Here is a 72,089-nt window from a genome sequence, read left to right as displayed (position 1 = left end):
GAGAACCTCCATGTTCATCCCATGCCTTTTTGAATTCTGTCACTGTTTTAGTCTCTACCACTTCCCTCTGGAGGGCATTTCAGCATGTGATGTAGTTGGGGCACTGGTGAGCTGGATACAAGGAAACCCTGCTAAAGGAACTGTAGTAATAACTGAGTTCAATTCCCACTTCAGGCACAGGCAGCTCCTTGTGACTCTGGGCAAGTCACTTAACCCTCCATTGCCCCATGTAAGCCGCATTGAGCCTGCCATGAGTTGGAAAGCGCAGGGTACAAATGTAACAAAAATAAAATAGATACTATTGGAGATTCTACATGGAATGTTGCTATTCCACTAGATTCTACATGGAATGTTGCTACTATTGGAGATTCTACATGGAATGTTGCTATTCCACTAGCAACATTCCATGTAGAAGGCTGCGCGGCCACATTGGTGATCTGCAAGGGTCGACCTCTACATGGAATGTTGCTAGTGGAATAGCAACATTCCATGTAGAATCTCAAATAGTAGCAACAGTGGAGGAGTGGCCTAGTGGTTAGGGTGGTGGACTCTGATCCTGGGGAACTGGGTTCGATTCCCACTGCAGCTCCTTGTGACTCTGGGCAAGTCACTTAACCCTCCATTGCCCCATGTAAGCCGCATTGAGCCTGCCATGAGTGGGAAAGCGCAGGGTACAAATGTAAAACAACCGGTCACTTCATTCTGTCCTCCATTTCCAGGAGTGTATTTCAACTGCTGTCTTTACACAACTATGATCTCCTTTTCCAAATCCTAAATCACTTGAGCTGGTTTTCCTTAAGCCTGAGAATTTCTAGGGAAGGACTCACCTGGACATTGACAGGCAGATGATCAAAAGCAAACACCGGCGCTAGAGGCTGTTAGCGCCATACTAGCGCCAGCGTTTGCTACCGCCCCATGATCCGAGCCCTCGAGCGCGTTGTTTCACGCGCTCGAGGGCTCTTAGCGCAAGTAGCATGCAAATACATGCTAATCAGCGCTTAACGCATTCATCCCCAATGATCAGTGACCAGCGAGCCAAACCCTACGCCAGCTCCGAGCTGGCATTAGGGTTTGCAGATCATTGGGGAGGAATGGTGAGCCCTGTCCAGCAGGCCCCCATTCCCCACTACAGCAAACCTGCCAGCGAGGGCAGTTGAGGACGTCCAAAATTTGGATGTTTCTGCAATGGACAGTTAAGGACGTCCAAAATTGGATGTTTCTATGAGAAAGACATCTTTCTCATAGAAACATCCAATTTTGGACGTCCTTAACTGCCCATTGCTGAAACGGCCAAACTTTGGACGTCCTCAACTTCCCCGTCGCTATACCTCCGACACCCCCTTGAAATTTGGCCGTCCCTGCAACAGGGCAGTTGAGGACATCCATCTTCTGATTTAAAGATGGGCGTCCGAACCTGCCATGAGTGGGAAAGCGCGGGGTACAAATGTAACAAAAATAAAATAAATTTTCATTGGTCTCCAGCCCAGACCTGTCAAACAAGTGCGGGAGGATTGTGCTGAGCGCATGCTCAGGCACAATTCTCCCGCACTTCTACCCCATGAGCAGAGATAATTGCGCTGCTTAAATTTGCATGCATTATCTCTGATCATAGGTCTAATAGCGCCCCACGCTGTTTGGAACAGCGCGGGGCTTTTGATCATCTGCCTGTGAATGTCTCCGACTGCTCATTTAGGTATTGAGACTTTTCTCACGGACATAGTTACATTTACCTAGTCTGCAGATATATTTCATTGCAAAGACAAGTTCATCACAGCAGATGGTGATTTTATGAGAGAGGTTTCAGCATGTAGGGATGGACAGTTCTGATTTCCAAAATGCATTCCCTAAAGGCAGGACTACGAGTCCCAACATGCAGTGGGGTAAAACCCAGGAGTGGATCAACCAAATCTGGAGCCGGTTGGCAAAGCTAGTTATACTGGGGTGCACTACACAGGTATTACACAGGGGGTTCTCTAATTGATTCCGACAAGGCTTCGGTTTATTATAACCTCGGAGTGTTACGCAGGGAGCCGTGTAATTGAATTTGCTGTTTCCGCTCTTGCAGTACAATCCTTTTCCACAATACTGAAGCAGCTGCTGCTGGTTTTGGTTGACCTTCCCTTTTCAACGAGTTAGAGTAGCCAGACAATTTCTTAATTACCTTTCCCATCGCTGCAAATGAAACCATTTAATTAAAGCCTGGAATTTAGCCAAATTCGGGCTCATTCCCTGAAGCAGATTATTTCGTTCAGCAAGAAAAGACAGGTGATGCCCATCACACAAATGGACGTCCATCACATATGAGAGGCCGAGCTAGAAACGTTCTGCTTCCAACATTAATTCCAATTCAAGCTCACTCTTAAAGAGGGCAACGTATTCAATGCCTCTGAGAGCAGAGGCGGGAGTTATGCAAATTCTAAAATTAATCGTAATTGTAAAGAAATCACATTACACGGGAAGGTTAAGCTAAGGTCAGCAGAATCTTTAACACAGAGGAAATAAATGGCGTGAGACTCGATAAAAAAATTCAACAATAGGCAAATTCCACCAATCGAATCAGACTCTGCTTGTAATAAAAAGCACAAATTAAATCATATGAAATCAAATGTGTACTGAAGGCAAAAGAACTTCAGGAGTAGCCTAGTTTTCAAAGCTATCCCTAATGACTCCTTTTACTGAGCTGAGGTAGTGATTCTTGTGTGGTAAATGTGACAAAGCCAATAGGGAAAGGGAACTTGATATACTGCCTTTCTGTGTTTCTTTTACAACTACATTCAAAGTGGTTTAACATGATATAGACAGGTACTTATTTGTACCTGAGGCAATGGAGGGTTAAGTGACTTGCCCAGAGTCACAAGGAGCTGCAGTGGGAATTGAACTCAGTTCCCCAGGATCAAAGTCCACTGCACTGACCACTAGGCTACTCCTCCACTAGCAACATTCCATGTAGAAACCTGCCCTTGCAGATCAGCAATGCAGCCGCGCAGGCTTCTGTTTCTGTGAGTCTGACAGCCTGCAGAAACAGAAGCCTGCGCGGCCGCGTTGCCGGTCTGCAAGGGCAGACTTCTACATGGAATGTTGCTAGTGGAATAGCAACATTCCATGTAGAATCTGAAATAATAGCAACAGAACCTCAAATAGTAGCAACATTTCATGTAGAATCTCAAATAGTAGCAACAGAATCTCAAATAGTAGCAACATTCCATGTAGAATCTCAAATAGCAACATTCCATCTAGAATCTCGGCAAGGGAAATGGGACTTAATATGCCACCTTTCTCTGTTTTTTGCATCTACATTCACAGTATATACAGGTACTTCTTTGTACCTGGGGCAATGGAAGGTTAAGTGACTAGCTCAGAGTCACAAGAAGCTGCAGTGGGAACTGAACCCAGTTCCCCAGGATCCAAGGCTACTCCTCCACTCCCTCCTCTTTGAGATTCCAGAATCTTGCTGTTCTTTGGGGTTCTACATGATGGAATGTTGCTTCTCTTTGAGATTCTGCATGGAATCTTGTTAATGGGACTTAACATAGTAACATAGTAGATGACGGCAGAAAAAACCTGCACGGTCCATCTAGTCTGCCCACAATAAACTCATATGTGTATACCTTACCTTGATTTTACCTGTCTTTTTCAGGGCACAGACCGTATAAGTCTGTCCAGCAGTATTTCCCGCCTCCCAACCACCAGTCCCGCCTCCCATCACCGGCTCTGGCACAGACCCCGTATAGGTCTGCCCTCCCCTAGCCTCGCCTCTCAACCACCAACTCCTCTTCCCCCCGCCACCCAAATTCAGCTAAGCTTCTGTGGATCCATTCCTTCTGCACAGGATTCCTTTATGCCTATCCCACGCATGTTTGAATATACTGCCTTATATAACATGTAGAATCTGACTGCAGTGGGAATTGGAACCCAGTTCCCCAGGATCAAAGTCTGCTGCACTAACCAATTGAATGGTCTTCATCTCATTTGCCGCACTGGGAATCAGTACCTTGGATTAGTAAAAAGAGCCCTAAATTCAGCTTTGACTGAAAAGGAGACCATTCACAGACTAATGAGACGGGAAAGCCAGGCTTCCTTCACTTCAAATCTTCTAGTCTACAGAGACTCATTATGGATCATTCTTGTTGGCTGTTTTCAGTGGACCAGTCCTAAGACATGATCTAGAAAACAGATTATGCTTTTGGGCAAAAGTGTCAGGGTTTCACACAAGCATTTCAGGTGTCCTGATCAGGGGTGTAGCCAGATGGACAATTTTGGGTGGGCCTGAGCCCAAGGTGGGTGGACATAGAATTCACCCCCCATCCCCCTCTGGTTTGCTCCTCTCTCCACCCCTCCCTGCCCACAAACCCCAAATATGAAATACTTGAGCTGGTGGGCATAGGAGCCAACTTTTCAAAATTATTGGGGGTGCTAAGCCCAATGGAAATGACCCCTCCCTGGACACATACAACGAATTTTCTCAATATTGGGGGTGCTCAAGCACCCACAGAGTCGGCTCCAATGCTGGTGGGGATCCCCAAATCCTGCCAGCTGAAGATTTCCTCCTCCTTCTCGAGGAGCCAGCACTCATCCAAATGGCAGCTGGCAGCACTTGCCTCAAACTGATGCTTTTGTATGTGCAAAAACTGAGCATGTGCAGAGGGGCCGGTCTCAGCGTCAGCTTAAGGCAAGTGCTGTTAGCTGACATTTGGAAGAGCGAGGCAGTGGCGCAGCCACAAGTCAATTTTTGGGTGGGCCAAGAGGTTGGATGGGTGGGCACTAGACAGTGGTTTGCTGGTAAATGTTTAACAACAGGCTCTCTCCCTGGTCCACCTCTGCGCCCCCCCCCCCCCCCCCCCGGTCCACCTCCCCTCAAAATTGCAGAGCTGGCTATAGCCGGGGAGAGAGCCTGGGGGTGGAGGCAATGCATTACTCTCTCCAGGAAAAAAAATTAAATGATCCCAGGTGCCAATCGAATTCATGTTTAATGTGGGATAAAATGCCATAAATAAGTAAATAAATATAAACTTTTAATGTTGAGCACCTGATTCTCAAAGTGGACATATTCCAAACACTATAATGAAAATAAAATGATCTTTTCTACCTTTGTAGCCTGGTGCCTTTTTCTGATCATGCTGGCCCAGTATCCGATTCTGCTGCTATCTGTCCTCTTAACTCCGTTTCCAGGGCTTCCTTTCCATTTATTTCTTTCCTTTCCTCCTTTCTTCTTCATTTCTGGTCCTCCGCAGACTTGACTGTCCAGTGGATCCAGCTTCTGCCTATTTTCTCCATCCATGTGCAGTTTTTCTCCTCTCTTCCTTTCCCCTCATATCATCTCCTTCCTCTCTCTTCCCTCCCCTCCATCCATGTCAGCATTTCTTCTCTCTCCTTCCCCTCCATCCATGTCCAGAATTTCTTCTTTCTCCCATCCATCCATGTGCATCTCCTTCCTGTCTTCCCTTCCTTCATGTCCATCCCAGACCAACAATTCTCTCCCTGCCCTCTCCTCCATCCACCCATGTCCAGCAACCATCCTCTCTCCCCTGCCCGCCCCTCCATGTCCAGCAATTTCTCCTCTCTCCCTGGGCCCTGTCCTCCCATCCATGTCCATCGAGGCTCTTCTCTCCCCTTTGACCATCTCCCTCTCATTCCCTTTCCAGCACTCCTAGTCCCCCCTCTGTCTCTCCCTTACCCAGTCTCCTAAATTCCTCCCCCCATCTTTCACCCACTTCATTAGTCCCCCATTCCCCATACTCTGTACTCACCACCCCTCCCAATCCCATCCTTCCCTCTGCTCACCAACAATAAAGAACGACAATGTGGACGCAGGCAGCAGCTCACAGGTTTGCTTCCTGTGATTTGAGTGAACGGCGACGGCTGCACGGGGGAGTAGAAAAAGATTTTCTAAACGGCTTCCAGTTCCTTCCCTCCTTCTCTAGTCGCAGCAGCGGAGAACTGGCGCGGGCGGCCAGTAAAAGCATAGAGCAGCCAGGCTCTTCGACTCCGTCCATCCTTCGCTTCCCTGCTCTCTCAGCACGTCCCGCCCACCCGAAAGGAAATGACATCAGAGGAAGGCGGGACGCGCTGAGAGAGCAGGGAAGCGAAGGACGGACAGAGTCGAAGAGCCTGGCTGCTCTATGCTTTTAATGGCGCCGCCGCGAGTCTGGAGCGATCAGATGAGCCAGAGCGGGTACCGTTTCTGCTGCAGTGTGTGTGCGCTTGGGTGGGCGGGCTGCCGGGCGGGCGGGCCTGAGCTGAAACTGGGTGGGCCTGGGCCCACCCAGGCCCACCCGTAGCTACGCCCCTGGAGCGAGGGCTGCCCAAGGAGAAAAAATCTTCAGCTGGCAAGGTTTGGGTATCCCCACCAACCACAGCAAGAATGTCACAATTTTGGGTGGGCCTGAGTCCAACGTGGGTGGGCCCTGGCCCACCCAGTCCCACCTGTGGCTACACCACTGGTCCTGATTACAGTCTATGCACTGTCTGTTTTTAGGGTCTGGGATTTTTGGATTTAGCTCAAGCCTTTCTCAGAAGTTCAAGGTGAGTTACATATAAGTACCGGAAACATCTTCCTGTCCCTGGAGAGCTCAAAATCTACGTTTCTTACCAAGTCAACAATATGACAAGTCACATGCTTTGCGCTATGTCTACCTCTGGAAAAGAGTTCTTAAAATGTTATAACAGCCATATTGTTCAACAGAGTTAACGATGTGACAGCTTACTCATGAGTCTTATTATTGGGTCCCTTCAGGGAGGTAGGGGAGGGAAGAACGGACGTATAGGTTTATATGAATGTTGTGAAAGTGAAAGTTGCAGATTATGGAGATCTACTACTACTACTACTTATCATTTCTATAGTGCTACTAGACGTACGCAGCGCTGTACACTTCAACATGAAGAAACAGTCCCGCTCGACAGAGCTTACAATCTAATTAGGACAAACAGGACAAACAAGAGATAAGGGAATATTAAAGTGAGGATGATAAAATAAGGGTTCTGAACAAGTGAATAAGGGTTAGGAGTTAAAAGCAGCATCAAAAAGGTGGGCTTTTAGCCTAGATTTGAAGATGGCCAGAGATGGAGCTTGACGTTCCGGCTCAGGAAGTCTATTCCAGGCATATGGTGCAGCAAGATAAAAGGAACGGAGTCTGGAGTTAGCGGTGGAGGAGAAGGGTGCAGATAAGAGAGATTTACCCAGTGAACGGAGTTCCCAGGGAGGAATGTAGGGAGAGATGAGAGTGGAGAGGTACTGAGGAGCTGCAGAGTAAATGCACTTATAGGTCAATAACAGGAGTTTGAACTGTATGCAGAAACGGATAGGAAGCCAGTGAAGTGTCTTGAGGAGAGGGCTAATATGAGCATAACGACACTGGCGGAATATTAGTCGTGCAGCAGAATTTTGAACAAATTGAAGAGGAGAGAGATGGCTAAGTGGGAGACCTGTGAGAAGCAAGTTGCAATAGTCTAAGCGAGAGGTGATAAGGGTGTGGATGAGGATTCTGGTTGCATACTCAGAAAGGAAAGGGCTTTGAATAGACAGAATACTAGGTATTTTCTCCCATACTTGTAACCAGAAAAAAAATAAGTGTTCTGACAATCAAAAATCATGTTTAAAGTTACCCACACATGATTTACATGACCAACAAGTATTGTTAGGAGACAACTTAGCAAGTGACATCTTTTGTGGCGTCCGTAATACTCAGTGATGGAAAAAATACAAAGATTGCATGTAATTTGCTGAGGAGAAAGGTTTACCATGTTTGGCTCAGAGCCATTTCCATTGGTTTTCTGAACAATGATGTTGAGTTTCATCTTCGTGAGACTGGTTCTCAACGTCATGTTCCTAGAAAGGAAAATTGTATGTACCTGAGATGCTGAATGACCAGTTTGGAAAACTGTACTAACGCAGGAAAGTATGGAAGGAGGTTTTGTAGAAGAGGATTTTAAGAACTTTCCAGATACTATACATTGTCTTAATTGTTAGCATTTACAAGACTGGGATTCCAGTAGCAAGAACTGGGCTTGTATGTCTTGAAATGTTTTAAAAGTAATATTGCTATGCAATAAATGAGAAATAGAAATAACCCCTTTTTTGATCCAAAGTTTCCAAAAAATGGAATGACCATTTTAATTTGAGAGTGGCTCCAGACAGGGGAGTGTAATGAGGACTCCGTTGAGGTTTCCAATAATCTATCAAACTCTTTAAGACATGTTTGATAACATTATAGGATTAGAAACAAGATTGTTGGGCAGGAAAAGAGGTATAAAATCTGAGATTAAATAGTTCCACAACTCTCGTTCAATTATTAGCCATAGTGGTATGCTACCAGGACATGAAGAAAGTCTATTATCAGTGGTGGTTTTTTTTATATATTCTGTAATGTTTGCTTTATTGTTACAGCTTTTCCCATATTTTATATTTTTACATACGTGAGTAACATAGTAGATGACGGCAGAAAAAGACCTGCACGGTCCATCTAGTCTGCCCAACAAGATAAACTCATTTGTGCTACTTTTTGTGTATACCTTACCTTGATTTGTATCTGCCATTTTCAGGGCACAGACCATATAAGTCTGCCCAGTACTATCCCCGCCTCCCAACCACCAGCCCCGCCTCCCACCACCGGTTCTGGCACAGACTGTATAAGTCTGCCCAGCACCATCCCCGCCTCCCACCACTGGCTCTGCCACCCAATCTCGGCTAAGATCCTTAGGATCCATTCCTTCTGAACAGGATTCCTTTATGTTTATCCCACGCATGTTTGAATTTTGTTACCGTTTTCGTTTCCACCACCTCCCGCGGGAGGGCATTCCAAGCATCCACTACTCTCTCCGTGAAAAAATACTTCCTGACATTTTTCTTGAGTCTGCCCCCCTTCAATCTCATTTCATGTACTCTCGTTCTACCGCCCACCCATCTCCAGAAAAGGTTTGTTTGCGGATTAATACCTTTCAAATCACCCCTGTTTCTCCTTTCCTCCAGGGTATACATGTTCAGGTCCGCAAGTCTCTCCTCATACGTCTTGTAACGCAAATCCCATACCATCCTCGTAGCTTTTCTTTGCACCGCTTCCATTTTTTTTACATCCTTAGCAAGGTACAGCCTCCAGAACTGAACACAATACTCCAGGTGGGGCCTCACCAATGACTTATACAGGGGCATCAACACCTCTTTTCTTCTGCTGGTCACACCTCTCTCTATACAGCCTAGTAACCTTCTAGCTACGGCCACCGCCTTGTCACACTGTTTCGTCGCCTTCAGATCCTCAGATACTATCACCCCAAGATCCCTCTCCCTGTCCGTACATATCATACTCTCACCACCTAACACATACGTCTCCCGTGGATTTCTACTCCCTAAGTGCATCACTTTGCATTTCTTCGCATTGAATTTTAATTGCCAAACCTTAGACCATTCTTCTAGTTTCCGCAGATCCTTTTTCATGTTTTCCACTCCCTCCCCAATTTCTTTAATATTTTTCAGGTTCTGCATTAGCTGCATTTTCATACTGAAATCTTTCTCATACTCAGAGCATGTAAAATATGTCTCTTTTATACATGTTTCTTGTTGTTCTAGTTCTCCCTTTTGACTGAACGTGTTTACACAGTCTGTACATTTAGATGGTCTCGCTTCAGTGTTGGATCCCTCTGATAATATCTCTGCTAATGAGGTCAGGTATAGGCTCACTATCCTAACACTCTTCTGGTAGGCTGAACACAGCTAACACCATAGCCATACGATTTGCATAGGCCTTTAACGTATTTGCATGAAAGGTAGGCTGCTTTCTGTATTGAGAGTCCATAGATCTAGCATAGTTGGTATCATTCAGATGCATTATGACCTTGTAAGGTCCCGCCTAGTTTGCTTAAAGTTTATTCTGACAAGCTAGGACTAAAGCAAGTACCTGCTGGCCTTCATAAAACTCTCTGTTCCAAGCCTTACGATCAAACCAAGACTTTTGCTTAGTCTGAGCTGCCTGCAAGTTATCTCTGACAAAGCCCTCAAGTTCCTGTAATCTCTGCTGCATATTAACAACATATTCAATTACAGGCGACCCTCAGGGGGAGGAATGCTGGCTTCGGCCTAACCCCTGGTAAGCCTTTCCTCAGCTGAGAGGTACCCACCTCTACCACCGGCTGCCTTTCAGGTGCTGTGGAGGACTTGCAGCTCATCTGCATATCCTTACAGCCTTCTCCGGGGTGACACCCAGGTCCACCCCGATCCACTCAGGGCCTCCGCTCTAGGTGCCCAGCGCTCCCACCAGGTGCTGTGGAGGACTTGCAGCCCTTCTGCATTTCCTCATAGCTGTATCCGGGGTGACTCCAGTTCCACCCCGATCTTCCCAGGGCATTCTCTCCAAGTGCCCAGAGTTCCCCAGGTGCTTTTTGGCTAGGATCAGGCGACCCTCAGGGGGAGGAATGCTGGCTTCGGCCTAACCCCTGGTAAGCCTTTCCTCAGCTGAGAGGTACCCACCTCTACCACCGGCTGCCTTTCAGGTGCTGTGGAGGACTTGCAGCTCATCTGCATATCCTTACAGCCTTCTCCGGGGTGACACCCAGGTCCACCCCGATCCACTCAGGGCCTCCGCTCTAGGTGCCCAGCGCTCCCACCAGGTGCTGTGGAGGACTTGCAGCCCTTCTGCATTTCCTCATAGCTGTATCCGGGGTGACTCCAGTTCCACCCCGATCTTCCCAGGGCCTTCTCTCCAAGTGCCCAGAGTTCCCCAGGTGCTTTTTGGCTAGGATCAGGCGACCCTCAGGGGGAGGAATGCTGGCTTCGGCCTAACCCCTGGTAAGCCTTTCCTCAGCTGAGAGGTACCCACCTCTACCACCGGCTGCCTTTCAGGTGCTGTGGAGGACTTGCAGCTCATCTGCATATCCTTACAGCCTTCTCCGGGGTGACACCCAGGTCCACCCCGATCCACTCAGGGCCTCCGCTCTAGGTGCCGCGCGCCGGGCATTTTTCTCTTTGTATCTAATCTTTTTCCAGTTGCTAAAGTACCTTAATCATTTATGGCCCCTATTCACATTCTCTTCCTAGCTCTGTCCCTTCCTAATCTTTTCCCTCACCCCCTACCTCTCTCCGCTACAGGAACTCACTTCCCATCCATTGACTTCATCACCTCACCTTCTCTCCTACCCTCTTCCTCCCTCTTGGCTTTTAATCTCCGTCTCTTTCTTCCCTCCATTTTGCCTTCCCCATTCCACCTAAATACCTCTCGCCTTCGACGCCTTCGTGGCCACACCTCTCCTACTCTCCTCCGCTCTCTTTTACTCCTTCTCTTACTCTCAGCTGGTGACATCAATCCCAATCCTGGCCCTCCTCACCAACTATTATCCAAACTCTACAGATCTCACCGTGACCTCTCTAACCTCATCTCTATTCCTCTACTCCCCTCCTCTTCTCTGCCCTTCTCTTGCGCCCTATGGAATGCCCGCTCTATCTGTAACAAACTCCCCTATATCCAGGACCTCTTTATCTCGCGTCACCTCCATCTGCTCGCCATAACAGAAACCTGGCTCTGCCCTGATGACTCTGCTTCAGTCGCAGCCCTGTGCCATGGCGGTTATCTATTTTCACATACTCCTCGCTCTGCTGGCCGTGGGGGCGGTGTTGGACTACTTCTCTCTCCCTCCTCCAGATTTCAACCCCTTCTTCCACCTCAATCTCACTGTTTTTCCTCCTTTGAAGTCCACTCTATCCGCCTTTTCTCTCCTCTGCCTCTTCGAATAGCGGTCATTTATCGTCCCCCTGATAAGTCCCTTTCATCCTTTCTCAGTGACTTTGATGCCTGGCTTGCCTTCTTCCATGATCCTTCCTCCCCCTCTCTCATCCTTGGTGACTTTAATATTCCTGCTAATGATCCTTCCAACTCTTATATTTCCAAGTTACTCGCTTTAACGTCGTCCTTTAATCTCCAACTATGCTCCACCTCCCCCACTCATCAAAATGGTCACTGTCTTGATCTCATCTTCTCCTCCAACTGTTCACCCTCTAGTTTCCTTGCCTCCGATCTTCCCCTCTCTGATCACCATCTTATAACTTTCACACTTAAATCTCCTCCCTCCCAGTCCCGTCCTATCCTATCTAATTTATCTAGGAATCTTCACGACATTGACCCTTCATCTCTATCCTCCCATGTTTCAAACCTCCTCTCTACTGTGGCACCATCCACGTCTGTCAACGAGGCTGTTTCTTCTTACAACAATACTCTATCCTCTGCCTTAGACACTCTTGCACCTTTGATGACCCGCCCTGTAAGGCGTACAAAACCCCAACCTTGGCTGACTTCTAATATCCGCTACCTACGTTCCTGTACCCGCTCCGCCGAACGCCTCTGGCGGAAATCTCGGGCCCTTGCTGATTTCTTACACTTTAAGTTCATGCTGACCTCCTTCCAATCTGCTCTCTTACGTGCCAAACAGGATTATTATATCCAACTGACCAACTCTCTTGGCTCTAATCCTCGACTTCTCTTCACCACATTGAACTCTCTCCTCAAGGTGCCCCCTCCCCCAACTCCCCCTTCATTATCTCCTCAGACCCTTGCTGAATTCTTTCACAACAAGGTTCAAAAGATAAACCTTGCTTTCTCTACCTCACCAGCTCTCCCTCCACTAGTCCGTTCCCCTCTCTCTCCTTCCCCTCATTCCCTTTCCTCCTTTCCTGAAGTTACTATTGAGGAAACTACACTTCTCCTTTCTTCCTCAAAATGTACCACCTGTTCCTCTGATCCCATTCCCACCCACCTTCTTAATGCCATCTCTCCTACTCTTATTCCTTTTATCTGTCACATTCTCAACCTCTCACTTTCCACTGCGACTGTGTCGCGTGCACGAGGACCTAGGCACACTGTCAGGCTTCTTCCCCGGGAGCACTGGTTTTGTGAGTCCTTGGGCCACTACCGTGGAGCGGCAGTGGCAGGCAAGATCACCTACAAGGTAGAGAAGAGACAAAACTGGACCGGAACTCCGGACTGGAGTTCTACACCGGAACACTCGGAACTGGAACGCACCGGACGGGTGCGCACTGGAGTGGGGCCCGCTGGACTGGACACACTAGAGTGGCCCCACTAGACAGGAACATACAGGAGTGAAACCCGCTGGACTGGAACACACTGGAGCGGAACCCGCGGAACTGGAACACCCTGGACCTAGGCTTCACCTACACTTGACTGCCTTCCCCCTCGGGTTGAGCCCTCAGGTTCTGGCAGCCGGTAGGACTTACAGGAACAGCAGGAATAAAGGTCCAGGAGTGCCCCCTGGCACCCAGGCGAAGGCAAGGCAGAGAAAGTCTGGGTTCCGGCAGCAGGCAGATTCAAAGCAATGGTCAGGACAAGGAACAAGACTACAGCTGGAGCCTCAGTGTCAAGGAGTACTGACAATAGATAGAACAAGGGCAGAAGCCCCAGAAGCAAAAGACACACACACAGAAAACCAGCAGGCTAAACACAAGAAGACTAGACAACTGTACAAGCTAGTAGGAAAGCTAAGCCCAAGCAAACCAGTCATACACACAAAACATACATAAAGCAAAACACAGGAAAGCTGTACACAGGCAGACAATGCAAAGCTGTGCCCAAGCTACCAAGTCAAACACTAGGAACAAACACAGAGCAAACTCAGGAGAACTAGTAAAGCTGAACACAAGCTAACAAACAGACGGGGCCTAAGCTGGCTAGTCTAACACTAGGAACAAACACAGAGGACAAGCAGAGCTAAGCACAGGCAACAAGCCAGACGGTGCTTAAGCTAACTAGACATGCACTGGAAACAAACACAGAAACTCACACAGAGCAAATACAGAAGGGCTGGAAACCCACAAGCGATAAACACAGAAGGGCAGAAACCCACAGGCGATAAACACAGAAGGGCTGAAAACCCACAGGCGATAAACACAGAAGGGCTGAAAACCCACAGAAGGGTAGGAGACCCACAGAGTAAAAGACAAGGAAAGCAAAAGGTGCTAACAGCACACTAACCTCGGGACCTAAGGCACTGCGGAGGAAATGGCAATGCAAAGGCCAGGAGTGTAGTCTTCAGATGACTAATAAAGCCCAACACCAGAGCCACAGGTGCAGCAATCACCTTGCAACCAAACAGAGGCTTGACACTCAGAGCAGGCATCCCATAGAAAGTAACAGCGGGAGCCATCTTGGATACTGGCAGAGACGAAGAGGCGGCAGCCATCTTGGAAGAGGCAAAGCCCACACAGGTGAGGTTCAGTAGTGCAATCAGCACACAGAGCCAGAGAGAAACTAAGACAGAGACAGACACAGAGACCAGCAGAAGCCAGCACAGACACTGACTCCCAGAAACAGGGTAAGTAGGAGGGTGGTCACGGCCACAGCCGTGACAGTACCCCCTCCTCAAGACCCCCCTCTCGGTCTCCCTGAGGAGGTCAGGTTTCCAGGGGTAACTGTGGTGAAACCTTCTGATCGGTTTCAACCCCCAGACATGGATCACTGGACTGGAAGTCACAAAGAAGTTCAAAACTGGCGGACAGGAGCGGAACTTGTCAACAGGAGGCTCCTTCCAATCACCGCGGGGCCAACTCAGGAACTTGGATGCATCAAGAGGAGCCATGTTCAAAAAGAACCCTTCTCTGAGGGAACCCAGACTGAACTCAGGAAGCAAACCGGGACTGGGACCCGGACTAGAGTCAAGAAGCAAACTGGGACTGGAACCCAGGCGTGCGTCAGGAGCTTGACTGGAACTGGAACTCAGAGCCGGCTCAGCATCTTGGCTGGAAGTGGAACTAGGAACGGACTCAGCATCTTGGCTGGAACTGAAGCTTGGAGCAGGGTCAGCATCTTGGCTGGAAGTGGAACTTGGAACGGACTCAGCAGACTGGCTGGAACTGGAGCTCGGAGCAGGGTCAGCATCTTGGCTGGAACTGGAACTAGGAGCAGACTCAGCGTTTTGGCTGGAACTGGAGCTAGGAGCAGGGTCAGCATCTTGGCTGGAACTGGACCTCGGAGTAGGATCAGCATCTTGGCTGGAACTGGACCTCGGAGTAGGATCAGCATCTTGGCTGGAACTGGAACTTGGAACAGACTCAGCTGCAGGGCTGGACACACCCCTCTGGCCGGACTGGGACGTCTGTCTAGCATTAGCTTCAGGCGGCGTCCGCCGAGCAGGGTTCAAGAGGAGACGGCCCTGGTATCCCCAGAGCATGCTAGCAGGCTGAAAAGCAGAAAATGGGTTTCTCCGGGCCCCAAGCCGTTGAACACACCTTCTCTCAGCTATTGCTTTGGAGGTCTTCTCCCAGGCTGAATCAAAACAAGGTCTATCACAGTCCTCTTGGAACGTCATCTCATCTTCAAGAGCAGACTCAATATCTTGGCTGACCTCTGCACTCGATGCAGATTCAGCATCTTGACTGGAACGGGAGCTAGGAGCAGGGTCAGCATCTGGGCTAGAACTGGAACTTGGAACAGAAGTTGAACCGGGACTGGGACCCGGACTGGAATCAGAAGCTTGACTGGCAGGGCCCCTCAAACTGGACTCAGGAGCTTGGCTGGGAGCGCCCCGCGAACTGGACTTTAACTGAGGCTCGGTCTGAAGCACCACTCGAACTGGCCTTAGGAGCTTGATAGGAGGTGCCCTCTGGACTGGAAGCGGAGGTGCCACCTGAACCACCCTGTGGACTGGCATCGGAGACTTGGTTAGAAGCCCCCCTCGAACTGGACTCAGTGGCTTGACTGGACGGGTCACTTGAACAAGAACCGGAGACTTGACCCGAAGCGCCACCTGCACAGGAATCTGAGGCTCCATCGAAGGCTTCCCACGGACTGGACTCGGAGACTTCAAAGGGCGTGCCACTTGAACTAGGACTGGAGGCTCGACCTGGAGCGCCACTTGCATAGGAATCTGAGGCTCCGTCAGAAGCACCCCACGGACTGGACTCAGAGGTTTCAAAGGGCGTGCCATTTGAACGAGGGCTGGAGGCTCGACCTGGAGCGCCACTTGCATAGGAATCCAAGGCTCCATCGAAAGCCTCCCTCGGACAGGACTCGGAGCCTTAAGTGGCATCGCTACTTGGACTTGAATTGGAGGTTCAGTATGAAGCATCCCCTGGACTGGACTCAGGCTCTTAAGCGGCCGCGCTACTTGAACTGGGGTCAGGGGCTTGGTCCGACGCCTCACTCGGCCCGTCCTCAGAGACCTGGTCAGGACCGTCCCTCGGAACGAACTCAGAGGCTTAACTGGCGGCTTCACTCGAGCCGGAATTGAAGGCTCCACTTGAAACTCTCCTTGGACTGGACTCAGCGCCGGTGGACTGGAATCCCGAATAGGAACTAACCCGCTATGGTACCGCAGGCTGCTCTGCTGAGGAGACCAGAGCAGAGGAATTCCCCGGCGTCTTCTTTCGGCCTCAGCTTCTGGAGTATCCCGCAGAGCTGGCTCCTCCAGGAGTCTGAGGCGGTACTCACAGAGCGAGATAGCAGGATTCATGTCAGAAACTGGGCTATGGCGGACCAGACGCCACCAGAGACGCTTTCTTTCAGCTGCTGCTTCAGGAGTAGCCTTCAGGGCTGGATCAGACAAAAGTTTATCTCGGTACTCCCGAAGCGTCATAAAAGGACCCAAAAAAGAAACTGGGCTGACATAACGATCAGAGTCAAAATCAGAAACTGCACCCGGATTGTCCACAGGGAACGAAGCTGTGGAACCTGGACGGCTGATCTTGCCGGACTCATGGCCTTTGCATTCTGTCGCGTGCACGAGGACCTAGGCACACTGTCAGGCTTCTTCCCCGGGAGCACTGGTTTTGTGAGTCCTTGGGCCACTACCGTGGAGCGGCAGTGGCAGGCAAGATCACCTACAAGGTAGAGAAGAGACAAAACTGGACCGGAACTCCGGACTGGAGTTCTACACCGGAACACTCGGAACTGGAACGCACCGGACGGGTGCGCACTGGAGTGGGGCCCGCTGGACTGGACACACTAGAGTGGCCCCACTAGACAGGAACATACAGGAGTGAAACCCGCTGGACTGGAACACACTGGAGCGGAACCCGCGGAACTGGAACACCCTGGACCTAGGCTTCACCTACACTTGACTGCCTTCCCCCTCGGGTTGAGCCCTCAGGTTCTGGCAGCCGGTAGGACTTACAGGAACAGCAGGAATAAAGGTCCAGGAGTGCCCCCTGGCACCCAGGCGAAGGCAAGGCAGAGAAAGTCTGGGTTCCGGCAGCAGGCAGATTCAAAGCAATGGTCAGGACAAGGAACAAGACTACAGCTGGAGCCTCAGTGTCAAGGAGTACTGACAATAGATAGAACAAGGGCAGAAGCCCCAGAAGCAAAAGACACACACACAGAAAACCAGCAGGCTAAACACAAGAAGACTAGACAACTGTACAAGCTAGTAGGAAAGCTAAGCCCAAGCAAACCAGTCATACACACAAAACATACATAAAGCAAAACACAGGAAAGCTGTACACAGGCAGACAATGCAAAGCTGTGCCCAAGCTACCAAGTCAAACACTAGGAACAAACACAGAGCAAACTCAGGAGAACTAGTAAAGCTGAACACAAGCTAACAAACAGACGGGGCCTAAGCTGGCTAGTCTAACACTAGGAACAAACACAGAGGACAAGCAGAGCTAAGCACAGGCAACAAGCCAGACGGTGCTTAAGCTAACTAGACATGCACTGGAAACAAACACAGAAACTCACACAGAGCAAATACAGAAGGGCTGGAAACCCACAAGCGATAAACACAGAAGGGCAGAAACCCACAGGCGATAAACACAGAAGGGCTGAAAACCCACAGGCGATAAACACAGAAGGGCTGAAAACCCACAGAAGGGTAGGAGACCCACAGAGTAAAAGACAAGGAAAGCAAAAGGTGCTAACAGCACACTAACCTCGGGACCTAAGGCACTGCGGAGGAAATGGCAATGCAAAGGCCAGGAGTGTAGTCTTCAGATGACTAATAAAGCCCAACACCAGAGCCACAGGTGCAGCAATCACCTTGCAACCAAACAGAGGCTTGACACTCAGAGCAGGCATCCCATAGAAAGTAACAGCGGGAGCCATCTTGGATACTGGCAGAGACGAAGAGGCGGCAGCCATCTTGGAAGAGGCAAAGCCCACACAGGTGAGGTTCAGTAGTGCAATCAGCACACAGAGCCAGAGAGAAACTAAGACAGAGACAGACACAGAGACCAGCAGAAGCCAGCACAGACACTGACTCCCAGAAACAGGGTAAGTAGGAGGGTGGTCACGGCCACAGCCGTGACAGACTGTCCCTGCTTCCTTTAAACATGCTGTGGTCACACCTCTCCTTAAGAAGCCTTCACTTGACCCTACTTGTCCCTCTAATTACCGACCCATCTCCCTCCTTCCTTTTCTCTCCAAATTACTTGAGCGTGCTGTTCACCGCCGCTGCCTTGATTTTCTCTCCTCACATGCTATTCTTGACCCATTACAATCTGGTTTTCGCCCTCTCCACTCAACTGAAACTGCGCTTACTAAAGTCTCCAATGACCTATTACTGGCTAAATCCAGAGGTCAATATTCCATCCTCATTCTTCTTGATCTTTCCGCTGCTTTTGACACTGTCGATCACAGCATACTTCTCGATACCCTGTCCTCACTTGGATTCCAGGGCTCTGTCCTTTCCTGGTTCTCTTCCTACCTCTCCCTCCGCACCTTTAGTGTTCACTCTGGTGGATCCTCTTCTACTTCTATCCCTCTGCCTGTCGGTGTACCTCAGGGTTCTGTTCTTGGTCCCCTCCTCTTTTCTATCTACACTTCTTCCCTTGGTTCATTAATCTCATCCCATGGCTTTTCCTACCACCTCTATGCTGATGACTCCCAAATCTACCTTTCTACCCCTGATATCTCACCTTGCATCCAAACCAAAGTTTCAGCGTGCTTGTCTGACATTGCTGCCTGGATGTCTCAACGCCACCTGAAATTAAATATGACCAAAACCGAGCTTCTCATTTTCCCCCCCAAACCCACCTCCCCGCTCCCCCCATTTTCTATTTCTGTTGATGGCTCTCTCATTCTCCCTGTCTCCTCAGCTCGAAACCTTGGGGTCATCTTTGACTCTTCTCTCTCCTTCTCTGCTCATATCCAGCAGACCGCCAAGACCTGTCGTTTCTTTCTTTACAACATCCGTAAAATCTGCCCCTTTCTTTCCGAGCACTCTACCAAAACCCTCATCCACACCCTTGTCACCTCTCGTTTAGACTACTGCAATCTGCTTCTTGCTGGCCTCCCACTTAGTCACCTCTCCCCTCTCCAGTCGGTTCAAAACTCTGCTGCCCGTCTCATCTTCCGCCAGGGTCGCTTTACTCATACTACCCCTCTCCTCAAGACCCTTCACTGGCTCCCTATCCGTTTTCGCATCCTGTTCAAACTTCTTCTACTAACCTATAAATGTATTCACTCTGCTGCTCCCCAGTATCTCTCCACACTCGTCCTTCCCTACACCCCTTCCCGTGCACTCCGCTCCATGGATAAATCCTTCTTATCTGTTCCCTTCTCCACTACTGCCAACTCCAGACTTCGCGCCTTCTATCTCGCTGCACCCTACGCCTGGAATAAACTTCCTGAGCCCCTACGTCTTGCCCCATCCTTGGCCACCTTTAAATCTAGACTGAAAACCCACCTCTTTAACATTGCTTTTGACTCGTAACCACTTGTAACCACTCGCCTCCACCTACCCTCCTCTCTTCCTTCCCGTTCACATTAATTGATTTGATTTGCTTACTTTATTTATTTTTTGTCTATTAGATTGTAAGCTCTTTGAGCAGGGACTGTCTTTCTTCTATGTTTGTACAGCGCTGCGTATGCCTTGTAGCGCTATAGAAATGCTAAATAGTAGTAGTAGTAGTAGTGTCAGAGGTATCAACTTTCCCCTCCCAATGGTCTCTTTTTAAGAGTCAAGAGGCCCTCTCACTCTCTGGCCATAAAGCAACTCAAATGGCCTGAGGTACTTCTCTATATGCAAACAGTAGATAGGGCAAGCATTTCTCCCACTCATGGTCTCCTGTTTCTACGAAAGTCTTCAACATATGCTTTTGGTTCATAAATCTCTCCACCAACTCATTCGTTTCAGGGTGGTAAGGATTTCACTCCACACTGTGCCCACAGATTTTGGATCAACTCAGACATAAACTGTGTCTCTTGCTCTGAGAGTATTTCTCATGGATATCGGACCCAGGAAAATATTTCTAGCAGGGCAGTGGCAATTTTCTCTGATTCTATGGAAGATAAGGATAAGGCTTGAGCATAACATGACCAAGTCTGAGGTACTATCTGGGTTGAACCCTTGAAAACTATTTCCAATACAGGCAGATCTTCTTTTGTAAAGACTGAAGCAAAGAATTCATTTAGTTTCTCTTGTCCTTCCTGAGTGCCTCTTTTGCTCTTTCGTGATCTAACGGTCCCCAGGCTTTCTGCTTCTGATGTACCTGAAAAAGTGTTACTGTGAGTTTTAGCCTCTGCGACAAGTTTCTCTTCTTAATTGTTTTCTTTATCAATGCCTTTCATCTGACTTGCCAGTGCTTATTTTGCTTCTTATTTTCTTCATTTTCCATTCTTTGAAAGACAATCTTTTGGTTGTAATAGCCTCTTTTATGTCTCCTTTTAACCATGCTGGCTGTCGTTTTCTCTTCTTTCCACTTTTGTAAATACATGGAATGCATCTGGACTGGGCTTCCAAGATGGTCTTTTTGAATAACATCCATGCCTGATTTAGTCCTAACCTTAGCAGTCAATCTTTTAAGTTTCTTTGTAACCATTTTCCTCATTTTATTCTAGTCCCCTTTCAAAAATTAAATGCAGCTACATTAGCTTTCCTTTGCGGGTTCATTCCAGATAGTAGCTCAAACTTGATCACGTTATGATCACTGTTTCCTAGGGGACCCAACACCACCACTTCTCACACTATGGGCATGCCACCAAGGACCGGATCCAAAATGGTTCCCTCTCTTGTCAGTTCCTGGACCAGTTGTTCCAAGAAGCAGTCGTTTATTACATCTAGAAATTTTATCTCCCTGGCACACCCTGATGTGTCATTTATCCAGTTTTCCTAATCTCTATAAACATGTCTTCATCTGTCTGTTCATTCTGTCCCAGAGGACGGTAGTACAGCTCTACAAGAATACTCCTTCCCTTCACACATGGAATTTCTATCCATAATGATTCCACACTTCTATCTGTTTCATATGGAATGTTTATTTTATTTGACTGAATTCCCTCTTTAACAGATAGTACAACCCCTCCTCCAATTTGATCCTCTCTATCATTGCGGTACAGTTTGTACCCTGTCAACACAGTGTCACATTGATTGTCCTCTTTCCACCAAGTCTCTGAGATGCCAATTATATGTACCTCATCATTTAGTGCTACATATTCTAACTCTCCTGTCTTATTTTTTAGGCTTCTAGTATTTGTATACAGGCACTTCAGATTGTGTTTTTTCCTTGGATCTATGAACTGGTTAGAAGTTGAAGGGGATAATGTGCATCCTGTATCTTGTTCTGATCCCTTGGGTTTTTGCAGTCCACTGCATTTTTTAGCATTAAATCTTATCTACCATACCATAGAGTAATGTTCCATGTTGCAAGCCTAGAGGCCAGTGGCAGCCCCCATCAACCCAAAGTCTTGAAAGCCTAAGAGAACATAAGTCCATAAAAGCAAAGTGAAGTAGTTACCAAAAAAATCAAATAGATTCATTCAACTGGTAATTCTTGGTCTCCTCTGAGCAGTATTTTCCACCTCAGACTGAAACATCTTTCACACTATCCTCAGGCTGGATATTGGTAGAAGTCCCCAGTCCCCCATATGATTCTACTTTAAAGCCCACTTCAGTAGGTTTGCCAGTCTGCTGCAAACAACACCTCCTCCCTTCTCTGATATATGGACACCAACTCTGCTCTGGAGCCCTTGCAAAATCATCCCATAGTCCAGGAAATTGAAATGCTCTTGATGACACCATCTGCACAGCCATGCATTCATCTCCAAGTTGCAAGCTTCTCTGCTTTGGCCTTTACTCATGACAAGCAAAAGTGGATGAGAACACCACGTGTATTTGCTTCACCCTCTCTCTCAGGGCCATGAAGTCACATCCGATATGTTCAGTGGAATACCTAGCAGTATCATGTATGCCAACTGGATGAGAAGCATGAGAGGCTTGATCAGTCTCTGCCAACTCTCCGAAAGATCTTGACTCATGGCACAAGGCAGACAGCACACATCATGGGACATCATGTGTCGTCAACAGATGAGTGCCTCTATACCCCTTTGCTTCCTAGTGGTTTTTGAGCTTCGGTTCCTCCTGTCTCTGGGATGTTCTCACCTCCTCTACTTCCAGGGCTGCATACTGGTTCTTCATCTGAAGGGAAGGTGCAGTTGGGGTATCGATTCTGCATGGTCTGCTGATCTGAGTCAGTTGGCCTCTTTAAGCACAGCTTCTTCTCCCCTGTATTTCTCGTTCTCACAGATGCTTCTCAGCCTCATCACTTCTTCTTTCATGAGGGTTTCAAGCTGAAGACATCTCGCACATGGAAGCAGTCCTTCTCCTTGGATCACGCATAAGAACATAAGAGTTGCCATAATGGGTCAGACCTAGTTCTGTTTCCAAAAGTGGCCAGTCCACATCACAAGGACCTGGTAGATTCACAAAAAGTGGCAACATTCCATGTTGTTTTAACCCAGGGATAAGTAGAGGCTTTTCTCAGGTCTACCTTAATAACAGTTTATGGGCTTTTCCTCCAGGAATTTGGACCAAACCTTTTTTAAACCCAGCTACATGACCTGCTCGTACCGCTTGCTTCAGAAAAGAGTTCCAGAGCTTAACTCTACATTGGGGTTGTTTTATGTGCTGGGTGTAAATCAGCCAGACAGTCAGTCACAGCAACTCATATCCACATCTACTGCACAACTTCATCAGCCCCTCTTGCTCATGGTTCAGCTGCAGCTTCATTGTAAGTGCCTGGCTGTTTCATTTACTGGCATTAAAGAGCAGCTGGAAGTAAGGCCCAGATGCATCAACCATACGTTAAAAAATGAAAAACGTAAAAGTCCTTACCGAAGTTGAAAAAACGAAGAATGCACTAAAAACAGAAGTCCACATGTTCGGTTCGGTATTTGAAAGTCGAATGCATTACAGAAGTGTAATCCCCGTCGTTAATCTGTTTTTATTTTTTTATTTAATACATGCAGAAGAGGGGAGCAGCGGTGACCTCGCCCCCTCCCGGTCCTTTTTTAATTTTGTTTTCGTTTCATTTGTATTGTATGCAGAGGGAAGCGGGGAGATGACAGCACAGGCCTTAACGACAGCTCTGACCTGACGTTAAATATTTCACGGTAAATGAATCGGTGCACTCGTCGGTATGGTTAATGCATTCCGAATCGCCCACATTTCAATGATAGTTACTCGTTTGCATTCCGTTTTCGTTAGCTGCTAGTGTCGTCGGAAAATGGCCTTTAATGCATGCTACGGTTCAAAATTTCCTAGTTAAAGGGTCGTTAAAGTTTAATGCATCTTGCCCTAAGACTCGGAGTCTCATCTTGGTGAACATTCAGATCCTGGTCTAGCTCTCTGCTAGTCATTGTGTTGGGCCTCGTGAAAGAGCAGACGAAGCCAGTTACCAGTGCTGAACACTCAGAGCACATTTATCTGTGGTGGTTAAATATTAGAGAGTTTGTACTTTAGACTATTGATCGATCCGACACTCTGCCCAGCAGCAAGTCGATGTTAGATTTAGCTCAAGTCACTGTGTCTGGGAGCTGGTCCTCTATCATTTATTTATTTACTCACGTTACCTCATAGGCACCATCATCATGTCTTTTCTTCTCACCTGTCTGCCCCAGTAGCTGTTACATGCTAGGAAAAGAACTAAAAAATTAGGGAGGTGAAAATGCGAGAGCCAGTCCCTATGTAAAAGAGACCCAAAGAGGTGAATGAACATGGGGATAAAGGTGAGCCAGTTGATATAGAGGGGCAGAATCGAACGGCGCCAGCGAAATAGCTGGCCGGCCATCTTCGGGGCCGGCGCCGTGAGTGGGCAGAGCCAACCGTATTTTCGAAAAAGATGGCCGGCCATCTTTTTCTTTGCTAATACGGTTGGGCCCGGCCAAATGTCAGAGTTCGCCGGGTTTGAGATGGCCGGCATCGGTTTTTGGCCATAATGGAAATAATGCCGGCCATCTCAAACCCGGTGAAATCCAAGGCAATTGGTCGTGAGAGGAGCCAGCATTTGTAGCGCACTGGTCCCCCTGACATGCCAGACCACCAACCGGGCACCCTAGGGGGCATGTATAAACATAAAAAAAAATAAAAAATAGCTCCCAGGTGCGCCCCCCATATCCCCCCCAAAACCCACTCCCCACAACTCTACACCATTACCATAGCCCTTATTGTGAAGGGGGCACCTACATGTGGGTACAGTGGGTTTTTGGGGGGGTTTGGAGGGCTCCCATTTACCACCACAAGTGTAACAGGTAGGGGGGGATGGGCCTGGGTCCACCTGTCTGAAGTGCACTGCACCCACTAAAAACTGCTCCAGGGACCTGCATACTGCTGTCATGTAGCTGGGTATGACATTCAGGCTGGCATAGAGGCCGGCGACAAAATGTTTTTAAATTCTTTTTGGGTGGGAAGGGGTTGGTGACCACTGGGGGAGTAAAGGGAGGTCAGTCCCACTTCCCTCCGCTGGTCATGTGGTCAGTTGGGGCTCCTTTTTGAAGCTTGGTCGTGAAACAAAAGGGACCAAGTAAAGCCGGCGAAATGCTCGTCAAGCCTGTTTTTTTAAATTCCATTATCAGGCGAAGCCGGCCATCTCGTGAGCACACCCCCTTCCCGCCTCGTCCCGCCTTCACTACCCTACCGACATGGCCCCTTGATGTTTCAATGGATCCGCGACGGAAAGCAGTTGAACCCGGCCAAAATCAGCTTTCAATTATACCGATTTGGCCGGGTTCAGGAGATCGCCGGCCATCTCCCGATTTGTGTCGGAAGATGGCCGGCACTTTCGAAAATGAGCTGGATAGTGTTCCTGGATTTTCACAACGGTATCCTTTATAAAAAAAAAAAAAAAACATTGCAAACCGCAAATTCGTGAATACTGAAACAATGTCCTTGTGGAAAAATAAGGGTTAGGTTCCAACTATACCTATGTTTCCAGAAAACTGCTGAAAGTAAATAATTATTCCTATGGGAAATACAGGGTTAAGTTCCTGCATGAGACATCTTTCTTTCTTTTAGGATTGGTAGTTTGCAACTCCGAAAGCGAAGATGAAAGCAAAACAAAGGCTGTTTTGCAATGCTCATGTCTGTGAATACATGACAAAAGCGGTGTGAATGGCGAACTGCGACCTCTATTCATACCTCTGTGGACGTGTGAAATTACAAATACTTTTATGTTATCAGGGATTTATCTCTCACCCACTCTCTTAGATTCAAGGCGAGTTACAAACAGTAAAGAAACTGACAGCAAAACATCAGGAAGTTACAATAACCCAAAAGAAAAAAAACATATTAAAATATAAAATAAAAATTTAAATTAAGACCCACCTACTGATTGCACGAATAACGAAAATGCACTGTATTTGAGAAACTCCCTCATGAGTCCGGAGGAAACTAAAAAGTCATGGGATAGGACGAAGTGTCTTAATGTGGACTGGAAACTGGTTAAAAGAAACAAAAATACTAAGACTAGAAAAAAACAAAAGACAACAGAGATTAGAGCTCAATGATCAATTTTCTCAATGGAGAAAGGTGAATATTGAAGTGCTGAAGCGATCTGTATTTAAACCTGTGGTTTTTAACATATTTATACATGATCTGTAAATGGGAACAATAAGGAAGTAGTATGATTTGCAGATGAAACAAAACTATTACTACTACTTACCATTTCTATAGCACTACTGGACGTACGCAGCGCTGTACACTTGAACATGAAGAGACAGTCCCTGCTCGACAGAGCTTACAATCTAATTAGGACAGACAAACAGGACAAATAAGGGATAAGAACAAAGAGAAGCAAGATTCTGTGCAGAATCCCAAAGAGTAGCAAGATTCCGGAATCCCAAGGAGTAGCAAGATTCTATGTGGAATCCCAAAGAGTAGCAAGATTCCGGAATCCCAAGGAGTAGCAAGATTCCGGAATCCCAAGAAGTAGCAAGATTCTGTGTGGAATCCCAAAGAGTAGCAAGATTCCGGAATCCCAAAGACTACTACTACTACTACTTATCATTTCTATAGCACTACTAGACGTACGCAGCGCTATACACTTGAACATGAAGAAAGAGTCCTGCTCGACAGAGCTTACAATCTAATTAGGACAAACAGGACAAATAAGGGATAAGGACAAAGGGTAGCAAGATTCCGGAATCCCAAAGAATAGCAAGATTCCGGAATCCCAAGGACTACTACTACTACTTATCATTTCTAAAGCGCTACTGGACGTACGCAGCGCTGTACACTTGAACATGAAGAGACAGTCCCTGCTCGACAGAGTTTACAATCTAATTAGGACAGACAAACAGGACAAATAAGGGATAAGGACAAAGAGTAGCAAGATTCCGGAATCCCAAAGAGTAGCAAGATTCCGGAATCCCAAAGAATAGCAAGATTCCGGAATCCCAAGGACTACTACTACTACTTATCATTTCTAAAGCGCTACTGGACGTACGCAGCGCTGTACACTTGAACATGAAGAGACAGTCCCTGCTCGACAGAGCTTACAATCTAATTAGGACAGACAAACAGGACAAACAAGAGATGAGGGAATATTAAAGTGAGGATGATAAAATAAGGGTTCTGAACAATTTATTTATTTATTTTATTGCATTTGTATTCCACATTTTCCCACCTCTTTGCAGGCTCAATGTGGCTAACAATACATCATGAATAGTGGTAATATATTAGAAAATACATATTTAGTGTTATAGGAGGGTCTTGGTCAACATGATAATGATAAAACATGATAGTAGTATTACAAGAAGATATTGTAAGACAGTCCTGAATATCTGCAGAGGAGTTGTGTATATTCACATTGGTTGATCTTTGAGGTATGCCTTGTTAAAGAGATGGGTCTTCAGTAGTTTGCGGAAGCTCGTTAGTTCGTGGATCGTTTTTAAGTTGCGTGGCAATGCATTCCATAACTGTGTGCTCAAGTAATCCTAGGCACAAAGCAAAGTAACAATGAAGTGATTCAGAAGAAAGTGAAAGTTCAAGTGACCCAGTTGTAGTTCAGAGATAATCCCTACCCAACTTGAAGAGCTTGAGTTATTCTAACAGGAAGGATGGACAAAAACTGTATCAACCCACTGTGCAAAATTAGTTGATACTTACCCTGAATGATCTCTGGCTGTTACTGCTGCGAAAAAGGTTTCCACCAAGTACTGCGTCAAGGGGTGTGAAAACTTATACAGTCAAGACTTACTATTGAAATTAGTTAAATCACAAGCAGACTTTGAGAAATTGCAGGAGGACCTTGGGAGACTGGAAGACAGGCATCCAAATGGCGCATGGAGTTTAATGTGGACAAACACAAAGCAATGTACGTAGGCAAGAATATCAGAATTATAGCTCCACAAAGCTACATTTCATTTTAGGATTCCTTTCCCAGGAAAAGGACCTAGGTATGTATCATTGTAGACAGCATGTGGAAATGGTCTGTTCAGTGTGCAGAGGAAAGGAAACAAGAACATAGTATGAAGCCTCTATTTATTTATTTATTACATTTGTATCCCGCGCTTTCCCACTCAAAGCAGGTTCAATGCGGCTTACATAGTAATAGGGAATACAGAATATGGTAGAGAGAGTAGAAATTAAGTATCACCGAGTAGTAGAATAGATAAGTGGGTAAAGATAGGTAGTGGAGAAGGGATTAAGGTGGGAGATATAGACTGGGTCAATGTAGTTGTCTCTTGGGTATTTGTTAAGTAGATGGGTTCATTAGTTTGGGTCATTTGAATAGGCTTGCTTGAATAAATGGGTTTTTAGTGCTTTCCAGAAGGGTGCATGGTCACGGATTGATCGGATAGGTCTGGGGAGGGCATTCCAGAGTTGGCTTCCTAGGAAGGAGAAGTGTGCTTGCGTGAAGACTCCATGGTGCTACCTCACTTTCCCCCTTGTTTTCTAAACCGTGTTGCAATGCCGACACAGCCCATTCAAAGAGAATGGGCTGTGTCTGCATTACGCACCACCAGCCACTAGCGCGGCTTAGTAAACAGAGGGGTTTGAATATTGTGTTCAATTCTGGTCGCCACATCTCAAAAAAGATATAGCAGAATTAGAAAAGGTACAGAGACGGGTGACCCAAATGATTAAGGGACTCTCATGTGAGGAAAGACTGAATAGGTTAGGGGTTCTTCAGCCTGGAGAAGAGACAGCTGAGAGGAGATAAAAATCGAGGTCTTTGGGAGGGTTTGGGACATGGGCAGCTTGCGGTAGGCGCCACCCTGGCCTTGGCGGTCGGATGTTGTAGACAGAGAGGCTTCATGATTCTCTACTGTTAATGCAAGCCAACGCTCTTTCATCTGGCAGTGCATCACAATCGCACCTCGCCCTTTCCCTTTGCCAGTCTATAAATAAATTGAAAAGATGTTTGTATCGATTTGTTTCCATGGTGACAGAGCACCCTCTGGACCAGTTGCCAAGGCGATGTGGAAGTGCTGGATTAAGCAATGAAGACATTTGTGAAAGTGGCTCAGCCCAACGGGGAAAGCCGGAAACTAATCTCATCACCCCAATTCCACAGGCTTATGTCCGTGTCTCGAATGACCACCTCTGGGGAAATATCCGATGGGCAAAGAGGGGGCACAGATTTGGAGTTATGGCTCAAGCTGCTCCTTAGCCTGGCCACAGCCCTCCTACCACCCATGGACATGGATGTGTACATGTGTAGAAGCTGTAGTTGAGGATGACCTAACATACACATGAGAATGTCTATGCAGTGACAGATACCCACTCAACATCCACTATATTAATTTATTATATAACACAATAATCCTAACCAGAGGACAGCAATAGTCCTCACGCAAGCACACAGGCAGTCAGTCAACACAGTATGACTAGAGTATCTATGTATCGAGCTCAGTATGCAGAACCATTTAGAAGCTCCTTTTCCAGGCTTTCCTACGGTGCGACCTCCAGCTGGTGCAAAGAATGACGGCAATGATGATCCTTCCTGTATCAAAAAGCAAATGAGAGGCAAAATAAAGAATACCTGGTTCTTTCCAAAATGTTAGTGCTCACCCAGCTTCCTCCCTTTCCCATCCATTAGCATTTAATTTCTACAATATTACACCCTGGGATATCTCTTGGGGCAATGTCTCCAAATGGGTTAGGTTTGTGCATCAACTTAAAAATGAGCAAAAGCAAAGATTCAATAACTTGATCCGAACTGAAGGACAAAAATAGTTAAATAAAAAACCATACTAGTAATAACAGAGGCCTGCAGCTTGGAGAAGAGATGAATGAGGGGGAATATGACTAAGGTCTATAAAATCCTGAATGGAGTACAATGGGTAAAGGCAAACTGATTGTTTATCAAAAAGTACAAAAGTAGGAGACATTCCATTGAGTTACGTGGAGGGGCATTTTCGAAAGGATCGTCCAAATTGCGATTTGGACGTACTTGCAAAATGGCAAAATCTAGGGGCGGGGAAACCCGTATTTTTGAAACAAAATGGACGTCTATCTTTTGTTTTGAAAATACCGTCAGGGACGTCCAAATCCTTAAATTTCGCCGTCCCTAGATTTGGACGTCCCTAGACATGGTCGTTTCTGATTTTCAGTGATTTTCAAAGCCAAAGACGTCCATGTCAGAAATGACCAAATGCAAGCCATTTGGTCATGGGAGGAGCCAGCATTTGTAGTGCACTGGCCCCCCTGACATGCCAGGACACCAACCGGGCACCCTAGGGGGCACTGCAGTGGACTTCAGAAAAAGCTCCCAGGTGCATAGCTCCCTTACCTTGTGTGCTGAGCCCCCCAAACCCCACTACCCCCAACTGTGCACCACTACCATAGCACTTACGGGTGAAGGGGGGCACCTAGATGTGGGTACAGTGGGTTTGTGGTGGGTTTTGGAGGGCTTGCTGTTTCCTCCACAAACGTAAGAGGTAGGGGGGGTTGGGGCTGGGTCCGCCTCTCTGCACCCACTAAAACTGCTCCAGGGACCCGCATACTGCTGTCACGGACCTGAGTATGACATCTGAGGCTGGCACGACATATTTTTAAAGATGTTTTTTAGGGTGGGAGAGGGTTAGTGACCACTGGGGGAGTAATGGGCGGTCATCCCTGATTCTCTCCGGTGGTCATCTGGTCATTTCGGGCACCTTTTTGTGCCTTAGTCATAAGAAAAACAGGTCCGTGTGAAAACATCCAAGTGCTCATCAGGGACGTCCTTGTTTTTTTCGATTATGGGTCAAGGACGTCCAAGTGTTAGGCATGCCCAAGTCGCATTTAAAACAAATAGGAGAAAATGTTGTTGGTTTTTTCACTCAATGCATAGTTAAGCCCTGGAACTCAAGCAGTTAATGTAGCTTAATTTAAAATATGTTTGGACAAATCCCTGGGCATATAGTTCATAACCCATTAAGTAAAAGCCACAAAGTGGGGGTGGGGGGGAGAGATACATGACATGAAAACTACTTTTTCGGATCCTGCCAGGAACTTGTGACCTGAGTTGGCCACTGTTGGAAGCAGAATGTTGGCCTTCACGGACCTTTGGTCCGAACCAGTTCTTATGTTCTTAGATTCTTCTGGTGATTCATTGAACCTCTCTGAGCTCATTACCGTCCTGGTATGTCTCCCACTGGGCTCCTTAGCTTTCCCATGTTCATTTTTTCTGGCTCCAGACAAAGCCTCTTGTCCGTGGATAGCGTGTTTTCTAGTACTTTACCACACATAACCCTGCCTTCAATCTGTGGTCCTTCTCTAACCCCCTTTCCAGTACCCTCTGCTCACATTACATTTCCCAGCCAGGTGCTTTAATCTTGTTTTCAACAATTATATATGGCATTTACTTGAAAAGGGAAGTCTATCCACGTTTTGAACCCGTGTTTTCTTACCAGAAAGAATTACAGCTCAAATTGACACGAAGAATGACTTAACAAAGACCCCTTTTCCATTCCCAGGTCTATAGTTAATGAAATTTGTTTACTTCTTTAATCCCTGCCCAAAAGAGAGATTCAATTAGCCTTTGCATTAGTGCTATCAGGAAATGTTTTCTTCTTAAATCAAATGTTAATTAAAGACTAACTTCTCTGCTCCACAGTCAGCTCCTCAGAGACCAGGAGGTTTGTAAGGAATGCAGTGTCCCTGCTGTAATGTGCAGAGCCCAGAGATGAAGGAGAGGAAGGTCTGGCAAATGAAAAGGAGAGAGGATGGCAGGATCTAACAGGTGTACTGTGCGACCCTTTGGTCTGTAAGGAGACACTGTGATGAGGGCCAGTGCTAAGTCTTCAGCATTAAGAAGAGGAAGGATCAGAAACGATTCCCTGCAATGCTCTTTGAGAAATAATCATGAGGGGTATCAGTGCAAAGAGCTCCTGACTCTCTGGGAACGAATCTGATTTCCTAACAATATGGAGGAACTGAGGCAACCACAGAAGTTTACAGAGAAGACCTTCAAGGACATAGTACAGCCGTCCCAGAGCCTCACTAGGACAGCCCCAGTGCTGCATTAGTGGTGAAAGTTGGCAGTGGATGATCCTACAGATAGAACCAGCCCTCCAGGTGATGCAGTAAGAATGTGTCTTCAGGGCCATGTACCAGTAGAGGGGGGGAAGGGGTTAGAATGGCCATTGAACTTGGAAATTCAATCATTAGAGATGAAGATAGTGGAGGAGCTCATAGACATGAGGACTGCTTGGTAACTTGCTTCCCTGTTGTGAAGGTGGTGGACCTTCACGCATCCCCTTGATAGGATTTTACACAGTGCTACAGAGGAGCCAGCTCTCGTGGTACATATATTGCTCTTATTATGATTTTGCTGCATGAGCTCTTTCAAAAACATCGTACTTCTGCCGTCTTTTTTAACATAGGGCTCTAACCCTCTCTTAGTCTCCTCTACTCCAATCCTTGATAAACTTCTACGTTTTAGATATTTATTTATTACATTTGTATCCCACCTAATAGTAGACTCAATTTGACATACATAGTTCCAGAGAGGTGATTACAGACTCCAGTGTGAACAAATACAGTGTGGAAGTACAGTTAATTAGATTTGGTGTGGTTCATCCCAAGCAGATTGCTAGGGTGAGATCACGTGGTACAGAATTGAGTACTGGTCTCTACCCTCCTCTATTCCAACCTACCGATGGCCAACTCAGCATGGCCCGTTTCAAACCTCTGCTGTGCAGCAAAGGTACTAGATAGAATAATCCTTAGACAGTTACTTGATTCTTGGAAGATACTAATGTTTTGCATCCTAGAAAGGCAGGATTTAGAAAAGCTCATAGTACAGAAACGATTATGAGTTGTTTCCTTGGTGAAACTCATGAAATTTTGGATAAGGGCTACATTGCTTTAGCTATTTCATTAGATTTGGCATCAGCATTCGACCTTGTGGATCATGATTTATTGTTACTAAGAATCAAATCAATTGGTCCGTCATCAACAGTGCTTTCCTGGTTTACCTCATTCCTTAAAGATAGGACCTATTCAATGATAACTGCTAGTCTTTCTTCAAAAAAAAGTTCCAGTTGAGTACAGGAGTCCTACATAAGAAATGCCACACTGGGAAAAGACCAAGGGTCCATCGAGCCCAGCATCCTGTCCCCGACAGCGGCCAATCCAGGCCAAGGGCAAAGGGTCCATCGAGCCCAGCGTCCTGTCCACAACAGCGGCCAATCCAGGCCAAGGGCACCTGGCAAGCTTCCCAAACGTACAAACATTCTTCTATACATGTTATTCCTGGAATTGTGGATTTTTCCCAAGTCCATTTAGTAGTGGTTTATGGACTTGTCCTTCAGGAAACCGTCTAACCCTTTTTTAAACTCTGCCAAGCTAACCGCCTTCACCACATTCTCCTTCTCACATTCACCTGTACTTTTTAATATCTTTATAGCTCCTTTATTTATTGTCATTCAGTAATTTGGAGTCAAGGTATGTGGCTATGCAGATGATGTTTTGATAGTAGCGAAGTTAAGAGTCAGTAAATCCAGATCCGACATCAGTTCAGAAGTGCTTGACAACAGTTTCTGAACGGTCAAGAGAGCAGCATTTGGTACTAAACATTCAAAAGACGTGAGCTTGTTGGATAACTGGTCATGGAGAAATACCAAATATCCTTCTATCTTTTGGTGGCCTAACTTTTCTCTCTGTGGTTACATTCAAATATTTAGGGGTATTGACAGATTCTCACTTAAATTTTGAGAGTCAAATTACAGAGACAGTTTTTTTTTTTAAAGGGGGTTTTATACTCTTATTGAGATCAGTTAGGCAGCTCTTTGACAAAAAATCTTTTCATACATTGATTCCTGCCTTTTTTGTAACAAAATTAGGGGAATCTTTTACTAAAGCTTAGCTCGAGTTATCTACAGCAGGGCCCATAGGAATAAAATGGGCCCTGCTGCAGATAACTCGAGCTAAGCTTTAGTAAAAGACCTTCTAGATTATTATAATCCTTGCCAAATCCAAAGGTCACTACTCCATCCTCATCCTCCTCGACCTATCCGCCGCTTTTGCCACTGTCAATCACAATTTACTTCTTGACACACTGTCCTCTTTTGGGTTCCAGGGCTCTGTCCTCTCCTGGTTCTCCTCTTATCTCTCCCATCGTACCTTCAGAGTACACTCTTATGGATCGTCCTCCACCCCTATCCCGCTCTCTGTTGGAGTTCCTCAGGGATCTGTCCTTGGACCCCTTCTTTTTTCAATCTACACTTCTTCCCTGGGCTCCCTGATCTCATCGCATGGTTTCCACTATCATCTTTATGCTGACGACACCCAGCTTTATCTCTCCACACCAGACATCACTGCGGAAACCCAGGCCAAAGTATCGTCCTGCTTATCCGACATTGTTGCCTGGATGTTCAACTGCCACCTGAAACTGAACATGGCCAGGACCGAACTTATTGTCTTCCCACCCAAACCCACTTCTCCTCTCCTTCCACTCTCTATCTCAGTTGATAACACCCTCATCATCCCCGTCTCATCTGCCCGCAACCTCGGTGTCATCTTCGACTCCTCCCTCTCTTTCTCTGCGCATATCCAGCAGATAGCCAAGACCTGTTGCTTCTTCCTCTATAACATTAGCAAAATCCGCCCTTTCCTCTCTGAGCACACCAACCGAACTCTCATCCACTCTCTTATTACCTCTCGCCTTGACTACTGCAACCTACTCCTCACTGGTCTCCCACTTAGCCATCTATCCCCCCTTCAGTCTGTTCAGAACTCTGCCTCACGTCTTATCTTCTGCCTCGACCGATATACTCATATCACCCCTCTCCTCAAGTCACTTCACTGGCTTCCGATCAGGTACCGCAAACAGTTCAAGCTTCTCCTTTTAACCTACAAATGCACTCAATCTGCAGCCCCTCCCTACCTCTCTACCCTCATCTCCCCTTACGTTCCTACTCGTAACCTCCGCTCACAGGACAAATCCCTCCTCTCAGTACCCTTCTCCACCACTGCCAACTCCAGGCTCCGCCCTTTCTACCTCGCCTCACCCCATGCTTGGAACAAACTCCCTGAGCCCATACGCCAGGCCCCCTCCCTGCCCATCTTCAAGTCCTTGCTCAAAGCCCACCTCTTCAATGTCGCTTTCGGCACCTAATCACTACACCTCTACTCAGGAAATCTAGACTGCCCCAACTTGACATTTCATCCTTTAGATTGTAAGCTCCTTTGAGCAGGGACCGTCCTTCTTTGTTAATTTGTACAGCGCTGCGTAACCCTAGTAGCGCTCTAGAAATGTTAAGTAGTAGTAGTAGTAGATTTATGCAGGGACATCAAAGGCAAGTTTTAAGTGACTGCAAACATTGCAAAATACTGCTCTTAGACTATTAGGGAATATAACTCAGTTCAAAACTCTGCTGCCCGTCTCGTCTTCTGCCAGGGTCGCTTTACTCATACTACCCCTCTCCTCAAGTCGCTTCACTGGCTCCCTATCCGTTTTTGCATCCTGTTCAAACTTCTTCTACTAACCTATAAATGTACTCACTCTGCTGCTCCCCAGTATCTCTCCACACTCGTCCTTCCCTACACCCCTTCCCGTGCACTCCGCTCCATGGATAAATCCTTCTTATCTGTTCCCTTTTCCACTACTGCCAACTCCAGACTTCGCGCCTGGAATAAACTTCCTGAGCCCCTACGTCTTGCCCCCATCCTTGGCCACTTTTAAATCTAGACTGAAAGCCCACCTCTTTAACATTGCTTTTGACTCGTAACCACTCGCCTCCACCTACCCTCCTCTCCTCCTTCCTGTACACATTAATTGATTTGATTTGCTTACTTTATTTTTGTCTATTAGATTGTAAGCTCTTTGAGCAGGGACTGTCTTTCTTCTATGTTTGTGCAGCGCTGCGTATGCCTTGTAGCGCTATAGAAATGCTAAATAGTAGTAGTAGTAGTAGTCTCTTGTAACCAGAGCTAATATTGTGATGTCATAATGCCTCAGGCCACCAATAAGAGCCAACCTCATCAGTGATGTCACAATGGCTTGATTGTCCTATACTTGGCTCACTTTTATTACATAGCTCTTTGAGCAGGGACTGTCTTTCTTCTATGTTTGTGCAGCGCTGCGTATGCCTTGTAGCGCTATAGAAATGCTAATTAGTAGTAGTAGTAGTAATTATAAAATATCATCATGTTACATCTTTAGTTCTGAAATATCATTGGCTACCAGTAGCCTTTAGAGTACAGTTTAAAATGTTAGCATTGGGAGTCCAAGATGGCCGCTGAGTGAATCAGACGTGCTTTTGAGCTCTGGGGGGTTTTTTCTTATATTTGAATTTTGAAAAATGCCGAAGAGGCGAGGCAGAGCTGCTGCTACTGCAGCCCAGCAGCAAAGACCTAGCACTCTTTCAGGCCCGATCGATACATACCTCCAGAGAGCCATGGGTCCGAATTCGTCGGTGAGCGGTTCGCAGGGGCGGCCCAAGGCGGGAGAGCGAGGCTTGCCCTTTGAACTGGAAACGTCTTTGAGCCCCGACGGAAGGTCGCAACCCCCTCAGCCTTTGTGAAGCAGTTCCCCGCTAGTAGCGCCCATCGCTCCAAATCCCGAAGTGTTACGGGGCGAATTAGGGCAGGAGGCAGCCTTGGTGATAGCAGAGAAACAGGGGGTAGAATTATCTACTCCCCTGTCTGCCGGTACAGCGGAACATCTTTCTGAGGGGGCACAGAGGAAAGTGGTAGATGAGAAGCATGCTTCAAGCGATTTAACAGAGGATGTGGCTTTTGAAAAATTTACTCAAAAACCTAAAGAAGTAACTTTGGATAGTGTGTGGCTGTTGATATCAGAACTGGGGAAAACTTTGTGCCCCCAGGTGAAGAAAATTAGTGAAGAAGTTGGGATTTTGACTGGAAATGTGAAGGAAATAGAAAATGAGACGAAATTACTTAAAGCAGCAGTTGCTAAACAAGAAAAAGAAATCCTACAGATGCAGACACTTCAAACAACTATGGTTAAAGATTTGCTTAATTTACGAAGAAAATCTTATCAATAGAAATCAAACAAAATAAAACATGGAAAAGAAAATAAGATACCTTTTTTATTGGACATAACTTAATACATTTCTTGATTAGCTTTCGAAGGTTGCCCTTCTTCGTCAGATCGGAAATAAGCAAATGTGCTAGCTGACAGTGTATATAAGTGAAAACATTCAAGCATTACTATGACAGTCTGACAGGGTGGGAGGATGGGGGTGGGTCGGAGGTATGCATGGGGACATCAAAGTGTATCATTGATATTCTAACAGGATGGGTGTGGATAGGTGAGGGGTGGGGTGATCAACAGAGACATACAGCTTTATGGTTTATAATGGGCTAGGAACCCCAGATCCTTGTTAAGTCCTTTCTGTTGGGTGTTAAAATATTCAATCATTCTGACTTCAAAGGTCTTACGTTCTTGTATGGTTTTAAAGTTACCTTTCAGGATTCTCACTGTGAAGTCACTGGTACAGTGTCCTGGTCCTGTAAAATGCTGACCAACAGGGGTGGGAGCCCTACTGGCACCAGTATTGTTCATATGATGTCTATGTAAATTGAATCTTGTCTTAAGCATCTGGCCTGTTTCTCCAATATAGCATCCTTCATTACATTTTTTACACTGAATGATATATACCACATTGGAAGATGAGCAAGTGAAAGATCCCTTTATGTTGAATATCTTTCCTCTACCGAAGAAAATCTGAAACTCTTGAGAACATTTCAAAGTCTAACAACTTACGCTTTATTAATTTCCCTCAACAACCATTAATCTCGCCGAGAGAAATGCTAAAAAGTTATTTTCAAGAAGTTTTGGAGGTTGAGGAAAAAGACAGACCACCATTCTCACAGGTCTATTATTTACCTGTGAGAGGAATAGAGAATCAACAAAGAAATGAACAACCTTTGGACGTTTCAGCTCTGCTTGAAATGTCCGATACAGCACAGATAACAGCCACAACATTATTGGTTACCGTGGTGCTTTCCTCGGACAAGGCCTGGATTTTAAGTAAATTATTTCAAAAGAGGGAAAAACATTTTCATGGTTTGCATATTAGTGTTTTTCCAGACCTTGCCAAGGAAACACAGAAACGTAGGAAACAGTTCCTGCAAATGAAGCAAGAAGTATTGCAATTGGGTGCCACATTCTATCTTAAACACCCGTGTAAGTGTATAATTAATTATCAATCTGTGAAGTATATTTACTTTGATCCTGAGCAACTTTCCTCTTTCATAACAGCTAGATGCGCCCCCAATATAATTTTGTATGACCAATACATGTCTGTTTCTTATTTTCTATTTAAATAGTATATCTTGATTTGTCTCCAGTCTAGGGATATTGGACTCCTATTGTGGACTTTTAGGAAGCTATAATATATAATTTCTTAATTAATAATGTTAACTGAATATGTTGTTCTTTATAGCCGATCTTTTCTGTTACAAGTGATATACTTGTGTATTATATATTATAATAATAAAGAAAAAATAAATAAAAAATAAAATGTTAGCATTAACTCATAATTTATTTATTTTATTTATTTATTGCATTCGTACCCCACATTTTCCCACCTATTTGCAGGCTCAATGTGGCTTACATAGTACCGTCAAAGGCGTTTGCCTTGTCGGTTGTTAACAGATACAAGGTTGTATAGTGAACGTATGAGTTATAAGTGGAGGGTCGGAAGGGATGAAGATTGCGTGTTGTCCAGTATGATTATAGTCTTGCTGTGTTGCTGGGTGAAGAGGTTTACGTGGGGTCGTTGGGGTAGGCCGTTTTGAATAGGTTGGTTTTTAGTGATTTCCTGAAGTTCAGGTGTTCGTGTATTGTTTTCACAGCTTTTGGGAGGCCATTCCATAGTTTTGCACTTATATAGGAGAAAACGGATGCGTAATAATAATTATTATTATTTGTAGCATTTGTATCCCACATTTTCCCACCTATTTGCAGGCTCAATGTGGCTTACATAGTACCGTCAAAGGCGTTTGCCTTGTCGGTTGTTAACAGATACAAGGTTGTATAGTGAACGTATGAGTTATAAGTGGAGGGTCGGAAGGGATGAAGATTGCGTGTTGTCCAGTATGATTATAGTCTTGCTGTGTGGCTGGGTGAAGAGGTTTACGTGGGGTCGTTGGGGTAGGCCGTTTTGAATAGGTTGGTTTTTAGTGATTTCCTGAAGTTCAGGTGTTCGTGTATTGTTTTCACAGCTTTTGGGAGGCCATTCCATAGTTTTGCACTTATATAGGAGAAAACGGATGCGTAATAATAATTATTATTATTTGTAGCATTTGTATCCCACATTTTCCCACCTATTTGCAGGCTCAATGTGGCTTACATAGTACCGTCAAAGGCGTTTGCCTTGTCGGTTGTTAACAGATACAAGGTTGTATAGTGAACGTATGAGTTATAAGTGGAGGGTCGGAAGGGATGAAGATTGCGTGTTGTCCAGTATGATTATAGTCTTGCTGTGTGGCTGGGTGAAGAGGTTTACGTGGGGTCGTTGGGGTAGGCCGTTTTGAATAGGTTGGTTTTTAGTGATTTCCTGAAGTTCAGGTGTTCCTGTATTGTTTTCACAGCTTTTGGGAGGCCATTCCATAGTTTTGCACTTATATAGGAGAAAACGGATGCGTAATAATAATTATTATTATTTGTAGCATTTGTATCCCACATTTTCCCACCTATTTGCAGGCTCAATGTGGCTTACATAGTACCGTCAAAGGCGTTTGCCTTGTCGGTTGTTAACAGATACAAGGTTGTATAGTGAACGTATGAGTTATAAGTGGAGGGTCGGAAGGGATGAAGATTGCGTGTTGTCCAGTATGATTATAGTCTTGCTGTGTGGCTGGGTGAAGAGGTTTACGTGGGGTCGTTGGGGTAGGCCGTTTTGAATAGGTTGGTTTTTAGTGATTTCCTGAAGTTCAGGTGTTCGTGTATTGTTTTCACAGCTTTTGGGAGGCCATTCCATAGTTTTGCACTTATATAGGAGAAAACGGATGCGTAATAATAATTATTATTATTTGTAGCATTTGTATCCCACATTTTCCCACCTATTTGCAGGCTCAATGTGGCTTACATAGTACCGTCAAAGGCGTTTGCCTTGTCGGTTGTTAACAGATACAAGGTTGTATAGTGAACGTATGAGTTATAAGTGGAGGGTCGGAAGGGATGAAGATTGCGTGTTGTCCAGTATGATTATAGTCTTGCTGTGTGGCTGGGTGAAGAGGTTTACGTGGGGTCGTTGGGGTAGGCCGTTTTGAATAGGTTGGTTTTTAGTGATTTCCTGAAGTTCAGGTGTTCGTGTATTGTTTTCACAGCTTTTGGGAGGCCATTCCATAGTTTTGCACTTATATAGGAGAAAACGGATGCGTAATAATAATTATTATTATTTGTAGCATTTGTATCCCACATTTTCCCACCTATTTGCAGGCTCAATGTGGCTTACATAGTACCGTCAAAGGCGTTTGCCTTGTCGGTTGTTAACAGATACAAGGTTGTATAGTGAACGTATGAGTTATAAGTGGAGGGTCGGAAGGGATGAAGATTGCGTGTTGTCCAGTATGATTATAGTCTTGCTGTGTGGCTGGGTGAAGAGGTTTACGTGGGGTCGTTGGGGTAGGCCGTTTTGAATAGGTTGGTTTTTAGTGATTTCCTGAAGTTCAGGTGTTCGTGTATTGTTTTCACAGCTTTTGGGAGGCCATTCCATAGTTTTGCACTTATATAGGAGAAAACGGATGCGTAATAATAATTATTATTATTTGTAGCATTTGTATCCCACATTTTCCCACCTATTTGCAGGCTCAATGTGGCTTACATAGTACCGTCAAAGGCGTTTGCCTTGTCGGTTGTTAACAGATACAAGGTTGTATAGTGAACGTATGAGTTATAAGTGGAGGGTCGGAAGGGATGAAGATTGCGTGTTGTCCAGTATGATTATAGTCTTGCTGTGTGGCTGGGTGAAGAGGTTTACGTGGGGTCGTTGGGGTAGGCCGTTTTGAATAGGTTGGTTTTTAGTGATTTCCTGAAGTTCAGGTGTTCGTGTATTGTTTTCACAGCTTTTGGGAGGCCATTCCATAGTTTTGCACTTATATAGGAGAAAACGGATGCGTAATAATAATTATTATTATTTGTAGCATTTGTATCCCACATTTTCCCACCTATTTGCAGGCTCAATGTGGCTTACATAGTACCGTCAAAGGCGTTTGCCTTGTCGGTTGTTAACAGATACAAGGTTGTATAGTGAACGTATGAGTTATAAGTGGAGGGTCGGAAGGGATGAAGATTGCGTGTTGTCCAGTATGATTATAGTCTTGCTGTGTGGCTGGGTGAAGAGGTTTACGTGGGGTCGTTGGGGTAGGCCGTTTTGAATAGGTTGGTTTTTAGTGATTTCCTGAAGTTCAGGTGTTCGTGTATTGTTTTCACAGCTTTTGGGAGGCCATTCCATAGTTTTGCACTTATATAGGAGAAAACGGATGCGTAATAATAATTATTATTATTTGTAGCATTTGTATCCCACATTTTCCCACCTATTTGCAGGCTCAATGTGGCTTACATAGTACCGTCAAAGGCGTTTGCCTTGTCGGTTGTTAACAGATACAAGGTTGTATAGTGAACGTATGAGTTATAAGTGGAGGGTCGGAAGGGATGAAGATTGCGTGTTGTCCAGTATGATTATAGTCTTGCTGTGTTGCTGGGTGAAGAGGTTTACGTGGGGTCGTTGGGGTAGGCCGTTTTGAATAGGTTGGTTTTTAGTGATTTCCTGAAGTTCAGGTGTTCGTGTATTGTTTTCACAGCTTTTGGGAGGCCATTCCATAGTTTTGCACTTATATAGGAGAAAACGGATGCGTAATAATAATTATTATTATTTGTAGCATTTGTATCCCACATTTTCCCACCTATTTGCAGGCTCAATGTGGCTTACATAGTACCGTCAAAGGCGTTTGCCTTGTCGGTTGTTAACAGATACAAGGTTGTATAGTGAACGTATGAGTTATAAGTGGAGGGTCGGAAGGGATGAAGATTGCGTGTTGTCCAGTATGATTATAGTCTTGCTGTGTGGCTGGGTGAAGAGGTTTACGTGGGGTCGTTGGGGTAGGCCGTTTTGAATAGGTTGGTTTTTAGTGATTTCCTGAAGTTCAGGTGTTCCGTGTATTGTTTTCACAGCTTTTGGGAGGCCATTCCATAGTTTTGCACTTATATAGGAGAAAACGGATGCGTAATAATAATTATTATTATTTGTAGCATTTGTATCCCACATTTTCCCACCTATTTGCAGGCTCAATGTGGCTTACATAGTACCGTCAAAGGCGTTTGCCTTGTCGGTTGTTAACAGATACAAGGTTGTATAGTGAACGTATGAGTTATAAGTGGAGGGTCGGAAGGGATGAAGATTGCGTGTTGTCCAGTATGATTATAGTCTTGCTGTGTGGCTGGGTGAAGAGGTTTACGTGGGGTCGTTGGGGTAGGCCGTTTTGAATAGGTTGGTTTTTAGTGATTTCCTGAAGTTCAGGTGTTCGTGTATTGTTTTCACAGCTTTTGGGAGGCCATTCCATAGTTTTGCACTTATATAGGAGAAAACGGATGCGTAATAATAATTATTATTATTTGTAGCATTTGTATCCCACATTTTCCCACCTATTTGCAGGCTCAATGTGGCTTACATAGTACCGTCAAAGGCGTTTGCCTTGTCGGTTGTTAACAGATACAAGGTTGTATAGTGAACGTATGAGTTATAAGTGGAGGGTCGGAAGGGATGAAGATTGCGTGTTGTCCAGTATGATTATAGTCTTGCTGTGTGGCTGGGTGAAGAGGTTTACGTGGGGTCGTTGGGGTAGGCCGTTTTGAATAGGTTGGTTTTTAGTGATTTCCTGAAGTTCAGGTGTTCGTGTATTGTTTTCACAGCTTTTGGGAGGCCATTCCATAGTTTTGCACTTATATAGGAGAAAAACGGATGCGTAATAATAATTATTATTATTTGTAGCATTTGTATCCCACATTTTCCCACCTATTTGCAGGCTCAATGTGGCTTACATAGTACCGTCAAAGGCGTTTGCCTTGTCGGTTGTTAACAGATACAAGGTTGTATAGTGAACGTATGAGTTATAAGTGGAGGGTCGGAAGGGATGAAGATTGCGTGTTGTCCAGTATGATTATAGTCTTGCTGTGTTGCTGGGTGAAGAGGTTTACGTGGGGTCGTTGGGGTAGGCCGTTTTGAATAGGTTGGTTTTTAGTGATTTCCTGAAGTTCAGGTGTTCGTGTATTGTTTTCACAGCTTTTGGGAGGCCATTCCATAGTTTTGCACTTATATAGGAGAAAACGGATGCGTAATAATAATTATTATTATTTGTAGCATTTGTATCCCACATTTTCCCACCTATTTGCAGGCTCAATGTGGCTTACATAGTACCGTCAAAGGCGTTTGCCTTGTCGGTTGTTAACAGATACAAGGTTGTATAGTGAACGTATGAGTTATAAGTGGAGGGTCGGAAGGGATGAAGATTGCGTGTTGTCCAGTATGATTATAGTCTTGCTGTGTGGCTGGGTGAAGAGGTTTACGTGGGGTCGTTGGGGTAGGCCGTTTTGAATAGGTTGGTTTTTAGTGATTTCCTGAAGTTCAGGTGTTCGTGTATTGTTTTCACAGCTTTTGGGAGGCCATTCCATAGTTTTGCACTTATATAGGAGAAAACGGATGCGTAATAATAATTATTATTATTTGTAGCATTTGTATCCCACATTTTCCCACCTATTTGCAGGCTCAATGTGGCTTACATAGTACCGTCAAAGGCGTTTGCCTTGTCGGTTGTTAACAGATACAAGGTTGTATAGTGAACGTATGAGTTATAAGTGGAGGGTCGGAAGGGATGAAGATTGCGTGTTGTCCAGTATGATTATAGTCTTGCTGTGTGGCTGGGTGAAGAGGTTTACGTGGGGTCGTTGGGGTAGGCCGTTTTGAATAGGTTGGTTTTTAGTGATTTCCTGAAGTTCAGGTGTTCGTGTATTGTTTTCACAGCTTTTGGGAGGCCATTCCATAGTTTTGCACTTATATAGGAGAAAACGGATGCGTAATAATAATTATTATTATTTGTAGCATTTGTATCCCACATTTTCCCACCTATTTGCAGGCTCAATGTGGCTTACATAGTACCGTCAAAGGCGTTTGCCTTGTCGGTTGTTAACAGATACAAGGTTGTATAGTGAACGTATGAGTTATAAGTGGAGGGTCGGAAGGGATGAAGATTGCGTGTTGTCCAGTATGATTATAGTCTTGCTGTGTGGCTGGGTAAAGAGGTTTACGTGGGGTTGTTGGGGTAGGCCGTTTTGAATAGGTTGGTTTTTAGTGATTTCCTGAAGTTCAGGTGTTCGTGTATTGTTTTCACAGCTTTTGGGAGGCCATTCCATAGTTTTGCACTTATATAGGAGAAAACGGATGCGTAATAATAATTATTATTATTTGTAGCATTTGTATCCCACATTTTCCCACCTATTTGCAGGCTCAATGTGGCTTACATAGTACCATCAAAGGCGTTTGCCTTGTCGGTTGTTAACAGATACAAGGTTGTATAGTGAACGTATGAGTTATAAGTGGAGGGTCGGAAGGGATGAAGATTGCGTGTTGTCCAGTATGATTATAGTCTTGCTGTGTGGCTGGGTGAAGAGGTTTACGTGGGGTCGTTGGGGTAGGCCGTTTTGAATAGGTTGGTTTTTAGTGATTTCCTGAAGTTCAGGTGTTCCTGTATTGTTTTCACAGCTTTTGGGAGGCCATTCCATAGTTTTGCACTTATATAGGAGAAAACGGATGCGTAATAATAATTATTATTATTTGTAGCATTTGTATCCCACATTTTCCCACCTATTTGCAGGCTCAATGTGGCTTACATAGTACCGTCAAAGGCGTTTGCCTTGTCGGTTGTTAACAGATACAAGGTTGTATAGTGAACGTATGAGTTATAAGTGGAGGGTCGGAAGGGATGAAGATTGCGTGTTGTCCAGTATGATTATAGTCTTGCTGTGTTGCTGGGTGAAGAGGTTTACGTGGGGTCGTTGGGGTAGGCCGTTTTGAATAGGTTGGTTTTTAGTGATTTCCTGAAGTTCAGGTGTTCGTGTATTGTTTTCACAGCTTTTGGGAGGCCATTCCATAGTTTTGCACTTATATAGGAGAAAACGGATGCGTAATAATAATTATTATTATTTGTAGCATTTGTATCCCACATTTTCCCACCTATTTGCAGGCTCAATGTGGCTTACATAGTACCGTCAAAGGCGTTTGCCTTGTCGGTTGTTAACAGATACAAGGTTGTATAGTGAACGTATGAGTTATAAGTGGAGGGTCGGAAGGGATGAAGATTGCGTGTTGTCCAGTATGATTATAGTCTTGCTGTGTGGCTGGGTGAAGAGGTTTACGTGGGGTCGTTGGGGTAGGCCGTTTTGAATAGGTTGGTTTTTAGTGATTTCCTGAAGTTCAGGTGTTCCTGTATTGTTTTCACAGCTTTTGGGAGGCCATTCCATAGTTTTGCACTTATATAGGAGAAAACGGATGCGTAATAATAATTATTATTATTTGTAGCATTTGTATCCCACATTTTCCCACCTATTTGCAGGCTCAATGTGGCTTACATAGTACCGTCAAAGGCGTTTGCCTTGTCGGTTGTTAACAGATACAAGGTTGTATAGTGAACGTATGAGTTATAAGTGGAGGGTCGGAAGGGATGAAGATTGCGTGTTGTCCAGTATGATTATAGTCTTGCTGTGTGGCTGGGTGAAGAGGTTTACGTGGGGTCGTTGGGGTAGGCCGTTTTGAATAGGTTGGTTTTTAGTGATTTCCTGAAGTTCAGGTGTTCCTGTATTGTTTTCACAGCTTTTGGGAGGCCATTCCATAGTTTTGCACTTATATAGGAGAAAACGGATGCGTAATAATAATTATTATTATTTGTAGCATTTGTATCCCACATTTTCCCACCTATTTGCAGGCTCAATGTGGCTTACATAGTACCGTCAAAGGCGTTTGCCTTGTCGGTTGTTAACAGATACAAGGTTGTAGAGTGAACGTATGAGTTATAAGTGGAGGGTCGGAAGGGATGAAGATTGCGTGTTGTCCAGTATGATTATAGTCTTGCTGTGTGGCTGGGTGAAGAGGTTTACGTGGGGTCGTTGGGGTAGGCCGTTTTGAATAGGTTGGTTTTTAGTGATTTCCTGAAGTTCAGGTGTTCGTGTATTGTTTTCACAGCTTTTGGGAGGCCATTCCATAGTTTTGCACTTATATAGGAGAAAACGGATGCGTAATAATAATTATTATTATTTGTAGCATTTGTATCCCACATTTTCCCACCTATTTGCAGGCTCAATGTGGCTTACATAGTACCGTCAAAGGCGTTTGCCTTGTCGGTTGTTAACAGATACAAGGTTGTATAGTGAACGTATGAGTTATAAGTGGAGGGTCGGAAGGGATGAAGATTGCGTGTTGTCCAGTATGATTATAGTCTTGCTGTGTGGCTGGGTGAAGAGGTTTACGTGGGGTCGTTGGGGTAGGCCGTTTTGAATAGGTTGGTTTTTAGTGATTTCCTGAAGTTCAGGTGTTCCTGTATTGTTTTCACAGCTTTTGGGAGGCCATTCCATAGTTTTGCACTTATATAGGAGAAAACGGATGCGTAATAATAATTATTATTATTTGTAGCATTTGTATCCCACATTTTCCCACCTATTTGCAGGCTCAATGTGGCTTACATAGTACCGTCAAAGGCGTTTGCCTTGTCGGTTGTTAACAGATACAAGGTTGTATAGTGAACGTATGAGTTATAAGTGGAGGGTCGGAAGGGATGAAGATTGCGTGTTGTCCAGTATGATTATAGTCTTGCTGTGTGGCTGGGTGAAGAGGTTTACGTGGGGTCGTTGGGGTAGGCCGTTTTGAATAGGTTGGTTTTTAGTGATTTCCTGAAGTTCAGGTGTTCCTGTATTGTTTTCACAGCTTTTGGGAGGCCATTCCATAGTTTTGCACTTATATAGGAGAAAACGGATGCGTAATAATAATTATTATTATTTGTAGCATTTGTATCCCACATTTTCCCACCTATTTGCAGGCTCAATGTGGCTTACATAGTACCGTCAAAGGCGTTTGCCTTGTCGGTTGTTAACAGATACAAGGTTGTATAGTGAACGTATGAGTTATAAGTGGAGGGTCGGAAGGGATGAAGATTGCGTGTTGTCCAGTATGATTATAGTCTTGCTGTGTGGCTGGGTGAAGAGGTTTACGTGGGGTCGTTGGGGTAGGCCGTTTTGAATAGGTTGGTTTTTAGTGATTTCCTGAAGTTCAGGTGTTCCTGTATTGTTTTCACAGCTTTTGGGAGGCCATTCCATAGTTTTGCACTTATATAGGAGAAAACGGATGCGTAATAATAATTATTATTATTTGTAGCATTTGTATCCCACATTTTCCCACCTATTTGCAGGCTCAATGTGGCTTACATAGTACCGTCAAAGGCGTTTGCCTTGTCGGTTGTTAACAGATACAAGGTTGTATAGTGAACGTATGAGTTATAAGTGGAGGGTCGGAAGGGATGAAGATTGCGTGTTGTCCAGTATGATTATAGTCTTGCTGTGTGGCTGGGTGAAGAGGTTTACGTGGGGTCGTTGGGGTAGGCCGTTTTGAATAGGTTGGTTTTTAGTGATTTCCTGAAGTTCAGGTGTTCCTGTATTGTTTTCACAGCTTTTGGGAGGCCATTCCATAGTTTTGCACTTATATAGGAGAAAACGGATGCGTAATAATAATTATTATTATTTGTAGCATTTGTATCCCACATTTTCCCACCTATTTGCAGGCTCAATGTGGCTTACATAGTACCGTCAAAGGCGTTTGCCTTGTCGGTTGTTAACAGATACAAGGTTGTATAGTGAACGTATGAGTTATAAGTGGAGGGTCGGAAGGGATGAAGATTGCGTGTTGTCCAGTATGATTATAGTCTTGCTGTGTGGCTGGGTGAAGAGGTTTACGTGGGGTCGTTGGGGTAGGCCGTTTTGAATAGGTTGGTTTTTAGTGATTTCCTGAAGTTCAGGTGTTCGTGTATTGTTTTCACAGCTTTGGGAGGCCATTCCATAGTTTTGCACTTATATAGGAGAAAACGGATGCGTAATAATAATTATTATTATTTGTAGCATTTGTATCCCACATTTTCCCACCTATTTGCAGGCTCAATGTGGCTTACATAGTACCGTCAAAGGCGTTTGCCTTGTCGGTTGTTAACAGATACAAGGTTGTATAGTGAACGTATGAGTTATAAGTGGAGGGTCGGAAGGGATGAAGATTGCGTGTTGTCCAGTATGATTATAGTCTTGCTGTGTGGCTGGGTGAAGAGGTTTACGTGGGGTCGTTGGGGTAGGCCGTTTTGAATAGGTTGGTTTTTAGTGATTTCCTGAAGTTCAGGTGTTCGTGTATTGTTTTCACAGCTTTTGGGAGGCCATTCCATAGTTTTGCACTTATATAGGAGAAAACGGATGCGTAATAATAATTATTATTATTTGTAGCATTTGTATCCCACATTTTCCACCTATTTGCAGGCTCAATGTGGCTTACATAGTACCGTCAAAGGCGTTTGCCTTGTCGGTTGTTAACAGATACAAGGTTGTATAGTGAACGTATGAGTTATAAGTGGAGGGTCGGAAGGGATGAAGATTGCGTGTTGTCCAGTATGATTATAGTCTTGCTGTGTGGCTGGGTGAAGAGGTTTACGTGGGGTCGTTGGGGTAGGCCGTTTTGAATAGGTTGGTTTTTAGTGATTTCCTGAAGTTCAGGTGTTCGTGTATTGTTTTCACAGCTTTTGGGAGGCCATTCCATAGTTTTGCACTTATATAGGAGAAAACGGATGCGTAATAATAATTATTATTATTTGTAGCATTTGTATCCCACATTTTCCCACCTATTTGCAGGCTCAATGTGGCTTACATAGTACCGTCAAAGGCGTTTGCCTTGTCGGTTGTTAACAGATACAAGGTTGTATAGTGAACGTATGAGTTATAAGTGGAGGGTCGGAAGGGATGAAGATTGCGTGTTGTCCAGTATGATTATAGTCTTGCTGTGTGGCTGGGTGAAGAGGTTTACGTGGGGTCGTTGGGGTAGGCCGTTTTGAATAGGTTGGTTTTTAGTGATTTCCTGAAGTTCAGGTGTTCCTGTATTGTTTTCACAGCTTTTGGGAGGCCATTCCATAGTTTTGCACTTATATAGGAGAAAACGGATGCGTAATAATAATTATTATTATTTGTAGCATTTGTATCCCACATTTTCCCACCTATTTGCAGGCTCAATGTGGCTTACATAGTACCGTCAAAGGCGTTTGCCTTGTCGGTTGTTAACAGATACAAGGTTGTATAGTGAACGTATGAGTTATAAGTGGAGGGTCGGAAGGGATGAAGATTGCGTGTTGTCCAGTATGATTATAGTCTTGCTGTGTGGCTGGGTGAAGAGGTTTACGTGGGGTCGTTGGGGTAGGCCGTTTTGAATAGGTTGGTTTTTAGTGATTTCCTGAAGTTCAGGTGTTCCTGTATTGTTTTCACAGCTTTTGGGAGGCCATTCCATAGTTTTGCACTTATATAGGAGAAAACGGATGCGTAATAATAATTATTATTATTTGTAGCATTTGTATCCCACATTTTCCCACCTATTTGCAGGCTCAATGTGGCTTACATAGTACCGTCAAAGGCGTTTGCCTTGTCGGTTGTTAACAGATACAAGGTTGTATAGTGAACGTATGAGTTATAAGTGGAGGGTCGGAAGGGATGAAGATTGCGTGTTGTCCAGTATGATTATAGTCTTGCTGTGTTGCTGGGTGAAGAGGTTTACGTGGGGTCGTTGGGGTAGGCCGTTTTGAATAGGTTGGTTTTTAGTGATTTCCTGAAGTTCAGGTGTTCGTGTATTGTTTTCACAGCTTTTGGGAGGCCATTCCATAGTTTTGCACTTATATAGGAGAAAACGGATGCGTAATAATAATTATTATTATTTGTAGCATTTGTATCCCACATTTTCCCACCTATTTGCAGGCTCAATGTGGCTTACATAGTACCGTCAAAGGCGTTTGCCTTGTCGGTTGTTAACAGATACAAGGTTGTATAGTGAACGTATGAGTTATAAGTGGAGGGTCGGAAGGGATGAAGATTGCGTGTTGTCCAGTATGATTATAGTCTTGCTGTGTGGCTGGGTGAAGAGGTTTACGTGGGGTCGTTGGGGTAGGCCGTTTTGAATAGGTTGGTTTTTAGTGATTTCCTGAAGTTCAGGTGTTCGTGTATTGTTTTCACAGCTTTTGGGAGGCCATTCCATAGTTTTGCACTTATATAGGAGAAAACGGATGCGTAATAATAATTATTATTATTTGTAGCATTTGTATCCCACATTTTCCCACCTATTTGCAGGCTCAATGTGGCTTACATAGTACCGTCAAAGGCGTTTGCCTTGTCGGTTGTTAACAGATACAAGGTTGTATAGTGAACGTATGAGTTATAAGTGGAGGGTCGGAAGGGATGAAGATTGCGTGTTGTCCAGTATGATTATAGTCTTGCTGTGTGGCTGGGTGAAGAGGTTTACGTGGGGTCGTTGGGGTAGGCCGTTTTGAATAGGTTGGTTTTTAGTGATTTCCTGAAGTTCAGGTGTTCGTGTATTGTTTTCACAGCTTTTGGGAGGCCATTCCATAGTTTTGCACTTATATAGGAGAAAACGGATGCGTAATAATAATTATTATTATTTGTAGCATTTGTATCCCACATTTTCCCACCTATTTGCAGGCTCAATGTGGCTTACATAGTACCGTCAAAGGCGTTTGCCTTGTCGGTTGTTAACAGATACAAGGTTGTATAGTGAACGTATGAGTTATAAGTGGAGGGTCGGAAGGGATGAAGATTGCGTGTTGTCCAGTATGATTATAGTCTTGCTGTGTGGCTGGGTGAAGAGGTTTACGTGGGGTCGTTGGGGTAGGCCGTTTTGAATAGGTTGGTTTTAGTGATTTCCTGAAGTTCAGGTGTTCGTGTATTGTTTTCACAGCTTTTGGGAGGCCATTCCATAGTTTTGCACTTATATAGGAGAAAACGGATGCGTAATAATAATTATTATTATTTGTAGCATTTGTATCCCACATTTTCCCACCTATTTGCAGGCTCAATGTGGCTTACATAGTACCGTCAAAGGCGTTTGCCTTGTCGGTTGTTAACAGATACAAGGTTGTATAGTGAACGTATGAGTTATAAGTGGAGGGTCGGAAGGGATGAAGATTGCGTGTTGTCCAGTATGATTATAGTCTTGCTGTGTGGCTGGGTGAAGAGGTTTACGTGGGGTCGTTGGGGTAGGCCGTTTTGAATAGGTTGGTTTTTAGTGATTTCCTGAAGTTCAGGTGTTCGTGTATTGTTTTCACAGCTTTTGGGAGGCCATTCCATAGTTTTGCACTTATATAGGAGAAAACGGATGCGTAATAATAATTATTATTATTTGTAGCATTTGTATCCCACATTTTCCCACCTATTTGCAGGCTCAATGTGGCTTACATAGTACCGTCAAAGGCGTTTGCCTTGTCGGTTGTTAACAGATACAAGGTTGTATAGTGAACGTATGAGTTATAAGTGGAGGGTCGGAAGGGATGAAGATTGCGTGTTGTCCAGTATGATTATAGTCTTGCTGTGTTGCTGGGTGAAGAGGTTTACGTGGGGTCGTTGGGGTAGGCCGTTTTGAATAGGTTGGTTTTTAGTGATTTCCTGAAGTTCAGGTGTTCGTGTATTGTTTTCACAGCTTTTGGGAGGCCATTCCATAGTTTTGCACTTATATAGGAGAAAACGGATGCGTAATAATAATTATTATTATTTGTAGCATTTGTATCCCACATTTTCCCACCTATTTGCAGGCTCAATGTGGCTTACATAGTACCGTCAAAGGCGTTTGCCTTGTCGGTTGTTAACAGATACAAGGTTGTATAGTGAACGTATGAGTTATAAGTGGAGGGTCGGAAGGGATGAAGATTGCGTGTTGTCCAGTATGATTATAGTCTTGCTGTGTGGCTGGGTGAAGAGGTTTACGTGGGGTCGTTGGGGTAGGCCGTTTTGAATAGGTTGGTTTTTAGTGATTTCCTGAAGTTCAGGTGTTCGTGTATTGTTTTCACAGCTTTTGGGAGGCCATTCCATAGTTTTGCACTTATATAGGAGAAAACGGATGCGTAATAATAATTATTATTATTTGTAGCATTTGTATCCCACATTTTCCCACCTATTTGCAGGCTCAATGTGGCTTACATAGTACCGTCAAAGGCGTTTGCCTTGTCGGTTGTTAACAGATACAAGGTTGTATAGTGAACGTATGAGTTATAAGTGGAGGGTCGGAAGGGATGAAGATTGCGTGTTGTCCAGTATGATTATAGTCTTGCTGTGTGGCTGGGTGAAGAGGTTTACGTGGGGTCGTTGGGGTAGGCCGTTTTGAATAGGTTGGTTTTTAGTGATTTCCTGAAGTTCAGGTGTTCGTGTATTGTTTTCACAGCTTTTGGGAGGCCATTCCATAGTTTTGCACTTATATAGGAGAAAACGGATGCGTAATAATAATTATTATTATTTGTAGCATTTGTATCCCACATTTTCCCACCTATTTGCAGGCTCAATGTGGCTTACATAGTACCGTCAAAGGCGTTTGCCTTGTCGGTTGTTAACAGATACAAGGTTGTATAGTGAACGTATGAGTTATAAGTGGAGGGTCGGAAGGGATGAAGATTGCGTGTTGTCCAGTATGATTATAGTCTTGCTGTGTTGCTGGGTGAAGAGGTTTACGTGGGGTCGTTGGGGTAGGCCGTTTTGAATAGGTTGGTTTTTAGTGATTTCCTGAAGTTCAGGTGTTCGTGTATTGTTTTCACAGCTTTTGGGAGGCCATTCCATAGTTTTGCACTTATATAGGAGAAAACGGATGCGTAATAATAATTATTATTATTTGTAGCATTTGTATCCCACATTTTCCCACCTATTTGCAGGCTCAATGTGGCTTACATAGTACCGTCAAAGGCGTTTGCCTTGTCGGTTGTTAACAGATACAAGGTTGTATAGTGAACGTATGAGTTATAAGTGGAGGGTCGGAAGGGATGAAGATTGCGTGTTGTCCAGTATGATTATAGTCTTGCTGTGTTGCTGGGTGAAGAGGTTTACGTGGGGTCGTTGGGGTAGGCCGTTTTGAATAGGTTGGTTTTTAGTGATTTCCTGAAGTTCAGGTGTTCGTGTATTGTTTTCACAGCTTTTGGGAGGCCATTCCATAGTTTTGCACTTATATAGGAGAAAACGGATGCGTAATAATAATTATTATTATTTGTAGCATTTGTATCCCACATTTTCCCACCTATTTGCAGGCTCAATGTGGCTTACATAGTACCGTCAAAGGCGTTTGCCTTGTCGGTTGTTAACAGATACAAGGTTGTATAGTGAACGTATGAGTTATAAGTGGAGGGTCGGAAGGGATGAAGATTGCGTGTTGTCCAGTATGATTATAGTCTTGCTGTGTGGCTGGGTGAAGAGGTTTACGTGGGGTCGTTGGGGTAGGCCGTTTTGAATAGGTTGGTTTTTAGTGATTTCCTGAAGTTCAGGTGTTCGTGTATTGTTTTCACAGCTTTTGGGAGGCCATTCCATAGTTTTGCACTTATATAGGAGAAAACGGATGCGTAATAATAATTATTATTATTTGTAGCATTTGTATCCCACATTTTCCCACCTATTTGCAGGCTCAATGTGGCTTACATAGTACCGTCAAAGGCGTTTGCCTTGTCGGTTGTTAACAGATACAAGGTTGTATAGTGAACGTATGAGTTATAAGTGGAGGGTCGGAAGGGATGAAGATTGCGTGTTGTCCAGTATGATTATAGTCTTGCTGTGTGGCTGGGTGAAGAGGTTTACGTGGGGTCGTTGGGGTAGGCCGTTTTGAATAGGTTGGTTTTTAGTGATTTCCTGAAGTTCAGGTGTTCGTGTATTGTTTTCACAGCTTTTGGGAGGCCATTCCATAGTTTTGCACTTATATAGGAGAAAACGGATGCGTAATAATAATTATTATTATTTGTAGCATTTGTATCCCACATTTTCCCACCTATTTGCAGGCTCAATGTGGCTTACATAGTACCGTCAAAGGCGTTTGCCTTGTCGGTTGTTAACAGATACAAGGTTGTATAGTGAACGTATGAGTTATAAGTGGAGGGTCGGAAGGGATGAAGATTGCGTGTTGTCCAGTATGATTATAGTCTTGCTGTGTGGCTGGGTGAAGAGGTTTACGTGGGGTCGTTGGGGTAGGCCGTTTTGAATAGGTTGGTTTTTAGTGATTTCCTGAAGTTCAGGTGTTCGTGTATTGTTTTCACAGCTTTTGGGAGGCCATTCCATAGTTTTGCACTTATATAGGAGAAAACGGATGCGTAATAATAATTATTATTATTTGTAGCATTTGTATCCCACATTTTCCCACCTATTTGCAGGCTCAATGTGGCTTACATAGTACCGTCAAAGGCGTTTGCCTTGTCGGTTGTTAACAGATACAAGGTTGTATAGTGAACGTATGAGTTATAAGTGGAGGGTCGGAAGGGATGAAGATTGCGTGTTGTCCAGTATGATTATAGTCTTGCTGTGTTGCTGGGTGAAGAGGTTTACGTGGGGTCGTTGGGGTAGGCCGTTTTGAATAGGTTGGTTTTTAGTGATTTCCTGAAGTTCAGGTGTTCGTGTATTGTTTTCACAGCTTTTGGGAGGCCATTCCATAGTTTTGCACTTATATAGGAGAAAACGGATGCGTAATAATAATTATTATTATTTGTAGCATTTGTATCCCACATTTTCCCACCTATTTGCAGGCTCAATGTGGCTTACATAGTACCGTCAAAGGCGTTTGCCTTGTCGGTTGTTAACAGATACAAGGTTGTATAGTGAACGTATGAGTTATAAGTGGAGGGTCGGAAGGGATGAAGATTGCGTGTTGTCCAGTATGATTATAGTCTTGCTGTGTTGCTGGGTGAAGAGGTTTACGTGGGGTCGTTGGGGTAGGCCGTTTTGAATAGGTTGGTTTTTAGTGATTTCCTGAAGTTCAGGTGTTCGTGTATTGTTTTCACAGCTTTTGGGAGGCCATTCCATAGTTTTGCACTTATATAGGAGAAAACGTCTAAATGGCAGATGACGTTTAATGTGAGCAAGTGCAAAGTGATGCATGTGGGAAAGAGGAACCCAAATTATAGCTATGTCATGCAAGGTTCCACGTTAGGAGTCACGGACCAAGAAAGGGATCTAGGTGTCGTAGTTGATGATATGTTGAAACCTTCTGCTCAGTGTGCTGCTGCGGCTAAGAAAGCAAATAGAATGTTAGGTATTATTAGGAAAGGAATGGTAAACAAAAATGAGGATGTTATAATGCTTTTGTATCGCTCCATGGTGCGACCGCACCTCGAATATTGTGTGCAATTCTGGTCGCCGTATGTCAAAAAAGATGTAGTGGAATTAGAAAAGGTGCAGAGAAGGGCGACGAAAATGATAAAAGGGATGGGATGACTTCCCTATGAGGAAAGGCTAAAGCGGCTAGGGCTCTTCAGCTTGGAGAAAAGGCGGCTGTCCCTACTGCCTTTAAACATGCTGTGGTCACACCTCTCCTTAAGAAGCCTTCACTCGACCCTACTTGTCCCTCTTGTTCACGCTTTCCAAGATCCCAAAAAAGTACAAAATATTTTATACTGCTTATCCCAGAAATAGTGGATTTTCCCCAAGTCCATTTAATAACAGTCTATGGACTTTTCCTTTAGGAAGCCATCCAAACCTTTTTTTAAACTCCGCTAAGCTAACCGCCTTTACCACATTCACTGGCAACTAATTCCAGAGTTTAATTACACGTTGACTGAAGAAAACCTTTCTCTGATTCATTTTAAATTTACTATAATCTAGCTTCATCACATCCCCCTAGTCCTAGTATTTTTGGAAAGCGTAAACAGACGCTTCACATCTACCCGTTTAACTCCACTCATTATTTTATAGACCTCTATCATGTCTCCCCTCAGCCGCCTTTTCTCCAAGCTGAAGATCCCTAGCTACTTTAGCCTTTCCTCATAGGGAAGTCGTCCCATCCCCTTTATCATTTTCGTCGCCCTTCTCTGCACCTTTTCTAATTTCACTATATCTTTTTGAGATGCGGCGACCAGAATTGAACACAATATTCGAGGTGCGGTCGCACCATAGAGCGATACAAAAGCATTATAACATCCTCATTTTTGTTTTCCATTCTTTTCCTAATAATACCTAACATTCTTTTTGCTTTCTTAGCCGCAGCAGCACACTGAGCAGAAGATTTCAACGTATCATCAACAACGATACCTAGATCCCTTTCTTGGTCCGTGACTCCTAACGTGGAACCTTGCATGACGTAGCTATAATTCGGGTTCCTCTTTCCCACATGCATCACTTTGCACTTGCTCACATTAAACCTCATCTGCCATTTAGACGCCCAGTCTCCCAGTCTCATAAGGTCCTCTTGTAATTTTTCACAATCCTCCCGCGATTTAACGACTTTGAATAACTTTGTGTCATCAGCAAATTTAATTACCTCACTAGTTACTCCCATCTCTAGGTCATTTATAAATATGTTAAAAAGCAGCAGTCCCAGCACAGACCCCTGGGGAACCCCACTATCTACCCTTCTCCATTGAGAATACTGACCATTTAACCCTACTCTCTGTTTTCTATCTTTTAACCAGTTTTTAATCCACAATAGAACACTACCTCCTATCCCATGACTCTCCAATTTCCTCTGGAGTCTTTCATGAGGTACTTTGTCAAACACCTTCTGAAAATCCAGATACACAATATCAACTGGCTCACCTTTATCCACGTTTGTTCGCCCCTCAAAGAAATGTAGTAGATTGGTAAGGCAAGATTTCCCTTCACTAAATCCATGTTGACTTTGTCTCATTAATCCATGCTTTTGAATATGCTCTGTAATTTTGTTCTTAATAATAGTCTCTACCATTTTGCCCGGCACCGACATCAGACTCACCAGTCTATAATTTCCCGGATCTCCCCTGGAACCTTTTCTAAAAATCGGCGTTACATTGGCCACCCTCCAATCTTCTGGTACCACGCTCAATTTTGAGGATAAATTACATATTACTAACAATAGATCCGCCAGCTCCTTTTTCAGTTCTATCAGTACTCTGGGATGAATACCATCCAGTCCAGGAGATTTGCTACTCTTCAATTTGTAGAACTGCCCCATTACATCCTCCAGGTTTACAGAGAATTCATTGTTTCTCTGACTCGTCAGCTTTGAATACCATTTCTGGCACCAGTATCTCACCCAAATCTTCCTCAGTGAAGACCGAAGCAAAGAATTCATTTAATCTCTCCGCTACGGCTTTTTCTTCCCTGATCGCCCCTTTTACTCCTCGGTCATCCAGCAGTCCAACCGATTCTTTTGCCGGCTTCCTGTTTTTAATATGCCTAAAAAAATTTTTACTATGTTTTTTTGCCTCCAACGCAATCTTTTTTTCAAACTCCCTCTTAGCCTTCTTTATCAGCGCTTTGCATTTGACTTGACATTCCTTATGCTGTTTCTTATTATTTTCAGTCGGTTCCTTCTTCCATTTTCTGAAGGATTTTCTTTTAGCTCTAATAGCTTCTTTCACCTCACTTTTTAACCACCCCGGCTGTCGTTTGGTCTTCCGTCCTCCTTTTTTATTGTTCATAATTTTTATTAATTTTATATACTTATTACAGAGATTATCATACTGCAAAAGTGTAATACAACCATTAAGTAATAATACAGGAAAATTATAATTGAAAAACATCCTAATAAAGACAAAGTTTGGCTTCCTTAGACCTCAATAATAGGGGGGTAGGAATTAGTGAAGATAACACAATCATAATATATAAATAAAAATTAATATGGTACCGTCAGTCCCATATATATCTCAACTCTATCGTTGTTTATTGTCTAGGAAGGTCTGAAGCTGATCAGGCATATAATTCCGTCCTCCTTTTTTAATACGCGGAATATATTTGGCCTGGGCTTCCAGGATGGTGCTTTTGAACAGCATCCACACCTGATGTAAATTTTTGACCCTCGAAGTCGCACCTCTAAGGTTTTTTTTTTACCGTTCTTCTCATTTTATCATAGTCTCCTTTTTTAAAGTTAAACACTAACGTATTTGATTTCCTATGTACACTTACTTCAAAGCTAATATCAAATCCGATCATATTATGATCACTGTTATCAAGTGGCCCCCAACAACATTACCTCCCACACCAGACCATGCGCTCCACTAAGGACTAGGTCTAGAATTTTTCCTTCTCTCATCGGTTCCTGTACCAGCTGCTCCATAAAGCTGTCCTTGATTTCATCAAGGAATTTTACCTCCATAGCGTGCCCTGATGTTACATTTACCCAGTCAATATCAGGGTAATTGAAATCACCCATTATTATTGTGTTGCCCAGTTTGTTAACCTCCTTAATTTCTGATAACATTTCGTCTGTTCATCGTGGCCAGGCGGACGGTAGTACACTCCTATCACTATCCTTTTCCCCTTTACACATGGAATTTCAATCCATAAGGATTCCAACATGTATTTTGTTTCCTGCAGAATTTTCAATCTATTTGATTCAAGGCTTTCGTTAATATACAATGCTACCCCTCCACCAATTCAATCCACCCTATCACTACGATATAATTTGTACCCCGGTATGACAGTGTCCCACTGGTTATCCTCCTTCCACCAGGTTTCAGAGATTTTTATTTTTATTTTTTGTTACATTTGTACCCCGCGCTTTCCCACTCATGGCAGGCTCAATGCGGCTTACATGGGGCAATGGAGGGTTAAGTGACTTGCCCAGAGTCACAAGGAGCTGCCTGTGCCTGAAGTGGGAATCGAACTCAGTTCCTCAGTTCCCCAGGACCAGAGTCCACCACCCAAACCACTAGGCCACTCCTATTATATCTAATTTTTCATTTAGTGCAATATATTCTAACTCTCCCATCTTATTTCTTAGGCTCCTGGCATTCGCTTATAGACATTTCAAAGTATGTTTGTTGTTCCTATTTACATCATGTTTAGTACTTGACAGTATTAATTTGCAATCTTTTGTCTGATTTTATTTTTATTTAAAGACACCTGCAGGCTTCTTTTCGAAAGAGAAGGACGCCCATCTTTCGACACAAATCAGGAGATGGGCGTCCTTCTCTGAGGGTCGCCAAAATCAGCATACTCGAAAGCCGATTTTGGGCGTCCTCAACTGCTTTCCGTCACGGGGATGACTAAAGTTCCTGGGGGCATGTCGGCAGTGTACCAAAGACGGGACAGGGGCGTGGTTAAGAGATGGGCGTCCATGGCCGATAATGGAAAAAAGAAGGGCGTCCCTCACGAGCATTTGGACGATTTTACTTGGTCCCTTTTTTTCACAACCAAGCCTCGAAAAGGTGCCTGAAATGACCAGATGACCACCGGAGGGAATCGGGGATCACCACTCCTTACTCCCCTAGTGGTCACCAACCCCCTCCCACACCCAAAAAAATATTTTTTCCAGCCTCTATGCCAGCCTCAAATGTTATACCCAGCTCCATCACAGCAGTATGCAGGTCCCTGGAGCAGTTTTTAGTGGGTGCAGTGCACTTCAGGCTGGCGGACCCAGGCCCATCCCCCCCCCCCCCACCTCTTACACTTGTGGTGGTAAATGTGAGCCCTCCAAAACCCACCACAAACCTACTGTATCCACATCTAGGTGCTCCCCTTCATCCCTTAGGGCTATGTTAGTGGAGTTCAGTTGTGGGTAGTGGGTTTGGGGGGCTCAGCACCCAAGGTAAGGGAGCTATGCACCATGGACCTTTTTCTGAAGTCCACTGCAGTGTCCCCTAGGGTGCCAGGTTGGTGTCCTGGCATGTGAGGGGGAACCAGTGCACTAAGAATGTTGGCTCCTCCCACGACCAAATGCCTTGGATTTGGTCGTTTTTGAGATGGGCGTCCTCGGTTTCCATTATTGCCAAAAACCGGGGACGACCATTTCTAAGGTCGACGATCTCAACATTTAGGTCGACCATCTCTAAGGTCGACCTAAATTTCAAGATTTGGGCGTCCCCGACCGTATTATCAAAATGAAAGATGGATGTCCATCTTGTTTCGATAATGCGGGTTTCCCCGCCCCTTTGGCGGAACGTCCTTAGAGATGGACGCCCTTAGAGATGGTTGTCCCTGTTCGATTATGCCTCTCCTGATCTACTACAGTCTCTTTTGCAACCTCACTATCAGGATACCCTATCTTCCCTGTTTTGGTGATATCTTTGAAAGATACCTTATCCCGAACCATGCGCTTTTGAGCGATTGTCGGCCTCCCCCCCCCCCCCCCCCCCCCCCCGTTTCTAGTTGAAAAGCTGCTCTATCTCCTTTTTAAATGCCGACGCCAGCAGCCTGGTCCTACCCTGGTTAAGGTGGAGCCCATCCTTTCAGAATAGGCTCCCCCTTCCCCAGAATATTGCCCAGTTCCTAACAAATCTAAACCCCTCCTCCCTGCACCATTGTCTCATCCACGCATTGAGATTCCGGAGCTCTGCCTGTCTCTTTGGCCCTGCGCATGGAACCGGTAGAATTTCAGAAAATGCTAACCTAGAGGATCTGGATTTGAGCTTTCTAGCTAAGAGCCTACATTTGGCTTCCAGAACCTCTCTCCCACATTTTCCTATGTCATTGGTACCCACATGTAAAAAGACAGCTAGCTCCTCCCCAGCACTATCTAAAATCCTATCTAAGTGATGCGTGAGGTCCGCCACCTTTGCAACCAGGCGATCCTCATGTCCACAAGCCACCTAGCTATCTACATATCTAATGATCGAATCACCAACTTCAACAGCTGTCCTAACCCTTCTCGCCTGGGCAGAAGTTCTCAGAGGCATATCTTTGGTGCGAGAGGATAGTACATCCCCTGGTGGGCAGGTCCTGGCTACAGGAGTACTTCCTACTTCACCAGGGTGATGCTCTCCTTCTAGGAGACCTCCCTCCTCCAAGGTAGCACAGGGGCTGCCACACTGGAGGTGGGACTTCTCTACAACTCTACCAGAGTGTGATGGGGCTGGAGCTGCACCCTCGGTAGGCTGTAACACTCTCCAGGGCATACATTAATGGTCAGAAGTAGATATTGTTCCTTGAAAATGAAATGAGACACATGAGAAGGAAACCTAAGTGAGTAATAAAGATCTCTCTGTGTTCGTCCTGTTCATAGTAGGTCTGGTGGGAGGGTCTCAAGGTGCAGATCAGACACCTTCCTTCAAAATAGATTTTGCCGAAAGTGGAAATGTCGAGGACGGCTGGACAAAGGGCTGCTTCTGATACCGTGGCAAAGGCTTAACATCCCCCTCCCCCAGTACCAGAGGGCGCATCGGCTCTCATAGAGCGTCAGCAGGAAATGCTGTTGCCATAGTTACCGCGGGGAATGTATTCATAAGCCATCGTGTCAGCCAGGACCCACAAATCCAACATCATGACAATACATCAAGTCACTAAAAGCAATTACGCTTTCAATATGTTGAAGACAGAACCTGTAAGGAAAGCCACTGAACAGCCAGATTGCCTGAATAATGTTTTTTAATCTAAGCTGTAAACTTTGACCCGTTTGGAAGTGCAGAGAATTTTGTTTTAAGGACCCGAGGTTAGGAGAAGCTCTGCTAATATCTCTGCAAAAATTCAGAAGCAGCTAGAGGCCAAAATCTCCAGGTCAAAACCAGATCCCGGCTCTGCCACTGACGCTGTGTCTGCTCACTGGAAAGTGCAGGTCCCAGTAGACAGAGAGGGGCATTTTCGATATGAGGTCTAAGTCAGATGTTTCGCTCAAAATGTCCAGAATCCGAATAGCAAATATAGACATTTTCAAAACTGCAAAATGTGTATCTTTCCCCCCCCCCCCCCCCCCCCTGAAAATGGCCATTTTGCTGGATGTTTTTGTGCTCTGTGTGTTTATCTTTTTGGTTCGTTTTCGGGAGGGAAAAAAAACATCCAAGTGAAAAATTATTATTATGATTATTAGCATTTGTATAGCGCTACCAGACGCACCCAGCGCTGAACACCTGATACAAAGAGACAGTCCCTGCTCAAAAGAGCTTACAATCTAAATAATACAGACAGACAAGACAGTTACGGGTGAGGGAAGTAATGGGTGAGAAGGAAGGAGGGAAAAATGCACAAAAACAAGGCATTGCGATGTATGGGGCCAGCATTCTTAGGAGATTGGCCACACAGACATCCCAGTAGAGCAGTGGGGCACCCTAGGGGGGCCCTGCAGTGGACTTCACATAAAAGCTCCCAGGTATTCATCTCACCATAAGCCCCTCATATTGAATGGTGAGACCACCAGGAGCAGAAAAATACCTACTGTACCTCACTGTCCACCACTACAATAGCCCTCAAGCCAGAGAATGTGCTAAAGGCGGTTAGCTTAGCAGAGTTTTAAAAAGGTTTGGACGGCTTTCTAAAGGAAAAGTCCATAGACCGTTATTAAATGGACTTCGGCAATCTTTTATTTCTTTGATATGTTAAGTGTTTTTTATTGTATTGTAAACCTCTTTGGTCACGCAGTATATTACATTTTAATACATAAACATAATTTCACTGAAAGGAGCCTCTCCAATCAGGTGAAATCATTCTGAATGGCTACCTCTGTGTTTTTTAAGTGCCACTTAGCAGCTTACCGTCATTGTTTACATCCCTTTAACCACCATTGTTTACACCTCCTATTATCACCATGATTTACATCCACTTTCCCATCACAGACTTCGGCTGGCGGGGGATGGGGTGCCCGCCAGCTCAGGTAAGTGACGGCGATGGCGAGCAAGCGGGGGGGGGGGTCGAGAGGGGCAGCGGCGGGGGGGTGTCGGTGATGATGATGGCGCCGGGAGGGGGGTGGCGGCGGCGCCAGAGGGGGCTAAAATGTGCCCCTCACCTCGACTCTGGCCCCCCCTACCACTGAAGGTCAGATACGCCCCTGCCTCAAGCTTGTAGGTGTCACGTAGGTATTTAGTGGATTTTGGAGGGCTCACATGTTCCACCAGTTAGAGTGGGATATGGGCCTGGGTCCTTTTCTTTACTGACCACTAGGCTCTACTCCAGGGACCTGTCTGCTGCTGTAATGGGAACGGCTATCATATCTGAAGCTATGTACTGTCACTGTTACATCTTAGGGGGCAGGAAGGGGGTCAGTGACCACTGGGGGAGTAATGGGAGGGGGGGTCATCTAGTCAGTTAGGGCACTTTTTGTTACTTTGGAGCTGTGGGAAGAGGCTGTAGACACAGGCTGTGAAGGGTGAGAGGAAGTTGGGGAGAGCCATGGGCAGGGTGGGAGAAGGTTGCTAGCAAAAGGAAACGGAATTTGGGAGAGAGGAAGACGAGAAGGCAGAGGGGGCTTAAAGAGATGGAGAATAGCTGCTGAGGGAAAGGGAGGGCCACGAAGGAGAGAACAGAGATGAAGGTGAGGAGGAAGTAAGACTAGAAGAAAGTGAGATGAGAGAAACTGTAGACAGAAACCCTAGAGAGACAAATATACATGGAAGGAAGAGAAATGATGATGACGTGGGAGGAAGACTGTAAGAGAATCCTTAAAAAAAGGAAGATGAGGACAGAGAGAAAACCAAGAACAAGGAGAGACAGAACTTAATCTACAGACACAGAGGTTGGAAAATTGTTTAATTTTCTGTGCCAGCTGGGCTGGATCAAGGGTAGGCAGTATAACATAATAACATAGTAGATGACGGCAGATAACAACCTGTATGTTCCACCCAGTCTGCCCAAGAAAAACTCATAGCAAAAGGTATGATGTGATACTACATATGTATACTTGATCAGATTTTTAAAAAGGATTCCAGGGGTGATCCAGGAAATTACAGACTGGTAAGCCTGACATCCGTGCCGGCTAAAATAGTGGAAGCTATTATTACTACTACTACTACTACTACTATTTAGCATTTCTATAGCGCTACAAGGCATACGCAGCGCTGCACAAACATAGAAGAAAGACAGTCCCTGCTCAAAGAGCTTACAATCTAATAGACAAAAAATAAAGTAAGCAAATCAAATCAATTAATGTGAACGGGAAGGAAGAGAGGAGGGTAGGTGGAGGCGAGTGGTTACAAGTGGTTACGAGTCAAAAGCAATGTTAAAGAGGTGGGCTTTCAGTCTAGATTTAAAGGTGGCCAAGGATGGGGCAAGACGTAGGGGCTCAGGAAGTTTATTCCAGGCGTAGGGTGCTGCGAGACAGAAGGCGCGAAGTCTGGAGTTGGCAGTAGTGGAGAAGGGAACAGATAAGAAGGATTTATCCATGGAGCGGAGTGCACAGGAAGGGGTGTAGGGAAGGACGAGTGTGGAGAGATACTGGGGAGCAGCAGAGTGAGTACATTTATAGGTTATTATAAAGAATAAAATTACAGAACACATAAACATGGTGTAATGGGACAGGGTCAGCATGGGTTCAGCCGAGGGAAGTCTTGCCTCACCAATTTGCTCCATTTCTTTGAAGGCGTGAATAAACATGTGGATAAAGGTGAGCAGGTTAATGCAGATTTTCAGAAAGCTTCTGATAAAGTTCCTCATGAGAGACTCCTGAGAAAATTAAAGTGTCACGGGATAGGAGGCAAGGAATTGGTTACTGGACAGAAAACAGAGGGTAAGGTAAAATGGTCATTTCTCTCAATGGAGGAGGGTGAACAGTGGAGTGCCACAGGGATCTCTACTGGGACCAGTGCTAGTTATATTTCACAAATATTACATACAGAACAAAGCAAAAATTGCAAATATGCAGTAGTCATCAAGAAATTTCAGATTTTCTCCCTCCTCCAACAACCCTCAAACCCAAAACCCAACCCACTCATAGAACAATAACACACAAAGCCAAACAACTCTTTCAACCTCCCCCCCCCCCCCCTCCCATATGCACAGTCCAATGCCTACAGATAAACACAGGTAAATGTTACAATACAAATGGGATGCAGGGAAGCAAATCGGAACACAGTAATAGGAACACTATCCCTTTTCCCGGAAGATCAAAGAACAAATATTATGGTTTCATATTCACACCAGGGGGTATGCAGAGGAAATGGAGAACAGCCTATGTTATTACAGCCCCTCCCTCTCCTTAACTAATGGTGGGTTCTGGAGCTATTTATCATATTTATAAATGATATGGAAATCGGAACGATGAGTGAGGTGATTAAATTTGCAGATGACACAAAACTATTCAAGGTTGTTAAAACACGTGTGGACTGTGAACTATTGCAGTTAGACTGTAGGAAATTGGAAGACTGGGCATCCAAATGGCAGATGAAATTTAATGTGGAAAACATTGGAAAGAATAATCCGAATCATAGTTGTAGATAATACGCTGACATCTTCTGCTCAGTGTGCGATGACAGCCAAAAAAACCAAACAGGCTGCTAGGAATTATTAGGAAAGGGATGATAAATAAGACCAAAAATACTATAATGCCTTTGTATCAATCGGCGACCAAAATGATAAAGGGGATGGAACTCCTCTCGTATGAGGAAAGGCTAAAGAGGTTAGGGCTCTTCAGTTTGGAAAAGAGAAGGATGTGGGGAGATATGATTGAGGTCTACAAAATCCTGAGTGGTGTAGAACGAATAGAAGTAAATCGACTTTTTACTCTTTCAAAAAGTACAAAGACCAGGGGACACTCAATGGAGTTACATTGAAATACTTGTAAAACAAACAGGAGCACATATTTTTTCACTTAACAAATAGTTAAGCTCTGCAACTCTTTGCTGGAGGATGTGGTAACAGCAGTTAGTGTATCTGGGTTTAAAAAAGGTTTGGACAAGTTCCTGGAGGAAAAGTCTATAGTCTGCTACTGAGACAGACATGGGAAGCAAGTGTTTGCCCTGGGATTGGTAGCACAGAACGTTTGGGTTTCTTCCAGGTACTTGTGAGCTGGATTGGCCACTGGTTATGTTCTTATGATTTGTCCTTGGCATTTTCAGGGCACCAGAACCGTTTTCTGTAGTCACCATAATTAATGTGAAATTTTTCTGGAAGGATATGGGGGAGCTGGGGCGGATTGTGCCAGTATTTTATGCCATAGTCTGAAAATACCTTTAAAATTGCTTCTCGTTGGCAGCTCTGAAATGCAGAGACCAATGGCTGAGTATCAAATTGAAAAGTGAATAGAGAGGAACCCCATATCTTTTTTTCAGAAAAATAAAATAGTCATTCCCTTGCTACATCTTATGGGAGACAGCTCAGTCGTCCCATCCCCGTTATCATTTTCGTCACCCTTCTCTGCACCTTTTCTAATTCCACTATATCTTTTTTGAGATGCGGTGAGCAGAATTGAACACAATATTCGAGGTGCAGTTGCACCATGGAGCGATACAAAGGCATTATAACATCCTCATTTTTGTTTTCCATTCCTTTCCTAATAATACCTAACATTCTATTTGCTTTCTTAGCCACCACAGCACACCGAGCAGAGGATTTCAACGTATCATCAACAATGACACCTCGATCCTTTTTCTAGTTGGTGACTTTTTTTATATATCATTTTTATTGAATGTGATGAAATCATACACAGAACTATTAAAAGCATCCAACAGTTGATGTGTAATAGAAATAAAAAATGTGTACAATGTTCACAACACAATTTTAAAGAAAAAAGAAACTTCCTTGATCTAAAACCCACTGGAGATCAACCACCACCCTCCCCCAAACCCACCTCCCCCCCTCTCCCAAACGCAATGTGAATAATTGGGTATAACCAAAACAACAGAATCTATTAGGAGAAATCCATTGAGTGAAGACTGCTCCCAGGTATGACTCTCTATAACTACGTGATGCAAGGTTCCACATTGGGAGTCACTGACCCTATTCCTGGTCAGTGACTCCTAATATGGAACCTTGCAACATGAAGCTATAGTCTGAGTTCCTCTTTCAAACATGTATCACTTTTTTTTTTTGTTACATTTGTACCCTGCGCTTCTCAATGCGGCTTACATGGGGCAATGGAGGGTTAAGTGACTTGCCCAGAGTCACAAGGAGCTGCCTGTGCCTGAAGTGGGAATCGAACTCAGTTCCCCAGGACCAAAGTCCACCACCCTAAAGGCCACTCCTCCACTTTTGTTACTATTTGAGATTCTACATGGAATGTTGCTATTCCACTAGCAACATTCCATGTAGAGGTCGGCCCTTGCAGATCACCAATGTGGCCGCGCAGGCTTCTACATGGAATGTTGCTAGTGGAATAGCAACATTCCATGTAGAATCTCCAATAGTATCTATTTTATTTTTGTTACATTTGTACCCTGCGCTTTCCCACTCATGGCAGGCTCAATGCGGCTTACATGGGGCAATGGAGGGTTAAGTGACTTGCCCAGAGTCACAAGGAGCTGCCTGTGCCTGAAGTGGGAATCCAACTCAGTTCCTCAGTTCCCCAGGACCAAAGTCCACCACCCTAACCACTAGGCCACTCCTCCACTCCATTAAACGTCATCTGCCATTTAGACACCCAGTCTCGTAAGGTCCTCTTGTAATTTTTCACAATCTTCCCGTGATTTAATGACTTTGAATAACTTTGTGTCATCAGCAAATTTAATTACCTCACTAGTTACTCCCATCTCTAGGTCATTTATAAATATGTTAAAAAGCAGCAGTCCCAGCACAGACCACTGGGGAACCCCATTAACTACCCTTCTCTGTTGAGAATACTGACCATTTAACCCTACTCTCTGTTTCCTATCTTTTAACCAGTTTTTAATCCACAATAGGACACTACCTCCTATTCCATGACTCTCCCGTTTCTTCTGGAGTCTTTCAAGAGCTACTTTGTCAAACACCTTTTGAAAATCCAGATACACATTTTCAACCGGCTTGCCTTTATCAACATGTTTGTTCACCCCTTCAAAGAAATGTAATAGATTAGTGAGGCAAGATTTACCTTCATGTTGGCTTTGTCTCACTATTCCACGCTTTTGAATATGCTCTGTAATTTTGTTCTTTATAATAGTCTCTACCATTTTGCCTGGCACCGATTTCAGGCTAACCAGTCTATAATTTCCTGGAACCCCTCTGGAACCTTTTTAAAATATCGGCATTACATGGGCTACCCTTCAATCTTCCAGTATCACGCTCAATTTGAAAGATAAATTACATATTACTAACAATAGTTCCGCAAGTTCATTTTTCAATTCTATCAGTATTCTGGAATGAATACCATCCGGTCCTGGAGATTTGCTACTCTTTAATTTGTCAAATTGCGCCATTACATCTTCCAGGTTTACAGAGATTTCATTCAGTTTCTCCGACTTGTCAAGTTTGAATATCTTTTCTGGCACCGGTATCTCTCCCAAATCTTCCTCGGTGAAGACCAAACAAAGAATTCATTTAATCTCTCCGCTATGGGTTTGTCTTCCCTGAGTGCCTCTTTTACCCCTCGGTCATCTAGCGATCCAACTGATTCTTTTGCCAGCTTCTTGCTTTTAATGTACCTAAAAACGTTTTTGCACAACAATCCCTAACAAAATTATCTAAAACATATCTTCACATCCATCCATTCATTACCCTTATACCATATTTTTCGGACTATAAGACGCACCGGACCATAAGACGCACCTAGGTTTTAGAGGAGGGAAATAGGAAAAAAAATTTTCCTTTTTCCCTCCTCTAAAACCTAGGTGCTCCGGTGCGTCTTGTCCGAATCCCTCCCTCCGAGTTTGGGATCGCCCTCACCCCCCCCCCCCCCCCCGGCCCTGTCACCACTTCTCCCTACTCATGTCACGCGATCTTCCCTGGTGGTCTAGTGATGTCGGGGCAGGAACGAGCCCCCTCTTTCCTGCCCAGCGCGCTGCTCTCCATCCTCCTGTATGCAGCCTGACGGTCTCGGCGAGATTAAAAATGGCCACCGAGACTTCAATTCTTTCCTGCCCCGACGTCACTAGACCACCAGGGAAGATCATGTAACGTGAGTAGGGAGAAGTGGTGACAGGGCTGGGGAGAGGGCGATCCCGAACTCGGAGGGCGGGCGGCCAGCCAGCCAGCCAGCCAGCCAAATCTACCTTCGGACTATAAGACGCACCCCCCATTTTCCTCACAAATTTTGGGGGAAAAAGTGCGTCTTATAGTCCGAAAAATACGGTAAGTTCACTAAAAAAAAACTCTTCCGGAATCAGAAAGAGTCCGTGATAGAGACTTTCCTTCTTAATGAATCACCAGTCCATCTGGCGAACCACATCCGGTTCTGCCCATCTCATAGTTCCAATTTTAACCACGGAAATCTTCTCGTATTCTGTAATTTCCAAACAGATTTAGAGTCAAACACTCCAATTTCTCCAAAAGATTGTCCGGAGGAGGTTTTTTTTTGTGAATTTATAAGGGTGATAGATGGATGGATGTGAAGATATGTTTTAGATAATTTTGTTAGGGATTGTTGTGCATTTGATATAGTAAAAATAAGGTATTTTTATAAGTTTAATATATGATTTGTTTGGGAATAAAAATAAAAAATGTATATGAAAATTTAATTATGATTTTTAGTAATATTTTCCTGTTTTGTATTTGAATAAAATAGTAATATCATTTGCATAAATATCAAATACACTTGGAAACTAGGATTAATCATTCAAAAGCAGGACAACTGCATTACAGTCCCCAGACTAGAATTTATAGCAATCACATTCGGGGGGATTAATCCCCTCACTATTGTGGCTGACCACGGGGTAACCCAGTGTTGCTTTGATTCGTACAGTGGTGGAAATAAGTATTTGATCCCTTGCTGATTTTGTAAGTTTGCCCACTGACAAAGACATGAGCAGCCCATAATTGAAGGGTAGGTTATTGGTAACAGTGAGAGATAGCACATCACAAATTAAATCCGGAAAATCACATTGTGGAAAGTATATGAATTTATTTGCATTCTGCAGAGGGAAATAAGTATTTGATCCCCCACCAACCAGTAAGAGATCTGGCCCCTACAGACCAGGTAGATGCTCCAAATCAACTCGTTACCTGCATGACAGACAGCTGTCGGCAATGGTCACCTGTATGAAAGACACCTGTCCACAGACTCAGTGAATCAGTCAGACTCTAACCTCTACAAAATGGCCAAGAGCAAGGAGCTGTCTAAGGATGTCAGGGACAAGATCATACACCTGCACAAGGCTGGAATGGGCTACAAAACCATCAGTAAGACGCTGGGCGAGAAGGAGACAACTGTTGGTGCCATAGTAAGAAAATGGAAGAAGTACAAAATGACTGTCAATCGACAAAGATCTGGGGCTCCACGCAAAATCTCACCTCGTGGGGTATCCTTGATCATGAGGAAGGTTAGAAATCAGCCTACAACTACAAGGGGGGAACTTGTCAATGATCTCAAGGCAGCTGGGACCACTGTCACCACGAAAACCATTGGTAACACATTACGACATAACGGATTGCAATCCTGCAGTGCCCGCAAGGTCCCCCTGCTCCGGAAGGCACATGTGACGGCCCATCTGAAGTTTGCCAGTGAACACCTGGATGATGCCGAGAGTGATTGGGAGAAGGTGCTGTGGTCAGATGAGACAAAAATTGAGCTCTTTGGCATGAACTCAACTCGCCGTGTTTGGAGGAAGAGAAATGCTGCCTATGACCCAAAGAACACCGTCCCCACTGTCAAGCATGGAGGTGGAAATGTTATGTTTTGGGGGTGTTTCTCTGCTAAGGGCACAGGACTACTTCACCGCATCAATGGGAGAATGGATGGGGCCATGTACCGTACAATTCTGAGTGACAACCTCCTTCCCTCCGCCAGGGCCTTAAAAATGGGTCGTGGCTGGGTCTTCCAGCACGACAATGACCCAAAACATACAGCCAAGGCAACAAAGGAGTGGCTCAGGAAGAAGCACATTAGGGTCATGGAGTGGCCTAGCCAGTCACCAGACCTTAATCCCATTGAAAACTTATGGAGGGAGCTGAAGCTGCGAGTTGCCAAGCGACAGCCCAGAACTCTTAAAGATTTAGAGATGATCTGCAAAGAGGAGTGGACCAAAATTCCTCCTGACATGTGTGCAAACCTCATCATCAACTACAGAAGACGTCTGACCGCTGTGCTTGCCAACAAGGGTTTTGCCACCAAGTATTAGGTCTTGTTTGCCAGAGGGATTAAATACTTATTTCCCTCTGCAGAATGCAAATAAATTCATATACTTTCCACAATGTGATTTTCCGGATTTAATTTGTGATGTGCTATCTCTCACTGTTACCAATAACCTACCCTTCAATTATGGGCTGCTCATGTCTTTGTCAGTGGGCAAACTTACAAAATCAGCAAGGGATCAAATACTTATTTCCACCACTGTACCTTTTGGGTGGAAAGGCAGCAGAATCTCAGAGTAAGAGGTCAGTAGCCTAGTGACTGAAGCTGTTTCATTTGGGCTTTTGACTGGGGCCCTGTGACGGAAGATCTCTCATTTGGCTCAGGTTTGGTTATTGAAGACTAAATTTCTCTTCACTAATACACAGTAGCTTCTTGATGTAAAGAGGTAGGAAGCAGGTTTGGGTCTCTTGTTCCATTCAACCGGCATCCATTGGCTTGGCTGGGGCTTCACTGCGAAGGACACTTACGCCAGAGGGTGACTATTAAAGAAGACAGCTGACTCGGGGACTGTGGTGGCCCCAGATTGCAGTGAGGAGGAGAAAGGACCTCATTTTCCTCATGCAGTGGCTCCATTCAAGTTTGGAAATGTAACCACAGCAGGAGAAAGCCTCTCTCAAAGAACAGACTCTGCAAAGGGAAACTCAGACTGCAGCCAACCCTGTGTTGAGTTTCTTTGTAAGGTCGCACTTTGTAACAGAACGAAGGGTCCTCAAAATGTAACCAAATTAATCAGGAGAAAGTGAGCCACCGGTATGAATGGAACTGGACTGGAGACAGGGAAGAGGTGGGATTGGGGCAGAACCTGGCTAGACGGCAGCAGAGACATGAAGAATGAAGAGCAGATAATTATGAGCAAGATATCCAGCGTGGAACCATGGAGGCAGTGCTCCATCTGCTGGCTGTCGAGGGGTGGTGCGACCCCAATCTCTACCTCCATTCATTGAGACAAGATTCTGTAGATACCTGTACCTTTGTGCATCTAAAATCAGGGATTTTCAGGAAAAGCTTCTCATGAACAGCTTGGTTCTTGTTCTATGTGGCAGTGTGAATCACAACAATAACATTAGACTCTGCTAGATACCAGGCTTGCATATTATACTGTGTTTCTCCCACGCATGTTTGGATTCCGTTGCCATTTTCGTCTCCGCCACCCCCTTCAGTGTCGTTTCATATTCTCTAGTTCTACGGAGATGGGAAGGCGGTGGAATTGGAGGACATGGGGTGGGATTGGGGGGGGCAGACTCAGGAGCGGTGTCGGGAGGTATTTTTTCGCAGAGAGGGTGGTGGATGCTTGGGGTGCCCTCCCGGGGGGGGGGGGTGGAGATGAGGGTGGTGGTGGAGTTTGGGCATGCATGGGATAAACATGGAGCACTG

Source organism: Microcaecilia unicolor, chromosome 3 (assembly GCF_901765095.1).
Source record: "Microcaecilia unicolor chromosome 3, aMicUni1.1, whole genome shotgun sequence".
Classification (NCBI taxonomy): Eukaryota; Metazoa; Chordata; class Amphibia; order Gymnophiona; family Siphonopidae; genus Microcaecilia; species Microcaecilia unicolor.
This window is presented reverse-complemented; position numbering follows the sequence as displayed.